At 43.2% G+C, this 70,710-nt stretch overlaps 2 pseudogenes; one reads left to right on the top strand and one right to left on the bottom strand.

Annotated features, from left to right (window-relative positions):
- Positions 1-26,892: 26,892 nt before the first annotated feature.
- Positions 26,893-26,996, top strand: LOC114609186 (annotated as a pseudogene).
- An 8,300-nt stretch (positions 26,997-35,296) lies between these two features.
- LOC114609167 lies at positions 35,297-44,869 on the bottom strand (annotated as a pseudogene).
- Positions 44,870-70,710: the final 25,841 nt, after the last annotated feature.

Raw genomic sequence — 70,710 nt, forward strand, 5'->3', positions numbered from 1 at the left:
TGTGTGTATGTGTGTGTGCACCCATCATTGTGTGTGTAGTGTGGTGTATGTATATGTGTGTATGTGTTGATATATCTGGTGGTGGTGGTGGTGTGTGTGTGTGATGTATCTGGTATAGTATGTGTTCTGTGGTGTGTGTATGTGTGTTGATATATCTGGTGGTGTGTGTGTGTGTTGATATATCTGGTGGTGGTGGTGGTGTGTGTGTGTGTGTGTGTGTGTGTGTGTGTGTGGGCACATGTGGAGCCACAGCCCTTGTGTGGAGCCAGGGGACAACTTTCAGGCATCTTTCTCTCCTTTGCCATGAACTTTGAGGGTGTCAAATTTGTGTGGCCAGTGCTTTTACCAGCTAAGCCATCTAGCTGACCCTCAACCCAAATTATTTTTTCTTTTCTTTTATGGTGTGTGTGTGTGTGTGTGTGTGTGTGTGTGCGCACACATGTGTGCATGTACTCGTGCATATGTGTCATGGCACACATGTGGGGATCAGAGGAGACTTTGACGAGTTGGTTTTCCCCTTCCACCATGTGGGTTTGGCTAGTAAGTCATCAGGCTCAGTGCAAAACAACCTTACCCACTGAGCCATCTCGCCATCCTTCAACCTGAACTATTGAAGAAACAAAAGGAGGCCCAGCTCTTTCCCAAAGCAGTTTATGGCCTGAAGTATGGTGTGACATTGTGACCATTGTTTTCTATCAACAGGGAACTGCTGGACAACAGGTCTCTCCAGACACCCCTGGAGAGTGAACAGCCTTTCCTTGTCTTTCTTCGTGATAGTGCTGGTGTATTTCAGAGCCTGGGTTCTAAGCACCACAGTGGATACCGAAATAAGATGAATAAAGAAGACACACACTCTTCATCTCCTCAGGAAGTTCTTCAGACCTAGGGACCAAGTGCCACTCTTGTCTGTCCTTGCATGAACAATGCTGTTAAGCAATCTAGGGGATGGTGGGACAAAGTGGGAATTTGGGGGATGTGGAGATGTGATTTGGGCAGCTTTGTGTCTTAGAGAGGGCTGCCACCCCCGACCCTGTTTCCACAGAGATAGCACAGTCTGCTTTTCCACCAGTATTGCCTGCAGTGAACGAAGCATGACGCTTCCTTTGAAGCCAAAGTCTGGATCTGAACAAAGGAGAAAGTTGCTACTGGAGAGACATTAAAATATTGATCTATTTTCCCTGTGGTCCCTCAACTTAAGCCCACCATTCTTGTGTGTTCCCTAGGGTCCCTAGAAGCAAGAAATGAGATGTATTTCTGTAATCCCAGTTTAGTTACTAGGCTAGTCCTCAGCAAAACTAGGTCTGGAGATAGCTCTCCCTGGCTGGGTCTCAGGGATCATCTATATCTTGCCTCAGAGTTGTGTTTCTCAAAGGATGAGTCACCCGGGAACATTTATTACAAATAAAAACCAGCTGTTGTGGCCCGTGCCTTTAATCCCAGCACTTTGAAGGCAGAAGGAAGGGGATCTCTATGAGTTCAAGACTAGTCTGATCTACATAGTGAGTTATAGGCCAGCTAGGACAACATAGTGAGATTCTATCTTTAAAATATTTTTTCTAAGAAATAGAAGTAAAGACCCCAGGGTAGAGAGATGTCCCAACAGGAAAAGGTGCTTTCTGTCAAACGTGATGACTTGAGTTTGATCTCTGGGACACACATGATAGAAGGAGTGGCCAACTTCCTCAAGTTGTTCTGAAACACATAATGTAGAACACGCTGCTGACCCCAATTCCCCACCTCCATCCAAATAAACAAAATGTAATAAAAGTTTAAAAATAGCCAAGCAGTAGTGGCACATGCCTTTATCCTAGCACTTGGAAGACAGAGGAAAGTAGACCTTTGAGTTCAAGGCCAGCCTGGTCTACAGAGGGAGTTACAGGATAGCCAAGGCTACAAAGAGAAACTGTCTTCAAAAACAAAAACAGAGTTAAAAATAAAGATTTCTGAACACATTCAAATATGTCCCTTCAGAATCTCTAGGAGCAAGGCCTGGACCCTACAAGCTTATGGTCATTGTTCATCACACTGGGGTCTAGGGACAATCCACTAAGGCAAACAGTCTGAAGAAACTGATTTGAACCCAAGGAATTTATCAACAGCGTGCAGGCTTATAGGGGGAAGGCTTTGATGGAATCTAGTGCCAATCATTTAGGAAGAGGCATGGGTGACATCCTTCACTAAATGGCGTTAGTTACACCCCAGGAAGAATTCAATAACCAACTCTTTCCATTGTATCTCCTGAGGGGAAGCATCAGTTACATTTCAGTATGAACTAATATTCTTAGCATCATTTACTTTCAACAAGAAAATGAAATTAATATTTAAGGGAACCAGTAAAAAAAAAATAGAACATTAAGTATTTGAAACTTTTTCACCCTGGGGAGACAAAGAGTGAACGAAAATCAGATGAAAGTACAATGGGAAATTATAGCTGCTGTGGGGAAGCAAGAGAATTGCGCAGCAGTGATGGACTGCGTGTTGGCCACAGGGCCCTTTGATGAGAAGGTCTCAGAAGACCATTGTGACCTAATGACATTTCAGCTTAGTCTTGACTCCACAACATAAAGAAGCGAGGGGCCTTATGAACAAAACTGAGATTTCTCTAAAAGGCAGACATTCTATTTTAAAACTCAGCATCAGCACCAGCAAAGGATGTCGAGCCACCAGCATTGTGCACATTGTGAGATTTCCACTCTCCCCACCTCAAGGCAGCTCTCCTCCTGTTAAATCTCCATCTCATGTTTGCACAAAAATGCACATAGATGCACACCCATACACACACTGGTAACATTCTTTATGTTGTACATGGCATGGCATGTATGTTCTCTGTGTTATTTAATAGTACGAAAGCCCTCTGCATCATAAATTGACAAGTCCCAAGGTATATTTTGTTGTATTTTTTCAATCCTTCTGATTCTGTTTCTTTGGAAAATGATTCATTATCTCACATGCTTTTTCCTGTCAGAGAGGAGGTTGGGGAGAAGCAGGATAAGGCTGAGGCTCTGGAAAGATAAGAGCATCCAGGAACTTCTCACTGCCTCAGATGAGGAAGCCACATGCAAGGTGCTGGGAGCTCTGTGGCTGGCAGGGTGCTGGAGTCCTCAGGTGGAAAGTGATTGTTTCATTTCCAGGAGGGTCGTGGTGTGCTCTGCACATGCTCTGTCCACACTTCAACCTCCTTTCTCAGCATCTTCCATTGGAAGAACTTAGAGGGGCGATGGGCAACAAGGCAGTAGACTGCTACACTGGACTTGGCTGTTGGAAACCCAAAATGTACACCCTCTCCACTGCCCTTTTAGACTCCATACCCACACTCCTTCCTAAGATTGATTTTCCCTCTACAGAACTGGAGCTTTCTTACTGAAGGCACACGGATACATACACACATAAACACAAGTGGACAGACACACTGACACAGAGACATATATACAGAAATATACACAATACATACAAATACCCACCCCAGACACACACACAGACAAAGCAACAGAGAGACAGAGAGGGAGAGAGAGAGAGAGAGAGAGAGAGAGAGAGAGAGAGAGAGAGAGAGACAGAGAGGAGAGACTCACACATACATAGATGCATCAACACAGAGAGAGAGACAGACAGACAAACAGACACACATACACTCACACATACTTTTAAAATGGTGATGTCTGGGCAAATCTACTCCATACTAGCTTACAGTGGAGGAAAAGGGCAAAGGTCAGTTGAAGAGCCTGTGGTAAAATTTCTGACTAGATCTGTTCACGAGTGAGAACCTGCCCACTGTTATTCTACGGTTCTATGTACTGCAGATGCCCACTACGGTTCGCATCTGAATGCCCCGGTGCTGCTCCCGTCCCCAGAGTGATGTTACTGAGAGGTGGTCATGCCCGATGGCAATCTTGAGGTCAATAGGAGCATGCTCTCAGAGGACCAGGACCGCAGTCTTATAGCTCTTTTTTCCTTTCCAGCCAAGAGATAAGTGGCCTTGCTATCTGGGGGCTTCTGCCATGATACGCTGTCTCACCATAGTCCCTAAAACAACAGAGACAATAAATAGATCACGCGCTGAATGCTCCAAGCTCCGAGATGGCCAGAGCAAATGTCTTCTTTTCGCAGGGTGCCCGATTCTCTGTCACTTGTCAACAGTGTTGGTAAGTGGATGTGCTGTCTCCAAATGAATTGACCTAGAGAGGATCCTGCTTCGTAGTGTACTTTTATATAGCATGTTGTATCATCTGTCCACACATCTACGCTGGATGAGATGTTTATTCATGTTTGCAGCAAGCTGATTATTACTTAGCCACTCATACACACTCACACAGAAGAGATGTTTCATTCTAGAATTCTCTTTTTAAAAGTACAATTGTGGAGAATTTTCCATCTATGGAAATATTTCCCATTTTGTCATTTATAATAATTTAAAATTGGGAAGAGGAGTTCCAGGTACAGCGGTGGAGCAGAAGCTGCCATGCCATGACCTGATGAAGTAGAAGAATCAGAACGAGAAGCTAGATTCTTCTCTTGGAGAGGAAGCGCTGGAGACAATGAATTCAACTGAGAGCTTCTTTGGAGAAAAGGCTCCAACTGGAGGCCAGTCACGCCACACTGCTCCTGCTGGCCAGGGCCAGCAGCTATGCCAGGGTCAAAAGAAAAGTCAGAGAGGCACCAGCCAGGGTGCAGATGTAACCAGAGGTGGGCCCGCCACGGACAGACAGATGGCAGGGTAGTGGAGGCTGTGGAGACAGAGACAACATGCGGCAGGAGGATCCAAAGCTGCGACTTCCCACAAGTGCCCGTGACTGCACAGCCTAAGAAGGAGCCACCCTTGCCACAGCCTTGATGAGTGACAGTACGGAAACACAGGAAGTGCTCTCAAAATTTCCCAGATACCCATGAGAACCCGTGTGTGGGTCGAAAACCCTCAGAAACAAGTGCGTGGGTCTTCCATCCCCATCCTGGCTTCAGTCACAGAAAACTCCACAGCAAAGGATGACCCCTAAACCAGAGACTAAGAGTTGGCACCCAGCTTTCCAGACTAAGGGATTTCAAAAGACAGTAGGATCCAAAACAGGAGCCCCTCTTGGCGGGGAAGTCTCCCCATCTGTAGACTGCTGCAGCAGACAATCAAGAGAGATGGAGAAGCCACATTCAACCCAAATCAGAAGAACCTGACTCAGATTCCAATATTCCACATTGTTTATTTTATTTACACTTGGAGTGTCTGTTTCTTAGCTGTTTTGTTTAGCCTGTGTCTGCCTATCTGGTCTGGGCATCCATTCTACATTATTTTCTCCAGTAGTTCTTGTTAACTCTCACTCATGTGTCCACCCTCCCCTTTCTAATGCTCTCCCATCTCACTACCTAATGGCTAGTTTTCTTAAATTTAAGAAACTACAAACTGTATTTTTTTCTATCCATTGCCCTAGTACTGCTATTTAAGAACCTTGCCAGAGAGACAAATCAAGTACACAAATACCTTCTACTTCAGGCTACACCAGGACTGCTGTCAGATCAGTGTATGTGGACTGCAGTTGGCTTCCTCCATAAATAGTAGTAAGGACTATAAATCCCAGTGAAGACAGCGCACTAGGAAGGCTCATGTAAAATACAATAAACAAAAAGAATGGGGAAGGGGAAAATAAAGAGATTCATAAAAACAGGTGCACAAAACATAACAAAGAAATACACATACAGAGTCACTATGACATGCCACACAATCACAACTCTTCAAGAGCAGAAATCAAAGACAGCAAGATAGCTGAAAAGCCAGAAAAACATGTAAGAGTTCCAGTTCTAAAAAGACACAGTGACTATAGAGGCAACTCAAATAGGTGGATGAGTGAAGTAAGAAAATTTACTCATGACCTAGACAAGGACAGTAGCACGTGAACTGGTCCTTGTGAAGAGAAATATAGGCAGGAAAAGTTCAGCAAGGAAACTGAATCTCCGACGAATAACCAACTAGAAATGCTAGACATGACATGAAGAGTCGGTTAAATGAAAAGCAAAGCAGAAAGCATCAGCAGTTGAATTTGCCAAGTAGAAGGGAAAACGTCAGGGATAGAGGGAAAGGCTGAGACAATACTACACTAAAAACATTTAAAAAGACGGCGATGTGTCGGGGGCTGGGCACAGTGGCTCATTCCTATAACTCCTGTACTCAGAAGGCTGAGGAAGGAAAAGTGCGGTGTGTTTGAGGTCAACATGGGCTACTTAGTGAATTCAATGCTAGCCTGAGACACAGAGTGAGAGCCCTTCTCCTATAACACCGAAAATAAATAAATAAAAATAAGCAAACAAATATAAATATGACAAAAACACGTAAGAACAGGGATATGATCAAAAGACCAAATCCAGAATACCACAGGCTAAGAGTAAGGGATGAGAAAAGACTAAAGGAATGGAGGCTCTGTTCCATGAAATTGTAACATAGATGTCCTCTCAGATCAAAGAGAAAAAATGGACAAGCAAAAATAATAGGTGTTCTTATCACTAAAAAGACTTGACTGGAAAATAACACCCCCAATGACATAGTCAGCTTGCAAAAATATAAAGTAAAAACACAATAATTAAAGCATAAGTGGAAAGCCTCAACTAAGGCAACCCCCCAACCAGAAAAATAGAGAATGATACATTTTAAGCCCCAAAGGAAGCCAATCAAAACCTCTATACCCAGCAGTTAGCCTTTCAAAATTAATGCAAAATAGAAACATTTCAAGACAAACACAAGATTAAGTACTTCATGACAGCCACAACATCGCTACCCAAAATTCAAAAAGGAATTCCATACACAGAGAAAGAAGAGAGAGAGTCTCATTCACAAAAAACACAGGGAGGAACATTTCCTTGAAAGGATTAGATGAACAAAGAAGTGCTTAGTAAAAATTCATTGCATCCAACACTATAATCCACCAAATACTAATAAGGAAGGAAGAAAACAAATATTAATAATCCATCTAACCAGAAAAATTGATAACCAACAACGCCACAGGAAATAGGAAACTTATGTCAATAATAACCTTAAGTGCAAATCACCCCTGCTTGCCATTTTAAAGAAGCAGATTACATGGGTAGGTTAAGAAATAAGACTCATCCATTTGTTGTCTCCAAGAAACACACTACGCTGGCAAAGACATACACAGATGGAGAGTCCGTGTATGGACATCAACCTATGGAACAAATAGAAACTAAAGCAAGCTGCTTCAGCATCCGATTCCAGATGAAAGAGATTTCAAACCAAAATCAGTGAGAAGGAATCTTAAAAACGGTAGTACATATTCACCAAGTGAAAAAAAAACCCTCCAAGAATTTAGAAAAATTATAAATATTTATGTGTCAAATATTGGGACAGTTAATTTATTGTAATAAACATTAGAAGGCAGGACAACTCAGATAGATTTTGCAATAATGGTAATGATATATAATTGTAATAATGGTAAAGATGTCAATGCTCCACTTTTGTCTTTAGCCAGGTTTTCCAAACTAAAACAAACAAGAACAGCAACAAGAACAACAAAACCCAAACAACAACAACCAAAACCCAAAGAAAGTGCATAGCAAAATTGTACCATAAATCAGCTAAATTTAATAGCTATTTACAGAATATTCTGCTCAACAGATATGGAATACATATTCTTCTAAGGCTGTTAGGAATCTTCTCTAAAGTTTATCACATGATAGGCCACAAAGCAAGCCTGAACCAATACGAAAGAATCAAAATTATCTTACCAAATCATAGTGCACTAAAACTAGAAGTCAATAACAAGAAAGACCATAGAACCTACACAAATACATGGAGACTGAATAATATGCTTTTGAATGAAGAGTAGTTCATTGAGGAAATAAGAAAGGAAATTTAAATATACCTTAGAGCATATAACAATGAGAGCACAACTAATTAGAACTTTTGGGATACAGCTAAAGCAATTCTAAGAATAAAGTCTATAGCTGCAATTTTTTATGCTCAAATAACCTAAAGATACACTTCAAGGTCTTAGAAAACCAAGAACAAGCCCAACTCAAATACAACAGGAAGCAATAAATTATAAAGATAATGGCAGAAATTCATGAAATTGTGACTAAAAATACTCAAAATTAATAAAAAGACATTTATTTGGAAAAATAAATTGATAAATCCAATTAAACTAATCAAAAGACAGGAGGAAAACTCAAGTAAAAAAATTTGAGTTGAGGAGATGGAGAAGGGAGAGAGAGAGAGAGAAAAGAAAGAGAGAGAGAGAGAGAGAGAGAGAGAGAGAGGCCAGTGAAACTCAGAATCTTTAAGAAATATTTTTGAAAATTTATATTCTAAAAGACTGGAAAATCAAGAAGGAATGAACAAAACCCTAAATAGATATTACGTACCAAAAATAAACCAAATAATATAATCAGTGTACATAGGTCCATAGCAAGAAATTATTTTAGTAATTAAAAGTCTCTGTACAAAGAAAAGTCCAAGACATAGAAATTCACTGTTGAACTCCACCAAACTTTAAAAAGAAATCTTTATTTGCATGTGCATGCAGGTGCCCAGAGAGGACACAGGCATTGGATTCCCAAGAGCTAGAATTATAGGCAGCTGTGACGTGTGCTAGGAACTAAATGTGGTCCACTACAAGAACAATATGTGCTCTTAATCACCAAAACATCTCTCCAGCCTCCTACCAAACTTTCAAGGATGTCCTAGTAACAGTACTTCTCAGACGGTAAAATGTAAATAAAAGAAATACCACCAAACTCATCCTATGATGCTAGTAGTACCCTTATTCCAAACTAGATATAGATGAGCTAAAGACCAATTTCTCCAATTAATATCAACAAAACACTTGCAAGCCAATTCAATAAATAATTTAAAAGGTTATATACTGTGACCCAGTTGGGTTAGTCAGAAGGATGCAAGGATGGTTGACTAGATGCAAACCAGTAAGCATAACGGACTTAAAGACAACATATGTTTTTTAAAGACAAAAATTCACACTGTCATTTCAACACATGCAGAAAGTGGTCTTTGACAAAGTTGAACATCCCTTCATAACAGAGGTCCTGAAGAAACTTAGGATAAAAGTAATATATCTCAATGTATTGCACACCAAACCTATAGCCGATCCTAAGTGGAGGAACTAGTATCCTCTAAAATCTGGAATGAAAAAGGCTGCCTATAATTTCCACTTCTATTCAATATACTGTTCAAAAATCTTGGCTTTGTGTAGCTACATTTAATAGACTCTAAAACCTCAGCAGAAAATTCTTAGAACTGATGAACACGTTCAGCAAAGCAGCAAGACACAAAATCAATGTATAAAAACTAGTAGCCTTTCAATATACCAATAACAAATTTACTAAGGAAGAAATCAAGGTAAAAAAAGTCCCAATGACAGTACCTCAACCTCACCTCCTTAACCAAGGAGGTAAAAGATCTCTACAATGAAAACTTTAAATACCAAGGAAAGAAAATGTAGACGACACCAGAGATGGAAAGACTTTCTATAGCCATTTGTTATCAGAACTAATACAGTGGAAATGGCTACCAAAAGCAATCTATAGATTCAATACAATCCCCATCAAAATTCAAAGATGTTATTCACCAAGCTAGGAAAATAATCTTCAAAGTCATATGGAAACACGAAAGTCTCCCAATAGCCAAAGTATCCTAAGAAGCAAGAACAATGCAGGAAGTATTATAATTTTCGGTCTCTATACTATAGAACAATAGTGACAGTGGGGACTAAGGAGACAGACTCCTTCTACACAGTGGCTTGCTTATCATGCTCTAGATTTTACGGCCCAGAGCATGGGCTAGAACACTTTTTCTGTAGATGGCTATATAGTAAATATCCTATACTCTGTAGGCCATGTTGCCATTTGTTACAATGATTTTCCTAAAGCATGAAAGCAATGACAGACATTGACCCCCGAGGGTCAGGGAGCCCTCCTTAGGGACAAAAGACCTCCCTGGATCTCTGCTTCTGACAAAGGATGGGAGTGTGGGTAGCCATATGGGAGATTATGGTGACCAGTGCGAGAGCAGGGTGAGTGTACATCTCAATGTCTAGAACTCAGTACCTGGCCTTCACCCCAAGTCCAGGATAAGATGAGAGGTGCAGTCTAACTGTGTGTTCAAAACGAATATTGAGGAAAATAAGGTCTAGTAAGCCCATCATTTACGTCTTTGTCTCAGGTCTTTCTTCTACTCACACCCTACAATACACAGAACACATCTAAACCTTCCCACAGTGGAGCAAGCCTGAATTTCAAGAGGTCTTTAGATCCTCCTCAAGGTCTAGGATGTCCTGGTGGTAAGAGTTCCCTCCATCAAGGTTGCAAAAAGATAAACTATTTGTCCATCTTACTCTCAACTCCCTAATGGGGAATTGTGGAGCAGAGATAGTCTATCAGGGTGAAAATGTGTTAGAAAGTAACAGATCTTCAAAACAATAGAGGATGACGAAACAGAGAGTGTTCCTGGAGAGCGCAAGATTTATTCAATCCACCAGACTAAGAAAAGGATAAGTAGCATGAACCTGAGTTGATGCTCTAATTAGAAAAATTCTGGGCCCACATGGCAGAAGTAGGAGCTTCTTATACTTCCCAAGGATAGGGGTTGGTTTCACAGCAAGAGCCTACAACCTTGCTCTCGGATTCCAGACAAGAGGCAGGGAAGGGGGTGGGGAGCAGGATGTGTGGCTACCAATACCCCCCCCCCTTTGCTGTAAACTCCCTTCCCCAAGTGAGAGAGATCCAGCAACCAGGGACTCAGAGACAAAGTCTCAGTAGGGCGCCCATCCGTATCTGTGAGAGAGGGAAGGGCTTTGTGCAGGTTGCAGCAGGAAAGGCTGGATTTTAACCGTACATTCTTAAGAAAAGATAAGAATAGAGACTCAAAGGAAATGCTGATCCATGGGTTAAAATCCCTCCAGGATGCTCTTAGGCCTCATCACGCCCCTTAACCCAGTTTTCCTGATCTTTGCCTCTGGGAGGGCCATCATCTCCTTTGGCCATATCTACAGCAGAAACTAGACCCCCCCTCGACACAGACACAACACACACACAGACACACACAGACACATAGACACATAGACACACATAGACACACACACCTACACACACACGCACACATTGTCCCGTTGAGATTCTCCTAGATTTATGGAATGCTTTCTGCTAAATTGTGTTTCCGAAAGCCAAAACTTAGCATTTAGGGTGGACCTCAGTGGCAAAATTCTTCCAAAAATTTGAAAAGTTTCTAGTTAGTTCTTTGAATGGTGACCACACCAACGTTCTTAACCTCAAGAACTTTGCTTGCTTGCTTGCTTGCTTGGGTTTAGGTTTTGTGACCACTTAATAACCCAAGTATAATTTCTATAACTGAGCTTGACAGGGTTTAGGGTTACCCCTAAACTGCTGCAGTTTCCCCAGACAGCTTTAATTGCAGCAGAAAGACCCTCTTGAACTTGGGCTTACGTAGTTCAACACACTGTTCAAGACCCATGAGAAGAAAGCAACCAAGCTTCCTAGACTTGGCAGCAAGGTCTTGGGACCAAGATACATTGTATCTCCTCAACCCAAGAGTCAAAGTAAATCCATCTTTAAGTTGCTTTTCTTCAGGTATTATGTTATAGTATTGAGGAAAAAACAAGCAGCATGCTGGGTTTCTTCTGATGTAATGGCTCCCCTACAAACGCAGCACTTCTGAGCTCACTAGTCTCTGTAGCCATCAGCCAGAAAACCCAATCATGGGGTTGCATCTAACCTCAAAGGAGCCTGGGAGACAGACCAGCCCTTCTGTATGCCAGGATTTTAAAATCATGGTGAATGACCAGGGTTCTCTCTGAATCCTTTTCACCTGACTTTCTACAGATTTTATGCTACAGGGTTGCTCGGCCTTTCAGTTCTCATATTCTGATCAGGAAAATAAAAGAAGCTGAGAGCCTCAGTAGGAAGCAGACACGGCAAGCACAGACCCAGTGAACTCCAGAGAGCAAATAGAGAAGCCTGTGAATTAAAGGCCTTCAGTGACAGCTGATGTGGGGACAGCTGTACAAAGGCCTGCTCTGTGTTAAATGGCTTCAATCTGTGAACATGGTCCAGGGATCTTAACACCATGAGCTGAAAAATAGTTGAAACTTTATTCTCTGGAAAGCTAAGGAACTCGATTTAGCTGTGATTTAATACAGTTCAGCATTAGAAGGATGGTTATTTATAGCGACACATTTCTGTGTCTCTGAATAATACCTTTTATTTTTATGGTTTGGTTTATATTTTGCATGTTAGAATCCTTTATTTTTAGAAACCATATTGTGAACTTTCTATGTTCTTTTTACTTAAAAAAAAAAAACCCTCATCTACTGACCTTACTTGATAATTAGTCCACCTGTGTGCTAGTCCACCCTCTGTCCTCGCAATGAATACAACAGCCTTAGTAGGAGAGGAAGTTCACTTGGGCTCATAATTTTTGAGGGCTCAAACTCATGATTGACTAACCTATCGGTCTTGGACCTGTTGGGGGTGGACAGCCTGTCATGGAAGAAACTTGTACTCTAGCAAAGATGATCACCTCATGGTCTAGGTGAGAAGAATCCCCTTCAGGTTAAGTCCTGAGGAAAAACATCTCCCAGTGTGTTTTCCTTTCAGTTCCCACTTCTTCCTAATAGCACCACGCTGGTGCCTGTGCCCTTAACATGTGAGCCTTAGAGAGCATTGAAGAGCCAAACTAGAATATCATCTAATCAATAAATATTTGTGAAAGCCCTATTAAGTGTCTATTGTGCACTGCACTGTAGTGGTTAAATGGTAAATATAGTCCTTACTTTCATAAAACTTGGACATCCCTTAGGTAAAAAAGACATTACCCAAGTCCTGGGAGAGTAACAATTCTTTGTTCCTAGTAGTACAAAGATATAAAATAGGGGTTGTGGGGTTGGGCTTCACTGTCTTTACCTGTGACTCTGAACCTCAGGAGACTAGGTAGGAGAGCATCCGGGGTTTCAGGCCAACCTGGATAAGGTATGGAGCTTTTGTCCCATCAAACAAAGAAAACTAAGACATCATTGCTACTACCATGGACAGCAAACCCATAAAGTATGAGGTTTGGGTTTATATTGTCTAACCATGAAGTACAGACTTTTTAAGAGTCTATCATAAAAGCCTGACCTTTCAAGTGTCCAGGACAGCTTTCTAGGTAAAAGCTCTATTGCTTCAAATTTAAATAATGCTTTATTCATTTGTAAATGACAAATCATGAAGTACTAACAAGGACTGTTTTTTTCTAGAAGTGGTTGTGCGGACAAGGCCCTCTTGATTTTTTTGCTTAGCATGCATCCCAGGGGTATCCTATGCTGGAACACAGAGGATCTCTTTATCCTGTGTCACAGCTGCATATGATGCTGTCGTTTGGATGACCATAATTTAATTAGACCTGGTCCTTGTTTTCATGCTTCTGTGACAAATTTCAAAAACCTTGGTGGGTGAAAACTACACATAGTATGTTCATTATAGTGTAGTGAGGTGCTAGGGAGTCTTCAGTGGGTGTCACTGGGCTAAACTCAGAATGATAAAGGCTACCCTCATGTCTCAGAGTTCTAGAAGAAAATTTCTAGTCAACCAATTTTAAGCATCTTCATCTTCTCATTGTGTGTGTGTGTGTGATTGTGTGTTTGTGTGTGTATGTGCGATTGTATGTGACAACACACACATGGAGATCAGAGCTCTCTCAGCTGAGTTACAGCGTCTTACAGCAAGCACTGTTTTCTGCCGAGATTTTTTTCCCCAGGTGGAAGCAGGTAACCTACTTTTAAATTTAATTTTTAATTATGTATATGGGTGCATGGGTGTTTGGTCACATGTGCAGGTGACTAGAAGTCCAGGCATGAAGGATTCTCTCTGCTGCTGGAGTTTCGGGTGGTCACTGGCCGGTCGCCATGCCCTCCCTGTAAACAACCCTAACAAAACCACTGGGTCACACAAACCCAAACCATGATAATAGAAGGGGACTGGACGGGAGGGAGAAGCGGGGTCAGTGAAAGTGGGTGGGGCACAAAGTGACAGGTGCCAATATGATCCAAGCATTATGTACGCATGAAAGTGTCATAGTTACACACAATTATACCCATCATTATATAGAATTAACTCTTCCTTCTAACCCATGACTTGTGTATTTGTGCCTTTAAGTGAACTTGGTCTGTGTTTGTCTTTATTTTATCTTTGTTGGATAAAATTGCTTTATGCTAATTTACAAAAGTACTCATTTTTTTTCTTGTTCTGGAACAGTTTAAGTGACATTGGAATTATGTCTCTTTACAATTTGACAGCATACTTCTATGACATCATCCTGACCTGCTGTGATCCCCAGTGGCCCACCTGCCAATTTCTACTTTACCAGAAGCTTCTTTGCCTCTGAATGCTATTGACGATGCTGTAGGTGTTGCAGTGTGCCCTCCTCTGCTCCATTCAAAGCCTCTCTGTCCAGGTCAGTATTCTCTGCCCTGGGCCCAACACTGACTTTCTTTCGTTTGGTCACTGAATCTTTGATTTCCAGATTTCTGAACGAGGTGTGTTGTGTCTTGCATCTCTCAATCCAGTGAGCTTTTCTTATGAGACACACACTGTCCTTAGGTCTGTACAGACTTTAATCTGCTGTCATCCCAAGGTTTCGGTGACACTTAGCTCATTCCCGACTTAAGTATGAGGATTTTTTTTTTTAAAGAATGAGTTTAACTTTACTTTCTGATATGTGATAGCTATTCTGGAACTCAGTGTCATTTACTATTTTAACATTCTTTCTGCTTTATTGCTTTAAAAACTTTACAATTGGATTGTTTGAATGGCTTCTGCCTGCCTTAGTCTCTGCTTTAGCAGTGACATTTCTATGCCATAATTTATAATAAATATATATGGATGTCTGGTATGATAGTGCTCATCTGTAACCTGGGCTACAAAGTGAGATTTTGTCCAAATAATAATTAATAATAAGTGTCTGGCATTGGAAATTAAAATATTTAATCTTTTTGTGCAGTATTTATTGACATTCTGCTTAAGCAGAAGCAAGCTAATTCATCAAAACAATGTTTCCCAAAGCTAGCTCACCAAATAGATTTATTAATAGTCTATTTGTTCTATGGCTTTTTTGTCAAATGAGTTTTAGAAAATTGGCCTGAAGCCTTTTTGAATAATGGCAAAATGAACCTATTTCTTCTCTCTTCTTCCTCATCTCCTAGCCTTCGTCAGAGACTTTATTTGATTGTGATCTTTCCACACCTGCACGATTCACTTCCGTTCGTATGTAGTCCCTTGAGATGGCAATCGGTCTGGTTTTTAGCTTCCTTTCCCTTCTCTCCAGCTTTGATCTAATTTATAGTTTCTCTTGGTTTATTGCACTGATAGTATGTTCCATTATCTTCACAGTTTGTTCTCGTTTTACCGACTAGATGGACTGGTTCTTTGCTGCGGATCTCCTCACTGGGGATACTTTACCTGTAACTTGATAAGCTGCTGGTGCAGTTCTCCACGGGGCTCATGAGGGATCTTCTTGAATCATACATAAATCAAACAATACTCATTTCTGCCTTTACAGTTGCAAGACAGAATGACTGGAAATGAAGCCATAGGGTCTCAGTTTCCCCAAGTGTTCTGTAAGCACCACTGCATTTCACTTTAGCATGTGCTGCTGACATGGACAGCTTTTAAGTCACTCAAAGGTTTTCATCATGAATACATTAAGCAGTTTTGCCAAATACACTAAGCCTGCACTTGAACTGAATTTTAATTTTTGCATCTCTATTTCTAACTCTTGATGCCTGTGGGTTAGCAACACTCAGCCCCTCTTGGATAATTCTTTCGGGTATTATCCCTGCCCCATGCTTTTATTCTAGAAAAGATATATGAAAAAATATTCAACGCCACTAGTCATCAGGGAAATGAAATTTTAAACCATGATGAGATGTCATCTCGCTCTCCTTAGAGTGGCTATTACCAGAAAGATGTTCTTGCTGGCAACTTCTCGTGGGGAGAGAAGTCACTTACACTCTCGGTGGGAATGTAAATGTGTAGAGCCATTATGAAAAACAGAGGTTGCTCTTCAAACTACAAATGGAACTGTCTGGGGATCCAGCAATTTCATTACTGGTCATATACTCAAAGGAAATGAAATCAGTACGCGGCAGAGACATGTGAACTCCCGTGTTTACTGCGTCGTTTCTCAGACCAGCCAAGCCATGGAAATGGAGTGGGTGCAGTGTCCGTTAGCTAAGCACTGTGTGCATAAGTGATGTGGATCCTGGACCACAGAAAACGGCGACGGTGAGCCGAGAGCTAGCGTTTATCTCTCTGCTTCCTGACTGTGGATGTCACGTGACCAGCTGTGTCTGGCTTCCCTACTAGGATGGGCTGTACTCCTAGACTGTCAGCCAAAATAAATCCTTCTTCTCTTAAGTTGATTTCACCAGCAAGTTTTGACAGAGTAACAGGAAAAGAAAGGACACAAGATGCCAAGGTTCCGGAGCAGGCAATCTCCGACCACTTGTGTGGCTCAGGAGGGAAGTGCTCATGTCAGCCTGGTTGACATGAGGGAAAGGAGAGGTTTAACTGGGCCTTTCAAATGCTTACCATCAACTCTCCTGTTTTCAACCCACCCTGTACATAAGAGGTCCCTACTGCTGTCGGTATCTGAGTTGCCATAAGAAGTTTCATTTCAGTGTCATAAATGCTACAAATGGACTGACAGGTTTTAGCTCCCTCTGGTCTGCTACAGCAGTTACTACCTACCTGTTCTCCAGCTCCAAAATCCTTACTGACAAGAGTTGTCCTCTCCTTCTATCCTTTGTTTCTGTCTTATTTCTGTACCCTCTTTCAGTACAGTTTTGAGAGGGAATGCATAAATCTGTCTAGAAAACTTCTGTAAGTACAACATCATATAACTTCTGCAAGAATAGACAAATAGGGGCTAAAGACCTGGCTCGAAAGTTACAGGCTCTGACTGCCCTTCCAGCCCCACGTTCAGTTCCCAGCACACAGATGGTGGCTCACAATCGTCTATAACTCCAGTTCCAAGGAATTGTATGTCCTCTTCTGGTCCTGTTGGGCACCAGATGCACATGGTGCACACATATACATGTTGGCAAACAGTCAAATACATTAAGAAAATCTAAAATGTCATTAATCTAAAAAAAAAGAGTAGAGGTCATAAAGTCAAAGTCCAAAATATAACTGAGAATTGTCAAATTGAATAAGAGAAGATTATCAACACACACCCAAGGCAGATGTCAGAGTTCTGTAACAAGGAGTGAAAGAAGTCGCCTCGACCTGCCTCGGTACTTACAAATGCTTGAAACAAATCGTAAACAGCTTTTGCAATGAAAAGGGAGGAAAAGGGAAAAGGAAAAGGAAATTTAGATCTGAAAAATACAGTCATGTCCATTTAAAAGCTCTCGGATATCAATTTCCCAATAGTAGAACAAATAGAATAGAAGAGAGAATCAGTGAGCATCCAGATGGACAAACAGAAGTAACCCATACACACACAGACACATGCAACATAAACCACACACACACACACACACTTGTGTGTGATTTTAAAAACCACATGTGCTCCAGCTAGGCTCTGGGAACAACCGCTTGCCTGTCAGCTGGTCAGCCCCCAGGGCTAGCAAAAGCTTTCCTGAGTTCCCAGCTATGCTCCGAGAACAGCCACGACCTGCATTCCCCAGAGCGCTGCCCACTGCACGTTCTTCCTTGCCTGGTGCTGGGATTGGCCACAACACCCAGCTACCATGGCTAGCTTCGCCAAGCTACTCTGGTCTCTTTATTCCTTGCCCCGTGCCCACAATGGTTGTCTCACCCAGTTCCCTTTAGCCCCTAGGAAGGAAAATGCTAGAGACTTTTATATTTTAAAACTAACTAGATAACTCAAAGGCTGGGTGAAGAATATCCTGCCCCATCCTCCTTGGCCTCAGGAGTCACCTGTGGAGGCTACAAACTATCTGTGCCCCAAGATACCGACATGTCTGCCGCTTCCTATCCGCTCCACTGCCTGGTCTGACTCCCAGTCCTCTCTATCCCCTTCTCTTCCTGTCCAGCCTGGAAATACTGCCATCTTAATTGACTCAATCAAGAACTAATTAGGGAATTATATTTTAGTTATTAGCTCCTTCCCCTACACACACTGACACACATGCATACACAGACACACACACTCACATACACACATGTACACACATATACACAGAAACATGTACATATACACACATACACATGTCCACACACATGCGCAAACATACATTCATTCACGTATGCATAAGACACAGATACAGACACACACACAGGCACAGGGAAGAAACAGATGAACAAGAACATATTTCTTACTAGAAAATAAGAGTCCAGGCATCGCCCTTTTCAAGCTCTAAAAAAAAACCCAGAGTATTTCAGCAAACAAAATATATGTCAGGGATAACTGAGAATCTAAGTCACTGTAAGATGAAAGAAGCCACAGCAACATGTCACCAGCAGGCCTACTCTAAAAGAAGGGCTGAAAGATGTGTGTGTGAGCATGTGTGTGTGTGTGTGCCTGTGCATTACATGTGCATGTGTGTGTATGTACGTGCAGATGCAAGTATGTGGGGCCAGAGATCTACAGCAAATGTCTTCCTCAATTGCCCCCTCCCCTTCTGAGACAGGGTCTCCCGCTGACCTGCATGGAGTTCGTTGATTTGAATAGTCTGGGTGGCAAATGAGCTTCTGGGATCCGTCTGGCTTCCTCCACCCCAGTGCTGGTGAAACAGATGTGCAAGTCCTTCTCAATTTTAGTGTGAGTCCTGGGATACTGACCCAGGTCTTCATACCAGGCACACATGCTCGAAAGGCAGAAACTTTACTGGTGAGTATATCCCAAACCCATGAAGGAAATTCCTGAAACAAACAATGAACAAAAACAATGTTAAGGTTGGAGAGATGCCTCATCAGTTAAGAATGCTGCTCTTCCAGAGGACCCCAGTTTGGTAACATATGTCAGGCAACTCACAGCTGCTTGTAACTCAGTTCCAAGATGCTCTCTTCTAGGCTTCATGGTGCCTACACAGATATGCACACATGCTCCACGTAATACAAATAACTTTTTAAAATCATTTAAAATTGAAAAAAAGGCGGGGGGAGGACCTTAGACTATCAGGAAAGAAGAAAGAGAAGCAGAGGTTGTTTAAAAAAAAAAAAACATGTTTCTGAACATTATAGGTTTCCATTCTTCTCTTGAACTTTCTAATTGGGCTTTGTGGAAGCAAAAAGGACCAAAAAAAATTCTCAAATCTGGATCTGAATTAAGAAGAACTTACTACTAGAACAAGAGGAGCACTAGAAAGGTTTCCCAACCTATATAGCATTTTAAAATAATATGAAGGAAATAAAAACTATTGCAATATGGAATATTCTACAGAGTGACAAAAGGAAAGAAAAGGACGTGTTATTTAAAATAAAGACAAAGAACTCAGTCTGGGAAGCATAACCCATTGAGGCAGGAGGGTAAGGACTAGAAAAATCTACGTCAAGGAAAATGTATTGGCCCAGGCATGGTGGTACCCACCAGCACTTGGGAGGTAGAACCAAGAGCAACCCACTTCACAAAGCACGGTCCAAGCCAGCCAGGGCCACACCATGAGACCCTGTCTCAAACCACTCCCCACAGAAGGTCAAGATAAAACCCAGCAAGATGATTCAGTGGGTAAGTGCTTGCTGCTCAGGCCTTACAAGCTCAGTTCACTACCTGGAACCCATAGAAAGGTAGAAGAGAACTGACTCCACAAAGTTGCCCCTTGAAGTGTATACATGTGCCAGGGCATGAACATATGCACACAGGTGCATGTACACACATCAATAAAACAATTAAAATGATTAATGTATAAAAATGAACTTTTCAGAGAAACATTGGAATCTCTTCTTCACTTGGGCTTCTTACAAACAGACCCTAGAGAAAAGCCCATGCTACTAATCTGAGGGAGATGGAGGACATGGAAATGTCTTACAAAGGGTTGTGTGCATCATGGCCCATTGCTTTCCAGCTTTTCTTTCAGCTCAACAGCTCACTAGTATTTGGGGATGCTTTCATTTCATTTTAGTTAGGGTTCCATTGCTGTGAACAGACACCATGACCAAGGCAACTCTTATAAAGTCAGAGGTTCAGTCCATTATCATCATGGCAGGAACATAACAGCCTCTAGGCAGACATGGTGTTGGAGGAGAGATCTACATCTCAATCGATCTGAAGCTAGCCAAAGACTGCCTTCCACAGGCAGCCAGGAAGGGACTCTCAAAGTCCACCCTCACAGTGACACACTTCCTCCAACAAAACCACACCTCCTAATAGTGCCACTTCCCATGTGCCAAGCATATTCAAACCACCATACCTTCTTCCTTTAAAAATGTGGCTATACTTAGAGATTGCTTTTGGGTAAGTCTTTTGGACCCCCAGAGATAGGAACCAATATCTATCCACTCTGTGTGCCTACACACAGGCACCTACAACAGACCAAAGAAATAATTCCACCCTAGTCCAAGTCAGTGAAGCAATGAGTTTACTTGAGCTACTTACAGAAGTGGGGGTGAGGAGTGACTTACAGGTATGGGTGAATCATGGCTTCTGGCTCACTGGAGAGTCCCCCCTCACCATCAGTGACGACACACAGTGCATCCCTGGAAAGCTGCATCTTCTCCTTCATCAACTGTTAGATCCAATAGGAGCCTGTGAATCCTGAAACTTTCTGAGTTTCCCAAATCCTGAGTTTTGAGTACTTCTGGATTCTTAACTTCCTTCCTCTAGGAAAGTATGTTTCAATCCAGAGGAAACAGCCACACAACATACAGCCTTTAAAGAAGTGTGGTCTGAAGAAGAGGAATGTGAACGCATTAGAAATGTCATTGTAAGAAGAGGAAGAGACACTGAGATGCGTATGAATGGAGAAAGGGCACAGCGGTACAACGGTGATCTACATGTTGAAAAGGTCTTGATCTGGAAGAACATTCATTTCTGTTGATTAAGCCACTCAACCAGATCCAGCCCACAAGAGTGGGGATGCTCCAGAGACACGTCCAGTCCTCCTTTTGGCCATCACACTGTTGAAACAATGGACCTCAAGACACTGGGATTTCCCCAGGAATCTCATGCTGGAGGAGGAAAAGCTGAAGCCTGGTGCCTGTCAGATAGGGAGCTCGTCTGGTAAAGGAGATTTACAGTTTGTTAGATCATTTTGTAGGAGAGACTAGAGCTGAGACAATGGCATAAGCAACAAAAAAATGTTTGTTTGTACTTCACACATCATTTAAAAAGAATCTGTTTATATTCATTCATTCAGTATATGCACGTGTGCATGATTGCACCAAGGAGTGTGTGTGTGCATGTGTGTGTGTGTGTGCGTGTGTGTGTGCATGTGTACGTGTCCCTCAGAGGACAATTTGAAGAAGTTGTTTGTCTCCTTCTATCTTGTGAGTTCTGGGGATCAAACTCAGGTTATCAGATTTGGTGGCAAGCACCTTTATAGACTAAGCCGTCTTACTGGCCCACTTGACCATTCTATTTGATGTTCTGCCAAAGGCCTTTCTAATATTTAAAAAAATAAATGGATTGGGCCTTAGGAATGCTGGACTGAGGTTCCTGTTGCTGCCTTTATACATTTAAGGACACAGAAGCAGACAGATTGACCAAGGGCAAAGAGAGAATGGTGTCAGCACTGAAAGCAAAGTCTTGGATCCACATCCTGGGGTCACATTACCAAGCAAGAGGAGATAACGGGGGATACTTTGTCTAAGCAGGGCGAAAGGTGCCATTCCAATGATTTAGGAAGAAATTGAGTTTGCAAAAATGAAAGTAACCTAAGATGCAAGAAATAAGATAGAGGAAACTCACTTTTCCCCTGCAGAGAACACTTGGAGGGCATTGCGATGTGAATTTGAATTTGCCTACGCAAACAAAGATCTCAGCAAGGTGCTGAACTGTGGAAAGGTAAGTCTCTGGCAGAAGAAGACAGTCATCAAAAGAGGTAAAGGAGTTTCTGATTTAGAAATCAAAGATTCATCTAGTGTTGTCATGCAAGGTGGATTGGGTTCCATTCTTGCCGTTCCCTCGTTGTGTGACTCTGAGAGTTTCTGCAACATTCTAGAAGTCAGTTGTTTAAAAAAAAGAAAATCAAGCAAAGTTGGGTGTGGTAGCAAATGCCTACAATCTCAGTGCCGGGAAGGCACATCTAGGAGAATTATTGTCAGTTCAATGCCAGCTTAGTCAACACAGCAGTCCAAGACCCACCAGAACCTCATAGTGAGACCTTGTGTCAAAAAACAAACATACAACAACTACAAAAGGAAACAGCAGCCACAACAGAGCACCAGATCAAGAAATACACAGGGAGCTCCTGTCTGCTGCTTGGGGCATGGTCACGCCGGTCACTTCCCTGGCCACTGTAATTGCAACTCTTATTTCTGTTTGTCTCTTTGTCTTTCGTGTTCCTGTGGACTTGTGTCTTCTCTCCTCAGACTTTATGGTCTAGGATTATCTTTGTTGGCAGTGATGAAGTTCCCTCACTGACATGACAGTCAGCACTCACATCAAAACATTTACTTGCTTCTAAACCTGGATCCCATGTGCTTTGGAGTAGTCTTTATAAAAGAATGCCCACTGGAAATGATTTTATCTTGCTTTTTCTGAAATGATGGAGGCCATGCAAACATCTGGTGTGAAGCCTCAGCTACGTTTTATTTATTTATTTATTTATTTATTTATAAATCTCTATAATTATCTTTTTATCCTTTGATTTCAAAGAAACAGGCCTTCTTCCTCTACCTCTGATGCCGCCTTTCCCCAGGGTTCTAACAAGAAAATGACTCCTACCTTTTCCACACTCTTTCTACTTCTTTGTAAAAAGTTGCAAAATGTTACTAAGATTTGTTCAAGTATTGGTTTACATAAACACAAAAGGAAAAAAGTAAAAATACCAATGAAAATCCTGCAATCTATAATCACCATAATTGGTCTGTGTTTATTAGTTAGACATCTTATTTTCTTAGCATGTATGCTCCAGAGAACACACAGAGAGAGGGGGGAGAGGAGACAGACAGACAGAGAGAGAGAGAGAGAAAGAGAGAGAGAGAGAGAGAGAGAGAGAGAGAGAGAGAGAGAGAATGTAAGACACAATCTCTCAAAAACCAATTGCCTTTATATTTAACAATTAAATTTATTTTTACTTCAGATGCACAAACAATATAAAAAGAAAATTAAAGAAATTCTGGGAAGATGGTTCCATGACAAATACATATTATCTCATAAGAAAGACTAATTGGGAGTTTGAGGGAGAAAGACGCTGTCCTGGTTCTGGTGAACTGCAGCTACAGCTGCTGTATCTATTCTCTGGCCTTGATGTCACAGAGAAGTAGTGAAATGTTTGGAACCATAGGTCCCTGACATCAAATGACAAACAGGTCCTTATGTTGACAACAAAAGTGTCTTATTGTGCTGTCTGCCCAGGTCTCAAATGTGGTTGTTATTTTTTTTAATGAATTTCTAAAATTTATTTAAAATTTATAATTTTGCTACAAATTGTGGAGTTCTAGAATATTAGACTTCTCTTATTCCTTCCCTTCCTCTAGCTCCAAGATGTTTGAGCTGTGGTCAAAGAGTCCATTCTTTCCTGATTGCCACGAGAGACAGGACCTGCAGCATGCCAGGAAAGGCACTGGTGTTGATACTCTTGCTTTAATGATACCAGCTAAACCCATTAACACAGAAAGGACAAAGGATGAGCATCGAAGGCCCATTAGCGCAGCATTAACTGTGTTTTAAACTAACAGGTGTCACTTTTAAAGAGTAATTTTAGGTGTAGAGAGCATACCATGTTCAGAGTTCCCACCAACAGTCTGTTCCCTGTGAATTTACATTTAACAGATGTATATAAAGAAATAAAAGAACTAGACACTTTAAAAGGCATTTACCTTATCTTATGATCTTCCTTTCAAAATTCTAATTAGGAGAAAAACATTAGACCACTTCCCACAAAGCAATGTCCTACAACATATCCAACCAACACCTTTCAAAGCTGTCAAGGTCAAGGGGTATAAAGGCAAGCTGAGAATCTCACAGCCAGGAGGAGTCTAAGGAAGATGGTATGCCAGAGTAGAAAAAGACATGGGGTCAAAAAACAAGACGAACCAGAATACACTCTAGAGTTTCGCTTATAGAAGACAGCACCCAGGGCTGGCACGAGGGCTCAGTTAAAACACTGGCTGTTTTTCCAGGGGACCCAGGTTTGATTCCCAAAACCCATATTTTGGGTCATAACCATCTATCACTCTGGTTCACTAGATCTGATGCCTACCCTTAGCCTCTGTGGGCACCAGGCACTCTCGTAGTTCACAGACAGGAAAAGCATTCTTACCTGTAAAATAAAAATAAATAAATCTTTTTTAAAAGACCATATCTGTAATGGGTCATTAATGGTAGCCAGTGTACCAAACTGAGACAAGATATTAGTAAAGGGTCAAAGGCATCAGCTGGGACTCTGAATGCGGTGGACTCTGCCCATCTTTTCTCTAAACATGAAGCTGTGCTTTTAAAATGACATCTGTTAATTTTTAGAGGCCTGGAGAGCTGCTGGTGTGGGTCAGAGTTCAAAGGCTAGAACCCGATAGCCATGGTAGTGACCAGAGCAGCCAACACTGGATCCACTCTAGGGCAAAGCTTATGTGTGCATGCCCCCCCCCCCCCCGCATCTTTTTTTTCTTATGAGCTCAGAAGTCCAGCTTAGTGCCTGGTGCATGCACATTCAGGATGAGTCTGCCCAACCCATCTCACTGGCCCACACATCAGTCTTCTAGAAACACCCGTGTAAACACACCCAGAAGCATGCCTTACCAATTATCAAGGCATCTCTTCATCCAGTCAGTAATACACTGCTACTGGACACTTCTGTAAACTTATAGAGGTCCCCAAATGTTTTCATGGCCTTTTCTTCCTCGGTAAAATGTCAACTGTATCACTTACCTCTAAGGAGAGTAAGGACAAACCACCAAAAATATCAGCTGATTATTCCACCAAATTAGAGTGTTCTAGAAAATGGCCGATACTCAGTCATACAGCCCAATGGTCATTAATTACTAACACAGATCCGGAAATGGAGATGTTAATGGTGTTGTCAGGAAATCTGAACATAGTGCTCTAAGTTAGAGGGAACACGCAAGCCTGAGCCAGAGGTTAGTGACCATGCGTACTCTGTATGTCATGATGCTGTGACTGCTACTCAAGTAGGCGTAGGTCTCATCTGATCTAGAAAAAAGTCAAGCTGAGACGGGGGGGGGGGGGGGGGGGGGGGGGGTTGTAAACTTCACAATCCAGAGTCTTTGTCCATTGTCTCTCTAATTTACACACCTTTCTGCTACTAGTCTATTTAGCTTTCAAGACCCTTTGATAACCAATTTAGCTTTCAAGACCCTTTCAACATAGCACCCACTGACCTCTCATCCCCTTCCAGTTACCCTCTCCGCTCTATGCCTCATGTGTATGAACTCTTTCTAGCAATAGAAAGGCCATTTTCTTCACTTGTCATTTTTCTCTTTTTATTTAGGCTGCGAACATTTGAAAGATGATTCTGTCTCATTCATTGTCTCCCTGGGACTTGTCACAACACATTCAAAATTTATTTATTAAATAAAAAACAAAACCAAGCAGTCATATAGACAAATAAAGATGTCAGGTTGACTTACAAGATCATAAAATTCTTCAGCTAACTCAGAAGTTCCTCCCCATCCCACCTTGTGAAACAAAACAAAACAAAAAATGCTCCTAAATTCTCTCATGCTTCTTCTTCCTTAAGACTGCTGCTAATCCTCTACCCTCCAACATTCAGAACAGTGTTAAGGAACAGCTGGGATTAGGAAGAGCTGCATTTGGTTTAGAGTCCAGCCTGGATGAGGAGACAGAGGCAGCATGAGCTGGAAACCCTCCTACCCATGCTTGGCCCTGAGATGTGGCATAACAGGCTCTGGGGTGAGCAAAGCCAGGGGATGGAGAAGCTAGGCCTCAGGATACTTTATAGGAAGTGACCAAAGCAGAAGCAAAGACCTTTTTAATAGTGAGGAAGGAAAGGAAGGGGCACAAACTCACCACTTATTTGCCAAGGAAACTGAGCCTGCAGTCGGGGTCATAGGGCAGGCAGCAGAGCTGGGACTCCAACCAAGGTCTGTCTCATGCATACAAACCCACTTACTCCGACTTCCTATTTCCCCTGTGTGCAGTGAGTCCCCCCAGACTTCAGTTTCCCAGTGTTGTTAGACTGTGAATGCCAAACTGTTAGCAATAACGCCCAAGTGATGGGTAAATCAGGAGACAGAGCTGGACCAACTTCACTCAGAGAAGTCTGCATCATCGCCCAAGGGTCCTTTGGCTATAAAACAGAGACAGTTATATTTGATTCCTGCTTCAGAGCACTGCAATGAGAACTGACTAGCTTGTGTTGATTTTTTCCTTTGCAGGTGAAAAGCTCTTTGTAGGAGTTGTCATTGTTATTCCACGTTTCTTTTTGAATGATAAAAAAGTATATTGTAGGGTTACAGAGATGTGCCTATGTGATGGCACACAACCACCTTGCCAGTTCTAGGGGGATATTATGCTCTCTTCTGGCATCCATGGGCACTGCACACATGTGATAACATACATGCAGGCAGGCAGACACTGAAATACATAAAAGTAAATCTTTTTTAAAGTATGCTAATGTTGTAGATTTGGTTTATCGCTTATAGTATGTTAATTGGGTTCCAATTTGAACATATACATGTAGGACACCGTGGTCCCTCTCTCCAGTTGGATCTAAACTGGTAAATAAATTTGCTGGTGGCCAGTGGATGGGCAGAGAGACAGAGGCAGGAATTTTAGATTTCCCAGGCAAGGGAGTGTTGTAAGAAAGGAGAGAAGGTTAGCACTCCCCTTGACAAGGATGGAAGAGGCCCTTGGGCCTAACAACACACATATGGTTAAGGCATTGCCACCTGCTTTGCCAGGCAAGGGAACTCAGAGAAGAAAGATTTAGAAGTGCCATGTCAGGGAAGTAGGACGATCAGGCAGAAGAGCTGCAGAAGACAGAGCTGATTGGGTCTGGGGTAGCAGAGAGGAAATACAGATTTTAGTAAGTAATAATTCAGGAGTATCAGAGGAGAGGCATTAGCAACGTGGAAGTTTGGGTGTGGCCCAGCTGTTGAGCTGCTTAGGGGATATTAAAAATAAGGCTGTGTGTTTGAGGGTGTGTGCGTGGTCTTTCATTCGAGAATCCACAACACTGGGGCGGTAGCGAGAAGCAGGTTCACCCGCTGGGGAATTAGAGAGGATTAACCACACCAACATTACATACATAGCAAAGAAACAGAGCACAGCCTCCTGTCACCTGTATCAAGCTTTGTGTGCCCTTCACTGACACAGCTGCTGTCACCGTGGTCTGTCCTTGGCAGCATCACTACAAGTGCGAATGATACTCTGGACCAGGGCACTGTAACTACAATGACGTCATCGGGTGGCCAGAGCTTCTCAGCTCCATTATAATCTAACATAGCCATTTCCTGGCAGGTCTTGATCCAAACATCAGTTTGTGTTTTCCCTTTGGCCTGAATTGAATGTGACAAGTACTCAATAAATAGGAGTGAAGTTGATTCATTTTTAGGTCATTTATTCATTCATATTTTTTGTGTCTAACTTACCTACCCAGATCAGGCATCAAGAATATCATCATTTCGGTAATTTACCCTTTTCTAATAAGGAGCATTAAAGCATGTTACTCATTTCTTGAGCAAGAACAGATAACCTTATGCCAAGTCATGTCGTTAGCCTAATACTGCGCTCTGCCTCTAAGAGCACACGCTAGCTTGGACACCTCGAGAAAGTGAGTCTCCCCTTCTCATGACCCACTTAACAAAGCTATGCATCTCACTGCAGGCCCTCAACTGACTGACCCCCTCAGACAGTCAGTTAAGGCTCTGTTCCATCTGCTTTGATGGCCCTTGTGGCATTTATGTAACTCCAATGTTCCCTAGCAACTGAGAAAGAGTCCACCACAGCCACATTTCTTGACCCTATTCTAGAGATCTGGAACTTTAACTGTGGGCAAAGCATTCTCTTTTTCCTTATTTTCTGTTAGTTTTAAACTGGTAAGATCTCAGTGGCATCTCTTAAGTTTTTCTGGCTGGAAGTGGATCGAAGAGTCTAATTGTTGGCTGCAGTGAGGGAAGAGAGGAAAGAGGCATGTGAAAACAGAATCTGTGGATGTCCTGAGGGCTGACCCTCTACCTGGAATTCTGTGGCTGCCTCAGCATTGGAACATGTATTTATAACCTCCTGCCATTTGACCCTCTCTCCTTCCCGTCTTCCTCTGCTTCTAAACTAGAGAACACCAACCCAAGGAGCTTGCGTTGCCGGGGTGGGGTACCAATGTGTTTCCTGCACATTTTAAACTCTGCTTCAGAAAAGTGTTCTGTGTCAAATGTCTGCTGTTGGAAATGCCAGTGCTTACTTACCTTTGTGACTCATCATGAAAGAGATTTGCTTCTATAAACTGGAAGAGTAAAATTTGGTGGTGTATTCCTCGATTAGAAATTCAAGGTCACACTCATCTAGTTGGAGAGTTTAAGGCTAGCTTGTTCTCAAAACAAGAGGAAGAGAAGCAGAAGCTGCAGGCTATGATAAAGAAGAAAAGTAGCAATTTCAAGGTAATATTAAAAATACCACCTTTCCTTAAATAAATGCATTTCAAACACTGCAATTCAAGCAATAGAAACAAATGAAGGATTTTCTTTGTTCTGAAGGCTTGGAGACCAGCCTTCTAGCTTGGAGGAGCCAGGAAGCCGAGGGTCTTTGTCATCGGCATCCAAGTGTCAAACTATACATTTGTTCTACTGAGCCCCTTCTGTCTCTTGTCCCCTAGGCATAAGGAGGCACTGCCCAGATTGCTCCCATTTGTCCCCTTCTACAATCAGTGTAAGTCAGGGAGGGAGAGGAAAGGGTGCAGGCGTGATGTCCTTAGTTCTGAAGGTGGCCACCTGGTCACACAACACACAGACAGGGCAAAAAAGAAGAGGTAAAAAGGAAAGGACATGGCTGCTTCTAGGTATGGTGGGGGAGGGGTTATTATAGACACCTGGGAGAGCTTAGCCAGGGGCAGGCATATCTGGGAAACAGGGCAGGGATGGGGAGTGAGGAACCAGGTACAGCAGCCGGGAGGAGGGGCGGGGCACAGAGACAGGAGGTAACCAAAATGTCTGGATTATGTAGGAAAGAGCTTCTGGGGAAAGGGTAGCCAAGGCACTGGGATGGAGAATTCAGGGTAGAGAGCCGGGGTTTGCCAGCCATTCCCTGTAACAGGCAGGGATGCTGGGAAAGCCTGAAGGTCAGATCTGCTTTCATAGCTTAAATTGGCACCCCAGCTGCTTGGCCCAGGTTTGGCACTTAACAAAGAGGTCTGGGGTTGGAGTATGATGTGTGAATTGTATTGTGGTCCTAGAGGACCAGAGAAAAAGGATTCATCTTTTCATTCAAGCTATTTCATGTAAACCACAAGTTGAGCACACCTATGGCAAAAATCTAAACTGCAAAAATGGGGCAGGAGATAGCACAGTGGAAAAGGACACTTGTCTGATGACCAGAGTTTGATCCCTGGGGCCCACATAGACTTCAACAAGCTGTCCTCTGACTTCCACATGTGTACTCTAACATACAAGTGACCTTCCCCAAAATAAATACATGTAATTTAAAAAGACTTAATATCCTTTCACCCCGGCAATGGGCAGAAAGACCTTGTTGGTGGTGGTGTTCTTATATCTGTCAGGGGCAGAGCAGATAGCAGTCCTCTGCTCATCCTAATTTGATGCCTGCCTTGACAGCCAAAACTGTCTTATACCTAGGACTCTGGGAGCGGGAGAGCTGTCCCTGCCTAGGACAGGTGCTCTCCAGCTGCAGCACTCTAGAAAGTGAGCCCTGCACCTTGCCTGGGTAGCACAGTAGAACTAGCGCTGATCAAGGGGGAGTATATAAGCCAACCCTGAGAACAGAAGAGGGAGAGCTAGTCCTCCCACTCATCTACTGTGAGGTGGTGTGGGTGCAAGGGTGAGGCTCTCCCCACCTTGTGCCCTTCACACTACCTTCTGTAGTGGGAAGAACTGGCCCTGGGGTTCTGGGAACTGGTGAGTTGGCTCTGTCTCTTGCTGGCTGGAGCACTCAGGAGAGCAGGTCCTGCACTTCTCCTGGTCAGCACACCCATCGTCAGTCAGACAGGGGGAGTTTATTGAGCATTCACCCAGGACTGATTGATCAGGGCCATAAGCTAGACTAGGGAGCTGACTTCAATCCTGAACCAGGATCCTACAGAGCCTTTAAACTTGAAACCTACAAGTATCTGTGCCAAGTTATTTCACCAATCAGGATTAGGGATAGAGAACTTCCTTAGGAACACATCTTTGTGGTACACTTCTCCCATTCTCATTGGTTGGGGTATTCCACTGTGGCTGGTGGCTTGCCTTGTCTAACATTTATGTCCCAACTTGCCAACCAGGATTTCAGTTACCCATGTACATGTTTCTTTCTGCCAAGTAGGATGTCAATTCCCAGGGAGGTCTTGGGAATTTAAACTTTATTTGACCCCTACTCAAAATGGAAGTCTTATTCCAAATGGCTTCTAGTATTGGTGCAGGTGTCTCTCTTATGTTGGGGTCCATTCCAGGGGCAGTTTATAAAGGCAAAAACCATAAAAGCTCATGCATAAGTTCAAAAAGTACTGCTGGGCAGGTGGTTTGGGTCTTATTGTAGCTAAATATACAAAGCAATTCTAACTGAACTCTACTGTGATTGGTTTCTAAGAACATCAAAGCAAAGAACATAACAAAAATACAACCAACTTGCTTGAGAAAGTTTCCTAGTAGCAGTAATAGCATGAAATGGCTGGCTAGACAGGCAGCAGTTTCCCAGGACTTAACACTGAGCTACCACCCAGGCCCAGGTCCAAGGCTCTGAATTGGCCCCCCTAAAACCTATATCATCTGTGAAGGGTTGGGGCATGTGAAAGTCCCAGTTCTGCTGTTCCAAATCTTCAGGATCTCCATGACAGAGGGCACCAACAGGATAACTGGGAGGAGTCAAGGTGAGGACCCCGTATTGACGGTGTCACAGAAGCCAGAGACCTGAACCAGACCAATGACTCATGGCAATGAACATTTGCAAGTGAAGATATGGACAGAGGGGTACACTGTGGGACACACTGTGACACACTACAGCATCCACAATGAAATGTTTTCTATGTTTTGGGGGTGTGTGTGTGTGCATGTGTGTATGTATGTGTGTGTGTTTATTTGGGGGGGGAGGTTGCAAGGACAAAAGGCAGATATGAGGGGACAGGGAGATAAATGAGACCTAGGTGCATGGTGTGAAACTCACAAAAAAAAAATCAATAAAACATTTAAAAAAAAAGACCCTAATGCTCCACTGGTTGGTGGCACACATCTTTAATCCCAGCACTTGGGAGGCAGAGGCAGGCGGATTTCTGAGTTCGAGGCCAGCCTGGTCTACAAAGTGAGTTCCAGGACAGCCAGGGCTATGCAGAGAAACCCTGTCTCGAAAAACCAAAACCAAAAAAAAAAAAAATCTCTGCTTCATACTCAAAATTGTTGGCCATATTATGTAAATTAGCTTTGAGTTGTGTATATTAGGTACATGGGAAATGCTAATGGATTGCATGTTTAGTCTTGGGTTCCTTCATCCACCATCTGCAGAAAGGTGAAACTGCGGATACTTCGAGCGCGTCAAAGCAGGATACTCATCCTCCACATGTAGAGTTTGTATTTGTACACAGAAAAACACTACGCTTGAGAAGCTTGGCTGTCCTCAGGTTTCCACACCTGTGTGTGTGTCACCTGAGCATGTAGCCAAGGTGAAATCAGGGCTCAGAAAACTGATGAGGTTGTGGCTGACTAGAGCCTGCCCTGGAGGAGCAGGACCACGCTCAAAGAGAACTTCTAAGCCTGGCTGCCCTCAGGTTTCAACAAAATAAAGAGCTGTCTTAAGTATGAGCACTGGCTAAAATTAAACCTTGCTAAGACCTCTGTACTCTTCCCTACACATGGATCTAGGGGAACTCTAGGGACATTTGGGGGACATTTTCCCCTGAATAAAACCAACCAAGTAGACTTAGATATTAAATTGAGGATGAACTCATCCAAGCTCTGACTGACACTGAACTGATTCTATCTTGAACCCCAGCACTCTTTCAATGTGCCTATTCCAGAACTCTGAATTTATTCAAATAGCTGGGGCTGTTTACAAACCTATGACACTCCTCAAATCTCTATCCGTCCTTCCCAGTGGGAGCCTCTATTTGGAGGTCAGTGTCTCTTATTCATTCCATTGTCCCTATAAGTCTTCTGGGAAATAATTTTCTAAAAGCTTGAGCCTACATCTTTTCTCCCCAGAGGATGCTAGAATCAACTCCATGAGAAGGCTCTGATACCATAGATCTAGTCCCCACCCATCTCTCATGTGACCCCATTAGTGTCATACTTCCTGACTGCCAAGGATTGTCTGAGTGTTCCAGGGCACATTCCAGCACTGATGTTGGTCATATATACTTAGTGCTTCCAGTTAAAGTCCAGGTGGGCTTTGAGCTGGCAGCTTTACAGATTTGTAGATCTCCAATACCTTATCTGAAAAGTCCTCAGGGACAATTACCCAAATGACTCGAGTGACCATCACTAACTTCACCCTGGTTCTTTCAGAAACACCTCAAGAGATGACATAGCAAACTCATCCTCACCACTTTACACCCACTGTGCCTCTCCCTACCCCTTTCTGTCCCTAAGTCAACTAAACCCATGGTCTACAGCCAGCATCTGCCTGCCACTCAACATTGTGAGGACACCAGTCTGAACCTTTGGTCCTGATCTCACAGCCTAAATCAGACCATGCCTGCCGGAGCTCTCCCTGACACAGAGAGTTAAGTAGCATTCTATGCTGTGGCTTAGGATCACACAATTTATGATGCTTTACTTGTCTATGCCCTGGCTGTATACACTGTGGAGAACTAAATCTTGTGATGTGAAACTTCCCACCACAGTTATAAAAAAATCTTCCCTTTGTTCCAGGGATTGACCTGAGTCTCCTCATGGACTGGCCTAAGACTGCTTGGTGGGATTTGGCCCAGATGTAAAGACTGCTCTCTGAAGATGTCCTCAGGCTTCCTCTGAATTCCTCTCTTGGTGGTTTTCTCTATCACCCTATTTATTTTCCTTATCCTCACTATTAATGAAGCCTCTCTTTTCCTTTCCCCTTTAAGCCTCATGTGTAGAATTCTCCATACATAGTGCTCTGTCTAATGCTCTCCCTCCTGCCTCAAGGCCTCACCACGGCCTCAAGACCCTCACGATAATGAACCTCACTGAGGGGAAGTGCAGACTCAATGAGAAATGTCCCTCATAGTCTCGGGCATCTCAACACTTGTTCTCCAGCTGGTGGTGCTGTTTGGGGAAATTTAACTGACATTGCTTCACTGGAAAAAATGCATCACCGGGGTAGGGTGGGGGGGTTGGGGGGGAGTGGGGGGTGGGGAGGTGTTGTGGGGGGGGAGGGGGGGGGGTGGGGGGGGGGTGGCAGGATTTTCCCTGTTCAATTAATTTAAATATTAGTGTGGCAGGAGGCCTGTGATTGGACAGGGAATAGGGAGGCGGAGCTAAGAGTTGCAGAGACAGGGAGCTACACAGGAGGAGAGGAGAAGGAAACAAGACGGAGGACGAACCAGGTGATTACGATTCAGCGTGGCTTTATATAGCCACAGGTAGATATAATATCATATAGAGATTAAATACTTGGGGTAACTTGTCTAATCTAGGTGGGCAGCTTGTACCATTATCAATTGGCCCTGAACTTATTGTGTGGGCATCTTGTGAATTGAGAATTTATTGATCTATAAATCTGACTGATTAATTACAAGCTTCTAGAATTTTGTTTTACCAGGTTACTGGAAGATGGGACTGTCGACCATAGGGGGTTTATGACTGAGAAGGTACGGGCAGCGCTGAGACAAGTGAACCGGAGCTGAGAGATCTGAGACTGGTTGCTACGGGGGCTAGCTTAGAGATAGAGGTGGTAAGACTCCTGCTGGGGCAGAGAGTAGTTGTGTGTAGCATGGAAACTTGTCAATGTTTTTTAATATTTCCCGCAACAGGTTGGGGGTGGGGGGCTTTAAGATTTAAGCTTTGAGATACTTTAGTTCACTTTTTTCCCTTTCATGCTTGTGGTTGGAGATGTAAGTTCTCTCTTAGCTTTCTGTTCCAGCCGTGTGCCTGCTGCTTGCTACCACACATACCACCAGGAAGGCATGTATTCCTCTATAACATGCTTTGGTCATGATGGGTTTTGTTTTGTATTTTGAGACAGGGACTCACTATGTAGCTCTGGCTGTCCTGGAACTCATTATGTAGGCCTTGAACTCACAGAGATTCAGCTGCCTCCTGCCTCCCAAGTGCTGGGATTAAGGTGAGCACCACAACCTGACTTTACTTTTTTTTTTTTTTTCCTTGACATACACTGCTTCCCTTTCCATCACCCATTCTACCCAAGTTTAACAAAAATTTTGCTGTAGCATCAAAACCATCATTGATTTATATTCTTCTCTCCGACCTTCCTTCCATTTTGTCTGTCAGGAATTATCCTCTGGGCTATCTCTAACTCATGATCTTATGAAACATATACCCCAAAATGAGATCTTAAATTTCTGGAAGGTGTCTAGACTAGTAGATGCCCTCACAGTTGCATCTTTGTGTCTATGACTGGACACATAACTGGACACATGACTGGCTAAGCTCCTGGCAAGCAGGAAGAGAATGTTTATTGGACACACAGAGCCCTCCCCACTTATTCTCCAGTTCCTGGCCCAAATGCCACCATGCCACAATCCCCAGCTTCCTGGAGGGAAGAACATTTCCAATATAAACTGGCTCTACTCTGAACCCCTTTACAACCCTTAGTGTATGCAGATGACACACTGGTGATGCAGACAGACAGTGAAACACTGTCTCAAGCCAGAGTGGTGCCATCTGCATGCGGTTTTCCACCAGACTTTTTACCTGTTCTTCCCACGCAGTTTCAAACCATCTGTAGAGACTATGGAAGGAGCTATGGTTAGAACTGTTTACATCCTTCAGAAGCTTTCTGCAGGGACTTCTGATGGAGTCCTCCCACCCTCTCTAATAGAATCTAAAAGAGGCCACCCCTTCCCCTGTGAGTCCTGCCAGACTTGTTGGTGGGTGCTCAGGGTTTTAATCTGCCTTCTTATTCTTCCTCTTCATCTTCATGATGGAGGTATGTAATCTCCTCGGGAGCTAGTGGGGAGGGGCCAGGGATCTTAATCTCACTAATGGACCTTGTAAACTGGTGTCACAAATGGTCTTTGAAATCCACTGATGTGTGTGCTGCACTGTTGATTTATGCAGCCTCAGGGCATGGGCAGCTCTGACCAGTTAGCTGAATGGGTAGTACAGCAGGTTGATGAGCGATGCTGTGGAGAGATCAGTGTCACACATCACTTGACGGCAAAGAGTGCCTTCTGGGAGCCATTATGAAACAGGCTTCCCATCATCCCACTGCACACGCCCATGTTATGAGGTACTGTTAGGAGCCGCGTCCGCCATCGGAAGATGGCGCCGGTTTCCTGCTTCCTGGTTCTTCTTGCGAGCCTTGCTTGAATGTGCGCCTGCGCAAGGCGCGAAAATCAGTATGCTAATTTGGCGACATCATAAGAGCCAATGAGTGTGCGGCACATCTCCTAAAGCGCTATATAAGCCACTAGCTTTTGGGGCTTGGGGTCCCTCGCCTCACTACCATCTAAGAGAGCTGTAACACTAAAAGAGCTGTAATAAAAATGCTGCCAGAAGAATCCTGAAGCGTGGCGTTCTCCTTTTCGGCGAGGCGGCGCCCCGCAACTGGTGAACGAAACCCGGGAGACGAAGCCGAACGTCTCGGAGTTTTATCCAGTTTCGAGGGACCCTGTTGGCTCAACAGAGGATTCAGAACTGGCTGCGTGAGAGGTCTAGACGCTTTTCTGCAAGGTATGGTGGATCCTGTCTATTTTGCTATTGCTATCCCCGTTTGGGCCGTGGTAGTTCTTGTGCTCTGCTTCTGTCTTAACTACCATACACAAGGGAAGGAGTGTACTTGCCCTCCGTGTATTCAGGAGCTGTAAGTCACAGGTAGATAACTGTGCAAGTTCGTTCCCTCTAAGCAGTATGGGTAACCGCCAAATGAAGCCGCTTCTCGCAGCAATGCAGGCGTTGTTACGTGAGCGTGGTTTAAAGGTTCCCGAGAAAGTGTTGTGTAATTTTCTGCAAGATGTGGATAGAGTAGCTCCATGGTTTGTATCCACAGGGTCCTTGTCAAAGGGCTCCTGGGGCAAGCTCGGCGGAGATTTGATTAATGAAAAGGAGAAGGGAAAGTTAAGACCAGGCACATGGCCGCTGTACAAAATGGTTAGAGCCTGTATAGAGGATGCAAAATGCCAAGATAAGGTAAGAGAGGGGCAAAGAGCTTTAGCAGAACACCAGGATAGCCTATCAGAAGCAGAAAAGGAAGAGAGCGCTAAGAATGGAACGAAGAGAAAGGAAAAGAAAAAAGAAGAAATTAAAAAAGAAGTAGCTACAAAAGTGGAACAGAAAGGGCCTAAGAAAAAGTTGTACCCAGTGTTAACTGAGTTTCGAAATCTAAGAATTAACGACTCCGCCTCTGAGGAGACGTCCTGGGGGACGAAGAAGATACAGAGGATACCGACACCTCATCCTCTGATAGTGTGTTAGATCTTGAGGAACAGGCAGAGTTAGATAAAGAAGCAGCTCGTTATGAGTCTGAAAGATACGGGCTGGATTCGCCTTATGCACCGGGGTATGCCCCATCTGCCCCACCATTGGAGGAAGTAGTTAGAGTTAAAAAGAAAAAACCAAAAGAGAGACAGGAAAGACTGCTGTCCAATTCTCTTATTACAGCTAAGGAGAGAAAAAAGATAAGAGTAGCCTTTCCTGTATGGGAAGATGCTAACCAAACCAGGCAACATTCACAGCTAGATTTAAAACAATTAAAAGCGCTAGCCGAATCAGTACAGACTTATGGAATTAATGCCTCTTTTACTCAGGCATTAATAGAAAGACTTGTGGTCAGTGCCATGACACCAGATGACTGGTATAATACTGTTAAGGCTTGCCTGACTATGGGACAGTATCTAGATTGGAAATCTATTTTTCAAGAACTCTGTGCTTCACAGGCAAGACAAAATTTAGCTCAGGGGCATCCACAATGGAACTTTGATATGCTTACAGGACAGGGACAATGGGCTATCAATCAAACGGCCTACCCTGTAGAAGTATATGAGCAAATTAATAAGGCAGCTGTAAAAGCATGGAAAAGCCTACCTAACAAAGGACAGGTTTCAGGAAACTTGACAAAAATTATCCAAGGGAACACTGAGCCATTCTCAGACTATGTGGCTAGGATGATGGAGGCGGCAGGAAGGATTTTTGGAGATCCTGAGACGGCCATGCCTCTCATAGAACAACTAATTTTTGAACAGTGTACTAGAGAATGCAGAAATGCTATTACACCTTGGAAAGGAAAAGGACTAAATGCATGGATGAAGGCTTGTAGAGAAATAGGAGGACCTCTATCTAATGCTGGATTGGCAGCTGCTGTTTTAGCGGCTCAGAGGACCTCTAATGTTAAATGTTTCAGGTGTGGAAAGCTGGGACACATACAAAGACAATGTAGAGCACCTGGCACTACTAATAACAATCGTCCAAAGGTGCCTGGAATGTGTCCTAGGTGTAATAAAGGAAAACATTGGGCAAATGAGTGTAGATCAGTTAAAGACGACAGAGGACGTGTAATTTCCCCTCTGCCAAAAAACGGGCAACGGGGCCCACGCCCTCAGGGCCCACAAATGTATGGGGCGATAGAGAACCTACAGAACAACCCTCAACAACATCAAAGGATAAGACAATCAGGAGAGCCACGTCAGGCTCGGCAGGACTGGATCTCTGTGCTACCACCAGAGCAGTACTAACACCTACCATGGGGTGTCAGCCTATACCTTCTGATTTCTCAGGACCCTTACCTGAGAATACAGTAGGACTAGTGCTAGGAAGATCATCTACGACTCTGAAAGGATTAATTGTTCACCCCGGAGTCATAGATCAAGATTATGAGGGACAAATAAAAATCATGTGCTCATCACCAAGGGGAATTAGCTCTATAGCTCCTGGTGATAGAATTGCACAGCTATTAGTCCTCCCTAGTTTACATTCATTCTTTCCTAGTAAAGGTTTAACTAGGGGCATGAAGGGATTTGGCTCCTCTGGAGGACAGAATGTATTTATTTCATTAGATTTAGATAAACGCCCCACCTTAGAGTTGAAAATTCAAGGAAGGCTTTTCACAGGCCTCCTAGACACAGGAGCAGATACTACCATTATCTCTACCAATTGGTGGCCAAAAAACTGGCCTGTTAATAGCTCTTCACAAACCTTACAAGGTCTTGGATATGAGTCTGCTCCTGATGTTAGTGCAAGAACATTGCATTGGGAAGATTCTGAAGGCAGACGAGGGACAGTTGTTCCTTATGTCTTGCCACTTCCAGTTAATTTATGGGGAAGAGATATCCTTAAACAATTGGAATTTAGGCTCACTAATGATTATTCTACACAGAGTCAAAAAATGATGAAAGAAATGGGGTGTGTCCCTGGAAAAGGATTGGGGAAGGCCTTACAAGGCAGGACCAGCCCTGTTTCTATTACAGAAAAACAAGACAGGAAAGGGCTGGGTTTTTCCTAGGGGCCATTGAGGATGCATTGCCTATACCTTGGTTGTCAGAGGAACCTGTATGGGTTCCTCAATGGCCGTTAACCTCTGAAAAACTAGCAGCTGCAAAAGCTCTAGTTAAAGAGCAACTAAAACTAGGACATCTGGAGAGTTCTCAGTCACCATGGAATACACCTATATTTGTGATTAAGAAAAAATCAGGTAAATGGAGGTTATTACATGATCTTAGAGCTATTAATAATCAGATGCAATTATTAGGATCAATTCAAAAGGGTCTGCCACTGCTGACAGCCTTGCCTAGACATTGGGAGATTATAATATTAGATATTAAAGATTGTTTTTTCTCTATACCTTTACATCCTAAGGACAAAATTAGATTTGCTTTCACTCTCCCAAGTATTAATCATGAGGAACCAGACCACCGATATCAATGGAGGGTCCTGCCACAAGGCATGGCCAATAGTCCCACTATGTGTCAAATATATGTCTCTTCTGCTATTGAACCAGTTAGAAAACAGTTTCCTAAGGTTAGAATTTGTCATTTTATGGATGATATACTCTTGTGTACTAATAACAAAGAAGTTTTACACCAAGCGTTCTCTCTGTTAGTTTCTACCTTAAAACAGAAAGGACTATCTATAGCGCCTGAAAAGGTTCAAGAAGGAGAGATAGGAAATTTCTTGGGAGCGATAATTACTCCTGAGTATATTAAACCACAGAAGGTTACTATTAGAAGAGATAAATTAAAAACGTTAAATGATTTTCAAAAGTTACTAGGGGATATCAATTGGATTCGTCCCTATTTGAAATTAACTACAACTGAACTTCAACCCTTATTTAAAATACTTGAGGGAGATTCTAACATTACTTCATTGAGAACTTTGACCCCTGAATCTTCTAAAGTATTGGATAAAATAGAGATGGCCATACAACATGCTCAACTAGATAGACTTAACCCCGAATTATCTTTCCAGTTATGTATTCTTCCCTCTCCTCAACAACCAACTGCAGTACTGTGGCAAGAGGGACCCTTGCTATGGATTCACCCACATAGCTCTCCTGGAAAGACCTTAGGCTATTATCCTACCTTAGTTGCAGAATTGGCTTTAAAGGGACTTCAACTGTCCGTGATGCATTTTGGACAATATCCTAATACAATTGTATGTCCTTATACTATGTATCAAATTCAAGTTTTATGTGCATCTCAAGATGCTTGGGCAATTTTAAAATGCTCATTCCCTGGAAATATTGATAATCATTATCCTAAACATCCCTTGTTACAATTTACTCTTTCTAACTCATTTATATTTCCCAAAGTTACTAAGACACATCCTATTCATCAAGCATTGGATATTTATACCGATGGTTCTAAGACAGGCATTGGTTGTTATGTGGTTAATAATGTCCCTACTCGAATTCAGTTTGATTATACATCTCCCCAATTAGTAGAATGTGCTATTGTAGCGATAGTGTTGCAAAGATTTTCAGAGCCTATAAACATAATTTCAGATTCGCATTATGTTATAGGAGCTGTTAAACAATTAGAAGTGGCTGATTTTATCCACCCTAAAAGCATGGTTGCTGAGATATTTAAAGATATTCAACACCATATTCGCAATAGGTGTCACCCATTTTTTATTCAACACATGAGAGCACATTCATTGCTTCCTGGACCTATGTCTCAGGCTAATGCTATTGCTGATAAAGCCACTAAAAACCTATTTTGGGTAAGCTCGCCATTAGAAGGCGCAGTTGAATTCCATAAACTCTATCATGTACCAGCTAATACCCTAAGATTAAAGTTTCATTTAACTCGTGCAGAAGCACGAGATATTGTTCTGAAATGTACCTCCTGTGCAGAATTCAGAACCTCTCCATCTATAGGGGTCAATCCCAGAGGTCTGCAACCTCTTCATATCTGGCAAATGGATGTTACACATTGCAATGCCTTTGGAAAACAAAAATTTATTCATGTATCTGTGGATACATGCTCTGGCATCATTCATGCCACCCCCCTTGCGGGAGAAAAAGTGTCACATGTTATTACTCATTGTCTTGAAGCCTGGGCTGCTTGGGGCAAGCCCCTTCAGCTGAAGACTGATAATGCACCAGCTTATACATCTAAAACTTTTCAACAGTTTTGTCTGAGGCTTGGTGTCCGTCATATAACTGGCTTGCCATATAATCCTCAGGCACAAGGGATTGTGGAACGTGCCAATGGCACATTGAAAACTTATTTACAAAAACAAAAGGGAGGAATAGGCCCCAACATGGGACCTAAGACATCTATCTCCCTAGCCCTATTTACCTTAAATTTTTTAAATCTGGATTCTGATGGACAATCTGCTGCTGACAGACATGTGGCTCCAAGTCCTCAAAAAGAATATGTTAAATGGAAAGATATCTTAACTAACCAATGGAAGGGCCCGGATCCAGTTTTAGTGAGATCCCGGGGAGCTATCTGTGTTTTCCCACAGGATCAAGAAAATCCAATCTGGATACCAAGCAGACTGACCAGAACTGTGAAAGAGGACTCACCAACCCCTGAAGAAAATGCTAAAGATCCTGCTGATGATCTGCCTGCTTGAGAGAGCGATAAGTATACCATTGTGGGCTGTGGTAAGATCATGGCCAGTTCCCATCCCAGTACATTCCCACTCTAAAGTACTGCCAATGTTTACATCATCAAGCTGTCAGCTGGAGGCACCATGTGCCATACCTTTAAACAAAGAGATTGTCAAGTATAATGCATCAAAATTTAGATTAAATGATACTTTGTGTTTCACCATAACAAACAGGGCAGAGACCCCATGCGTTGTACTTCGCAATGCTACATTGGGACACTGGATTGATCCACTTGGAGATTCCCAAATAGGCACTGGTGTCCTGCTCGAGGTACTCAATAACATAGTGGCAGGACAATCTGAGGCCAGTGGAAATACATCTAATAAAAAACAGTCCCCTATGAATATCACTACATTATTGCTAAAAAGTAAGGTAACTATACTTGAACGATCATATTGGCAAACCAATAATGCCACTAATGTCAGAGTGTGGCCATGGTGCCCTCCAGATCAGTCATTTCCACCAGTGTTTACGCACTGCCAATCTAAAAGGATGCCTAAGGTAGAAGTATCTCGAGGCTTCACCTTATCGCCACCTCTAAAAAGGATGGCTATGACAGGAAATAAAACAGGGAAGGTAAACGAATGGCCATTTTATCAATGGGTGTTGACAAATTTAGCGGGGGCTGCTACCAGTTTATCAGCCTTTGCAACTCTAGGTGAGTCACAACATGACATTTGGAATGTATCAGCAACCAGAACTGATACTACACCAGTGATATTGAATGATATTAAATATAATAACTTGTTGGCAAATTATTCAGCCAAAAGGGCAGCAGTTTGTGTTTCGGCTCCCTTCTTTTTTATTTTAGCAGAATTTAAAAATAAAAGCAGCATATTAGATTGTGCGAATGTCACCTGCCATTTGACAGAATGCTGGAATGGGTCCGCATCTTTAGCACTGCTGGTGCGGGTTCCGACCTTTGTCCCTATACCGGTGGATGCCAATCCCGATAAATTTCCAATAATCTCCTTAATTAGAGAAAAGAGAGATTTTGGCATCACGGCGGCCATTGTGACGGCCGTTGCAATGTCGGCTGCTGCAGCGGTGACTGCGGGTATTGCCCTAGCCAATCAAGTTCAAGCAGCAGAAACAATAAATAATATAGTGAATGCCTCGGCAGATGCTATGGTAAAACAGCATAAAATGAATAGCCATTTGATTTCTGGGATACTGCTTGCTAATCAGCGAATAGATCTATTACAAAGCAAAATGGAAGAAATTGCTGATATTCTTCAAGTAAGCTGTGTAAGTCATACTAAACACATGTGTATCACACCCTTGAAATATAACAATGAGTCTTTTACAGAAAGTACTAAATTATCTAATTTTTTACAAGGAAATTGGTCACAACAGGCTGAGGAGCTACAAGAAGAACTCCTGCTCACGATTGCTGTTTTGAATGGGACCAGAATAAACCCGATTGATGTTGAAGACTTCACTTCCTGGCTCACGTCCGCCTTCTCCCTTTTTAAGGAGTGGGTGGGGGTAGGAATGTTTGGCTGTATGATCTTTGGGGGAGTGCTGATCACACTCTGGTTGCTCTGCAAATTTAAAAAACAACATCGTAGAGATAAAGTACTTATCACTCAAGCACTGCTTGCCTTAGAGCAGGGAACATCCCCTCAAGCTTGGTTGAATATGCTTAAACAATGAGACACTATCATTCAATGGGATACCCTGAGGGCTCGTGTTCCCATTGCACCAGGAATCCTGAGTGGTAGTCCTCCACACTTCCCAGGGCTCGGGTTCCCATTGCACGGGAGATAAGTGTGGAGGGTCTCACAACTGTTTAACTGCCTTGAACGCCTTACTGCTAGAACGGTGGGCTTGATCGGCGAAATAACAGTTGGAAAATTGTTGCAGCAATTTAATAAAAAAGGGGCAGATGTTAGGAGCCGCGTCCGCCATCGGAAGATGGCGCCGGTTTCCTGCTTCCTGGTTCTTCTTGCGAGCCTTGCTTGAATGTGCGCCTGCGCAAGGCGCGAAAATCAGTATGCTAATTTGGCGACATCATAAGAGCCAATGAGTGTGCGGCACATCTCCTAAAGCGCTATATAAGCCACTAGCTTTTGGGGCTTGGGGTCCCTCGCCACACTACCATCTAAGAGAGCTGTAACACTAAAAGAGCTGTAATAAAAATGCTGCCAGAAGAATCCTGAAGCGTGGCGTTCTCCTTTTCGGCGAGGCGGCGCCCCGCAAGGTACTTTCTTATCTGTCTCTGGATGGAACTAATGTCCCGGTGCTCATTGTTACTGCTGTCAAGGTGCTTGTAGATTTCAGCCAAGAAAATATCCAAGCTCTGAAGTCTTCAAAAAGTGAACTCTTGTCAGTCCAGACATGAAGCTCTGGTGCAAGCTACAGAACCGCCAGGAAAACTCTGTACCCTTGTTGTTTCTTTGACTTCAAAATGTCTTAAAAAAATGTGATCTTCAGTATATAAAACCCAACAGGTCACAGACTGTCTCCTGAGTGGTGATGCCAGGCAGCAGCGGGCCTGTATAGGTACCAATTTTCAGTTTCCCAGTTTTCCATCTGATATAGTACTGTGACTTCTACAAAAAGAAACGGTTTCTGTGCATCCAAAATCAGACCAAAGTAAGACTGCTGTGGTTGATGGGAGCTCCCAGGCTTGGGGCCATGTGGGAACTCAAACAGGTAAGTCATGATTTTATCTGTGTATTTATAGTCACTGTTAGTGACAAGAAACACTTTCCCTACTTCCTTCATCTGACTCAGAAGCAATGGCAACTTCCTATCTTTGACTATATACTTAAGATTTTCAACTGTCTTTCCCTGAAGGGAGCCTTTGTAACGGATCCAGTGGACTGTGTCTTTCATATCCTGGAACATGCTCTGGTGGGTTATGAAGAGGTCCCCATCTTTAAATCCTGTGTTACAACTGGTATATATGGGACAATTAGTAAATTAGGAAAAAAAAAACCTACTAGGCAGGCTAACAGGTAGGTCTCCGGAAAATTGAATAGTATGTTCAGAATGTAAACTGGTTCTGTGTCATCTCCTTGGATAAATTCATTTGGATATTGCTCTCTAGTTTCTGGTCGTCTTATGAAGTTAAATCCATGTGGACAAAACGAGAGGTTTTCATAGGCATTAACTTTCAAAAGATTTCCATAGAATGTGTCAAAGACAAGGCCTCTGGTAAACAATGTAGAATCATATGCAAAGCTGAGCAGCTTCTGAGGAGAGCCGATGGAAACTAATCTTTGCAGGAAGCTCAAAGCCAAGAGACTCGTATTCCAGAGACTTGTACACAGCAAGGGTATAGTCTATATCAAAATCCAAACACTGTCGTTTCTCCATGGTAAACGTCGGTTCCCAGACACCTGGCGATGGCTTTATCACATTACCAGGCACATCCACTGCATTCTGTAAGTGGTCATTCCAGGAGGGTGTCATTTCTTTGTATGATGAATTCAGCTCCACCACACATCAGCAGTCCTGGAGCACAACTGCATTTGTTTTCTTGAGAGGGATTCTCTACATAGCCCTGACTGTCCTGGAACTCACTATGTAGACCAGGCTGTCAAGGAACTCACAAAGATCTATTTGTCTGTCTCCCAAGTGCTGGAATTGAAGACAAGCACCACCATCCCTGGCCTTAATAACATTTTAAATATAAGAGCCTTCCACTAGAATCATGTTAATTCATCATCTTGTGGCTCAGGACTCACTCCAACTGAGAAAGATCAGAAGGACTCCTGTCATCTTGTGGCAAAAAGTGAAGGACTATCCAAGCATTATTAACTGCTATCAAGACTGCTCAATACTCCTAGAAATACCAATACTGAGTTATGTTTTCCTTACTGCTTTCTGTGAATGATTGAAATTGTCAAGTGCTTGCCGTTTGATAGGCCCTTCCCTTGTTCCTGGCAGTCCCGAGCAGGGACCTGTCCATCAGGTAGTGCCGTTACTGTCAACTGGCTGGAATGCCCTCATGGCAGCAGGCCTGTTTCGATTATTTTACAAGCACTCTGCGAACATCCCAGCAGCCTCAGAAGTCATGTTTCAGCCATGACTAACCACTCCAGACAGCCTGGCAGCCTTGGGAAAGTAGAACAGTTCATAAGTCAAGCTTCAGTGAACTTTAAATGACCCCACTCGTCCTACAACTGTTCTTACTCAAGCCAGAGGGGAACACCTCCCCCTAGGCCAGTAGAAAGCCTGTGATTGGTGTGAGCACAGTCTTTCATTTGCATGAATTACTGTGTTGTGATTGGTGCAGACACAGTCCCTTTTTTGCATAAAGGGCTGTGCTATGATTGATATAAATGTTTGTTACACCTGTTTCTGTCCATGTAACTAAACTGCTCACTTTAAGAACACATTTATATAATACTTTTCCTAAATTACTGAGAATTTCCTATGTGCAGACAAAGGATTTTAATCGTACTCACACTCCACGCATTCCCTAACCCCTCCCCGATCCAGCCCCCCTCCCAACTGTGTGCTGTCTCTCTTTCCAGTTAGTGCTGCTCATATACTCATGGATGTGGGGCCGTTCTCTGGAGCATAGCTGACCTACCAGGGGCCACACCCTTAAGGAAAACTGACTCTCCTTCCAGAAGTCACCAACTCTCAGGAGTGCCTCAGCTGGGGGTGAAGGCTTGTGAGCCCCTCCACCCACTGTGATGAATACTGGCCAGCTTGGTCTTGTGCGAGTCTTGTATAGGCACCCACACCAGCTGTGAGCCCATGAGTGCAGAGATCTTGTTCCATCCAGAAGACAGTGCTTTTGTCACCTCCTCCACAACCTCTGAATGGCTCTTACAATCTTCCTGCTCTCTTTCCTTGATGATCCATGAGCCTCGGGGAGTCAAGTGTGATACAGATGTCCCTCTTGTGGCTGTCAGTTCACTTTTTGAGTCAGCTGGGAGATACTTTCTTGTACTATCCCCTGGCATAGCAATATCAGGCTCAATAACTGGCTGTCTTTTCCCAGTTTTGCCTTGATTTTTATTGTAAGTACAGCAGGATGACTTGGTAACAGAAAAGAGGAGACAGAAATGTGTCAGCAGTGGACATAGTAGCAGCAAAAGCTGGGAGGTGATGGTAGAACCTCTGTCAGAAGTGACAATGTAGCAAACAGACTTCTTTGTGACAGAGAGTAGCTAGAGTCAGAGACAGTGGAAGCAGACACAGCAGAGCCAACGGAGGACAGTGGTCATATAGATGCTACAGGGACTGCGGGCTAGGGCATTTCTGGGAAGCTGCCAAGCTCTAAGGGCTGAGATCTCAACACCAAAGGTCCAAACGAGCCTTAACGAAGGTTAATGGAAGCCTGAGGTTTCAGAACTGGCACTAGCTATTGTTAGGAGATTGAGACCCAGTCCCAATACTTTCAAGCTGTATGCTCTGGCTGGCACTGATTGCTGCTGAAGCAAGGCAAAGCATCACATTAGTTACCAAACGCCAGGTCACTGGCAATTAAAGCCAAGAACAGTAAGCCTCCAACCTGAGATGCTTGAGTGATGCTTCTGGTCTGGAGAGCCTCTAGTCCTCAAGCCTTGGGGTTATGTGCCTCTGAGTCTGTCACTCGATGCCAGTACTAAAAGATTTACTCATCTACTGATGAGTTCTCTCAGAGTAGAGCACTTGTTAACACAGGTAGAAACTGGACCACTTTAACACAGAATCAGACTTGATAGGAATCTGGGTTTCCTTCTTAGCAATCAGCCCCAGTTGCTCAGCTAGATCCCAGCTAGACACAAGGACTTCAATACAAGCTTGGATGAGCCTGAACCATCAGGACAACTAATCATGCTGATTCCATCATGGTAAATAACTAATCCATCATCAGTGTTGACTGCCAACAAATTTTAATCAAAAGAGGAAATTTAAACTTTAAGAAAAGCCTGGGCCAGTGAGATGTCTTGGTGGGTAAGGGTGCTTGCTGTCAAGAACCATGACCCGAATCTGCTATCCAGAACACACACGGTGGAAGGAAAGAATTTACTACTCTTACAATTTGTCTTCTGACCTCTGTGTATACCATGGCATACATGCACTGCTCCACACACTAAATGGATGGATGGATGGGTGGGTGGATGGATGGGTGGATGGATGGGTGGGTGGATGGATGAATAGGTGGATAGATAGGTGGATGGGTGGGTGGGTGGGTGGGTGGATGGATGGGTGGGTGGGTGGATGGATGATATATGTAAAAATAGTTTAAGGTCCTGTAAAGATGATGCTCAGTGGTTAAAAGTTCTGGCTGCTCTTGGAAAGAACCCATGTTAGTCTCCCAGCACCCACATGTAGCTCAGAAATGACCTCTGTGGACACCAGGCATGCACATGGTGCACATATGTACATGCAGGTAAAACACTCGTTCTCAAAGAATAAAAGCAAAATACAGAAAACTAAAACAGGACTTCAAAATTTCAAAGACAGGAGGTGTTAGCACTCTCTTTTAATCCTAGTACAGAGGCAGAGGCAGGCAAATCACTGAGTTTGAGAGCTACACAGAGAAACCCTGTCCAAATAAAAAAAGAAAGAAAGAAAGAAGGAAAGAAGGAAAGAAAGAAAGAGAAAGAAAAAAGAAAAAACAAACAAACAAAAAGTTTAAAACACTTTTAACAAAGAAAAGCTTAACACCCAAGAAGGATCTCAATTGACCAATTAGGATTAAGTTCAGAAAGCACCCTGGGAAATGTTGCTGACTTGGGGCAGTGGGGAGCCATGTATTCCATGTTTCTGGAAGAAGCACGAAGCACATGCCTGGGAATGTTCCTGTTTCAGTTGCCAGGATAAACAGTCCCAGAGAGTTTCTGTTTGCTACCCAGACTGGACCAATCAGCTGCCATTTGCAAACAGGTGGTCAGGACTAAGGACTTCCCACACCCTCCTGTTCCCTATCGTCATAGGTGGTCTGCAGAGGGAAGCCGGGTACCTTCTCCTTCTTATAAGCTAGCAGCTCTTTTTGTTTCTTTGGCCACACACTTTCTTTTGGTACTGAAGGCTGCCTCTCCATTTTATCAATTTATTCTTTCTTGTTTGTTTTTGAGATTGGATCTCACCATATAGCCCTAACTGGTCTGGAACTTTCTATGTAGACCAGTAAGTCTACAAACTCACAGAGATCTGCCTGCAACTCTTTCTCAAAGTTCTAGGATTAAAGGCATGATCTACCACTTTGGACTTCTTTAAACACAGTCTCTCCTCCCACGCTGAACTCATTTTTTTGTTTTGTTGTTGTTAACAAAGGCATAGGAAATTCCTCTTTGGGAACTTTATGGAAGGTGGCACACAAGCCCCTAACTCAAATGCTTCTCAGAGAACCCAGGAAGCTCTACAGAGCTTTCTTTGGAAATGAGTCTGTTCGAGTCGGCTGGGAAGCCCCCAGTCCTTCCTCCTCACACAGGGGTTAGCCCAGCTCCATGTGAAACCTATGCCTGTTTCATGGGCAGTCATGTTCTCTAGTGTCCACAGCTCACGCTATAGGATTTGAAACTCTTGTTGCTATTATAACATTCATAGAAACATAATGGAAATGTTTACTGAAATTCTCTTAAACAACAGATGAAGCTTCCCGTCCCAAGTCACAAAGAGGTCATGCCATGACATCCAACTCTGGTGCTGAGGTCACACCCTGCCACTCAGCCAGGATCAGACTGAGCCTGAGACACGAACTCCATGCTGACCGCCAGGCTACCAAGCAGTCAGGACCTTATCACCACCATTTGAGACACCTGCCTGGCCTCCTCTGCCTCCCCTTGGCAAACTGGCATTGCTTTGATAACACTCAGCCTCCTGAGTCCTCCCTTCTCTCTCTTCTCTCTGAATGTTTCCTAAAGCAAGACACAATCCTTGTAGTTTGACAGCAGCATGTTGTCTGCTGTGTGTGAGTTCTGGGTTAGAGACTCTGCTCTCAGCTCCTGACATGAAAGGTAACGAAGTCCAGCATCAGTCTTCCCATCTGTAAGTGGGGGAGATTCTGGCGCACTCCTCGTGACATCTGAGACTGTTAGATGGCAGGTGCCTGGACAGTAAGTGACAGCATTCGCATTCTCGGCACTTATTGAATGCTCTGCTGTTATTTCTGAAGTGAATTCTATTTTCAGGGATCATTATTCCAGTACACCTGAAGGTGGTCTGTGTAAGATATAGTAGAACCTCTGATAAGCTAGTGTCAGGATAAGGCTTTTGGGGGTAAAATGAGATATTTCTTTCCTGTCAGCACATGCCTGGGGACATGACTAGACCCTGCCTTGTGATGGCTCTGTGGCATCCTGACTTGCTCTGAAGTTTAATTTGGAGGACCAAGATGCAGTAGTCATGCTATGCCTCCTCCTCCATTTTCATTCTAGATTCTGTACTGCAATCCTGCTGATAGCAGACAAACACCTCTCTCCTTGAGCCCTTCATTCCTAGCCAGTGTCTCATTCAGGAATGGTTCAGTTGGGTCTTGAGTTGGGCTCATTTCTTGGATTTTTCATTGTCTAGTTCCCTCCCCAGCTAGAAAGCATTATGTCCTGAATTTGTCATCAATGTCACTGACACATGGAAGCACAGCGTTAGCATCTGCTACAGAACAAAGGACCAGGCAACGACAAAGCAAATGGCAGCAGAAGTGTTTGAACAGTACCCAAAGTCCACACTCTCAACTCTCCATAGTATCAGAATTCAGAAAACGACTAATTTCCACAGTTTTTACTGAGTGTTAATGAGTTGTAAGGAATACCTGGAGATACATGACATAGCTTTAAGATTCAAAGAAATAAAACTAACTCACTTTTTAACATGTGTGTGGCACATGGCGGGGTATGCACACATGTATGCATACATATGGAGAGTCCCAAAGTTGGCATTGGATTTATTCTGTGACAGTTTCCACCTTCCCTGTGAGGCAAGGTCTCTCCATGACCCCGAAGCTCACTGATGAGCTGGACTGACAGACAGAAAAGCCCAGGCCGCTGCTTCTGCCTTGCAGCCACGCCTGGGGCTTCACACGTGTGCTGGGGGATCAGAACTCACGCTCTCGTGTTTATGCAGCGGGCACTTTCCCAACTGAGCCATCTGCCTGCTACAAATAACTTTCAGAATTAATTCTACAATTGATGGACAAACTAATACCCACCTCTACCCATGAACCACTGGGAACGTCAGTCCTGGTCTTGTCTTTGTAGTGAGACAAGTCTTCTTTACCTGTCCTTCATTTAATAAATGTTCTGTTCTGAGAAATGCTCCATAGCAGCAAGTCATGGACCAGTTGGAAGTACTCATGGCCTCCAAGAGGTACCTGCACCTCCGCCTTCAGGGATTCTGTGAGGCAGAGGGATAACAAAGCAGGGTGTTTGAAAGGAATATGGTGAAAACTTTTCAGTTGTGGAGAATAAACCCGAACCAGACATGGCGAAGCTTGCCCGTAATCCCAGCACTGTGGGAGACGGACGTGGGAAGATCCTGAGTTCAAGTTCAGCCTAGGCTACACCATGACACCTGCCTCAAAAAGAGAAAAAAGAAGTCACCTAGTATTCAGTAAATCTGTGGCCTTTGGTAATAGGAAATGGAGTCTCTGACAACAGAAAGGAAATGTGATCATAAATAAGTTAACGGGTGAAATGTATCTGTGACACTAATTTCTTATATCCTGGTGTTTTATGCCTAACGCCAGACTCGGAATGGCAACTTCAACATAAGGTTATGTATTTTGATGAAGGCTAGACAGAACTGAATGAGGTAATAACACTCCAGTGTGAGACTGTTTGTCTCGGTAGGAGTCAGGCTGTGTTAACTTCTAAGTTCTGTAGCAAAAATGTCCCCTGTCACTCTTGTCTTTATTGTCTCTGTTGTTTCCGAAACTTCTAAAATAAAACCTGGGGCATGCACTTAAATCAGAAATGACTCTCTGTCCCTTAGCACCGCTCTGTGTGCTTGGCCTCAACTGATACGCATGTGTGAATGTCTGAGAGCGCTACTTTGTCCAAGAGTCTGTTTCAGCTGTCTAAGGTGGGACAGAGGATTTGTGATCTCAAACACAATGAGATCTGGATATCATTACTAATAGGTAATATGTCGTTTCTGAGTTCTGTTTTAGAACTCATATAACTCTGGTTATATGTGGATGTATGTTGAGCCTCTCAAGACAAAGTTAGAAGGCTTTCAATTTTTTTCTACCAGATTCGGGGGACTTGGATGGTGATACAGAAAAGCTCAGACAGCTAAGGCATTGGTCTCTCATTTCTGTCTGTGCATTAGGTAAACCAAAGTTAAACCAACGTTCACACTGGTCTTCTGAGCTAAGTCAGAATTAATCTCACAAAAAGCTGTGTATGGGTAATGATGAAGCCCAGAGACAGGGATGTACAGAAGCCCTTTGGGAGGAGCAGAGGGCTTATGAAGGAAGATAATGAAAACAGTGTCCTAATACAATGGTCTGAAGAAACATCAAAAAAGTTGTCACCCACTTAGTCTTGTAATGAATCGAGAGCCTACAGGAATGAGAACTGAAGCATGCTGGGGCTGAAAAGGTGGCTCAGTGGGCAAAGTCCATACTGCACAAACAGGGGAGCCAGAGTTAAGATCCTCACCATTTGTGCAAAAAGCCAGGTGTGGTAGCATGTGACTATAATCTCAGAGCTGGGAAGCAGAGACCTGAGGATCTGACCAGTGTCAAACTGGTCAGCCATTCTAGCCAGTGGTAGCTCTAGGTCCAAGGAGATTCTACTCACGCAGGAAGGTAGAAAGCCATGGGAGAAGGGATCCGGCACTGACCTCTGGCCTCCGTATGTTCCACCATAAATGCATGTGCCTGTACAGGAATGCACGCACACACATACACACACACACACACACACACACACACACACACACACTAAATAAATAACACACAAAAACTAACTAACTTAATTAAATAAAGGTAAAAAATGGAGCCTGTTATTGTTCTGGCATCTGTTCACATTGGAGTTATCAGTCTGGAGTGACACTGCTAATAAAGCCAACAAGAAAAGAATGGAGGTGGACAGGGTCATTTTTAGAAGAGTCAGGGAGAAAAGTATGCAATGAGAAAAACAAAGACCAAAAAAAAAAATTAGAAAAATGGAAGAACTAGAACTAGATTTTTTTAAACGCTGGGTCACTTATTTAAAAAAAATGCCAGGAAAAAAATCTTACATTTTAACAGAGTAATTTTCAATCCACATTTTCTTTGCATATAAAGAAGTGCTGGGGCTAGGGAGATGGCTGAGAAGCTGAGGTGGCTACTTTTCCAGAGGACTTGGGTTCAGTTCCCAGCACCTATATGGCAGCTCACACCATATCTAACTCCAGTCCCAGGGAACCTGGGCACCTTCTTCTGGCCTCCAGTGTTCCCTGGATTCATGTGGTACACAGACATAAACACATACAAAATGCTCACACATATGAGGTTTTTTAAAGTGTAAAATTAGAAATGCTGATCTCAATGAGTAGATTGCAAGCCTCTTCCCTCGTTCTGTGTGCCTGAGGGTTTCCTAAGCCATGAAGTAATCATTTGATAAAGGAGACTTCAGATATCCCCAAAATAGTTCAATTGAAATTGTGTCCCTTCTAGGCCCTCCAGAAGGAGATGACTGTAAACATGGAATTATAATTCTAGCCACACCCCTGAAGGCATGCATGGTGCTCAGAGAACAGTGCAGCATTTAGCAGGGCCTCCAGGATGAATGGTACTCTGAAGGACATCGAGAGGTCCCCGCAGAGGCTATTGATCCTGGAAACCACCCTGTATTCTACTGTCACCATTTATCAGGCCCACTTGGAACCTTCAGAGAAACGTCTTGACAATGATGGTTGTCCTGTGGCCCTCACTGTAACTTTAAACCCTGAGAGGCAGTGGTCAGAATCAAAGCTCAGAGGATGAAAACATTGGGGTGAATCAGACCCTGACTAAGGGCATTGGGAAATAGTCTGAGGAAATGCTACAGAAAGCGGGTGAGCAGAGCCAAGTCTGAAGTCACAGTAAGTCAGCATTCACCTCAGTTCGTCTTGCCTTCCCCTTCTGATACTGGGATGCAAATATGGTGGAGAAACATGGCTACCTTAGTCATCCTAAGGCACAGATATCCCACCACACCCAGACCATTACTTTATAAATCCTAAGAGCAGATCAGGAGTACAATGCATTTCTAGGCTTCCTAGTCCTGCTTTCTTTCTATTTGCACATTTCCACTTCTTTCGAGACAATGTATCAGAATCTAATTGTCAACACTCATCAGGAGAAGGTAGCCACCATCTGGAGCCTTGGACCCCAAAAGACTTTAGAGCATATCAGGGAAGACAAGAATAAGAGAAAAGCAATATGGAATTCATAACCCACTGATGTCTCCAGGTGGTTAGCAAATGTGTTCTTCTGACTCCAGAGGAATTATAGATCAAAGTGAAGTGAACCGCTGTGCACTCTGATTTCTTGAACAAGATGTGACTTGAAACCCTTAAGACGGAGGAGGATTTAGCTGGTTACAGGAGGCTGGAAGCAGCTTAGAAGCCAGGTTATAGAGTAAGCGGAGGGTTAGAAATGAGTCAGGCTCTGACCTCCCTCTCTCCTTCCTTCCCTCATCCCCAACTCAACTGTCAATATGACAGAAAATAATGGAAATAACTGGAAAACATTTGCGGGTGAGAGCAAATGTTTTTTCTCAATGAACAAGGAGGGGGAAAGCACCCCTCCTCCCTTTTATACTGGGATGACCTTATAAGGCTGTGCTGTTCTAAATGAGCAATGCCATGCTGCTTTGTGCTGAGAAGACATGGAAAATACCAACTCTACAACTTGGAGCAGATACTGAATCCCAAACAAGCACTGGGGCTGTGTGGCCTTTCACTGAGAGCAGCAGAAAGCACAATTCAAAATGGCGTCACCAGTAAACAGCACATTATCCCACGTAATAAGAAATCAGGGGCTGGGGAGATGGCTCAGAGATTGTCAATAAACTATGAGTTTGGATCTTTAGCACCCACAGGAAAGCCCTGGGAGGGACAGCACTGTAATCCCAGGGCTCTGGATAAGACAGGGAATCTCTGGGGGAAGCTGACTAGCTATCCTAGCCAAAGTCAAGGCTCAGTAAAAGACTTTTTTGCCTCAGTAAATAAAGTGGAGCTCGATCAAGGCAGTGTCGGCCTTGGGCTTCAACAGACACCAGCACACTTGTGTGCTCACACACATGTAACACATATACACACACATATAACAATATACACTCACATGCACAAGCCAAAAAAGGAGGGAGGATAAAATGCTCAGGTTGAAAATATTCTCTGTAATACGGCATCTGATATGTGAGTTGACAACACCATCAAAAACGAGCTGCCTCCAGGTTCCCCTAGAGGCACCGTCTCTTGTCCTCTGACTCAGGGTTGTGAGAGGGCTGCAGCAGTTCCTGATGTCACGGAAAAGGGCCATGTAAAAATGTTCCTTCTCCTGCTGCTTGTCTCTCTTTGAGAAGGAAGTTGAAAGAGAAGAAGACTGGGAGACTCCAGTCTACGGAAGGGAGTAGGAAAGGGGAAAGATACTCAAATCAGGAAGCCATTATTATCTGGCCACAAATTCTTAGATACCTTTTCAAGAAGTTGAGTCACTCCACTGGGTGGCATGCAAGAAAAGTGACAATAGACTGGCTTCTGCAGTGAGGGGTTGTCAAGGCTTCTGCCAAGAACCATTCGAGTGCCATTTTGGAAGTAGATCTTCCATTTGTGCTAGATGTCTGCAGACGCCAGCAACAGCCTGCCTGCAAGTGACTGAGGAGCTTGTGCAGAGACGACTCGCTGAGCCACTCCTGAAACCCTCACAAGCCTGGGACACAGTAAAGACCACTCTGTTTCAGACCGTGTCTATGGCAATAGATAATTAACAAGTCTGAGAACTAATCGTGACTATTGTGTTCATGCAGAGGAACTAAGTATTCGTTTTGTGTATATGGGTGTCAGACAAATACCTTAACATTGTCTGACTGTAGTAAGAAGAGAATGTTTAGAGTCTGCTAAATGATGTGGAAAGAATTTGATTTTAGACTTCACTAAAGTGCCAGATCTGTAGTTCCTGCTTGATATCCCAACACTTAGGAAGCAGAGGCAGGAACTCAAGACTAGCCTGGAATACAGAGGGAGTTCAAAGCCAGCCTGGGTTACATATGGAGACCCTGTCTCAAAAGAAGGAGGGAAAGAAGGAGAGAAGAAAAAAAGAGGAAGGAAGAAACTCAGTAGAATTCTAGCCTTATTTGTCACTGGACTTTCCTGCCTTTTGATGCTGTGGTACATCTCTGTACAAAAAGAACTTAGGTAACTGTTCTCCCATCATCCTCCAGCTCTGAGTTGACAAATACGTGGTCACCTGAGATGCTTCACACAAAGCTTTGACTGTGATACTGGCTAGTAAGTCGTCATTACATGCAGGTTCCCTTTTTATCTGTATTACAGTAGCACATTTTGTTAAATAAAGCAGTCTAGTTGCTTGCTGTAAATGGATGTTTCAGAGAGGAGAAGAGTTATGTTAAATAGCCTGTACTAGTCTCCCAAAGCATAGCTTGCACAGTCCTCTGTCTTCTTTGTGCAAGTTTTCTTTTTTAATAGCACAGAACCCATTAGGTATTATGTCAATGTCTTGTGTCTCCGAGTCTATTCCTTAATGACTGAGTTCACTGTCCATCACCTGCCCACTTTGGTTCTCCAACTTTGATGTCCCCCTGCCCAGCTCTCTCTGACTTGAGCTGAGGCTAATGAGTCACAGTTCTTTGACAAGTGGCAGCCTCCCTCCTACAGAGCTGGAGTACTAAGTTCCCTTTGATCTAGATTGGTTTTCTTGGGTAAGTGTCCAAACTTGATGTTTGTGTCTGCTCTGGGCCTGTTTGTCAACTTAGGTAGTATTCAAAGGTGACAACGTGGTTAGAATATTTCGAGGAAATCCAGATATGGTCATTTTCTGAGGAATTATGTTCTATAACATTTAGGAAATTTTCTATACTAAGCCTCGACCCTACAGTTGCCTTTAAATTTAATATCTGGCTGAATCAACAGTGAAGAAAACAACTTACACAGTGGGAGAGATACAAGTCACAGATCTGATAAAGGGTTAATGCTTGAGGGTTCCTAAGTAACACCAATGACTTAAAACAGTAAGGACAAAAGAAAAAAAAAAGCCCCAAAGTAAAACATAGGCAAAGGGCTTGAGCAGACTTCTTCCTGAAGATGATGCAGAAGGAGCCAATCATCACACGGACGAGCCGGTTGGCACACGGGAGAGTGCTGCACATGACTAATCATCGGGAAATTCAAATTAAAGCTACAGTGAGGTATTATGTCAACCCATCAGGATGACGTTTACACCAAGGGAAAGACAGAATGAGCGAATGTCCTGTGAAGATGGCCCTGGGGCTGCTGTGGAAAGCACTATGGTGATTCCTCATGAAAACGAAATCAACACGCTATTCCACAGTTCCACCGTGGAGAACATATCCACACAGTCCATAGCAACATCTCAAGGAGATGCCTGCTCATCTGAACGCTCAGTAGCGTTAGTCACAGTCTCAAGTGGGTGCATCTCTGGCCTAGTTTTCATGACAGACTGTCCCCACATTGAAGCAGCAGCAGCAGTGCCTGGGCCACCCTGCCTGTCTACACAGGGTTGTACAGACAATCAGGAAAGGGAAGGAAGGCTGTTTCCTTGCAGCAGGAAATTCGGAGGGACAAGGTTCACCAGGTGCAGGAGCAGGAAAGGTATTCTTAGCAGAGGCAAACCACAGGACGAGTGTTCAAGTGTGGGACTCTAGGTTGTGTTTAGCAAACAAAAGAGGACCAGGCGTGAACTTCCTGGGATGAATACGAGTAAATGCCTGTGCTATGCTTTGGATCCAGTTTTGTTTTGTTTGTTTGCTGTTTTGTTTTGTTTGACAGGGTTTTCTATGTTTCTCTGACCTAGAACTACTATGTAGCCCAGGTTGGCTTCAGACTCACTGAGATTCTCCTGCCCATGCCCTTCCAAATGGTAGATTACAGACACAAGCTACCGTACTCAGTCTCAGGTCTTGACAGTAAAGTCTGTTGACCTGAACTAGCTTCAAGAGCATGAAAGACATGTAGGCATGGTTAAGAGAGTGTTCACTGGAACCATTTACAAATATATATGTATGCATATGTATACATGTGTGCACATATTCTTAAACATTATATATATATATATATATATATATATATATATATATATATATATATTCATATTCTCAGGGAAAGAGAGAGAGAGAGAGAGAGAGAGAGAGAGAGAGAGAGAGAGAGAGAACCATCTTCAGAGTAGAACACCATAGTCTGTAGTCTGGTAACAGGCCTACCATATGCATCATCATCTTATTCATTTCTTTTAAGACATTATGGCTCTTTTTTTTTTTATAAATAAGAATATGTGCCATCTGAATGTTCAGGCTATGTTTTAGTTACACATGACTGGTCTGGCGGAGACACAATGCTGAGCTATAGAAGAACCAAAGGAGCTGTGAGGCCTCAGAGGCACAGACATTTGCTTTCTTGAAGAGCTGAGAGAAATAATTATGTCCACAGTCTGATCATGTATGCTCAGAAGATCATGTCAGGCCATTTGGGAGGGCCACTAGGGAAAGGCAAACTGACAACTACTCTCCCTCAGGAGCTGCTCTCCCTCCTCATCAAGACCCTGAGCTGTTTCCAGTTCCAGCTCACTTCCTGCAGAACCTGCATAGGCTTCTGCATCCAAGTATGGAATGGCTGTACCCAGGAGAAGGAAGTCCAGGGTGGCTTGGGCTTCTGGGACGTTAGAACAGACCTCAGAGTCCCCTTCACTCTGTATGTGAGTGTGTTGCACAACCATGTGGAATGCTCACCATTGCAGATAGATGGCTGCCCAGCAATAACCAGCTTTTCCATAGGTTCTAGGTTCCAAACTTAGGCCTTCATGTTGGCAGAGTCTTCTTCACATTTGTGTTTGGCAAATATAACTATTATGATAATGTCAACATTATCAGTGACACATGTAATTATCTTGCCTCTGGAGCTTCAAAGTCACAGAGAGACTCAACCAAAGCACAGACAAGGGAGAGCTGAAGCTTTCTTGTTGCTGCAGTTGTTGTGAATTTATTCAAGTTACAGATGACATCCACACTCGAAATATACAGGACATTACAGTGATGACCTTGTGGTCATTCAAAGGTTTTGGTGCCAACAAAGGTAACAACCCAATGATATGTATTCTGTTCTGGGTTTCCAGTACTTCAAAACTACACAAAATAAAACCTCCATCCTGCCTCTCTCTCCAAAGCCGTAATAGTCACAAAGAGCTGGGCACAAATCAAGCCACACGGGCTGGCATCTGTCCTGTTACAGTCAACAGTACCTATCTATACCAAAATGAAATAAATCTATGGGCAATCTATGGCATATAAAGTGGTCTGTATATGACTTCAAAACACATTTCTGCAATGGTCATCGACAGGAATACCAGCTACTCTTCAGGTAATTTGTTTGAAAGGTACTACTAAACATTGCCGTGGATGTTGAGTTCCACTTGGCTTCTCCACTCCTCAACCAGCCTTCCCAGGTCTCTAGTCCCACTGAAGATTATGCCCTTCCCATGAAGTGTGCCTGAGGCTTGCGTCTCAGAGAATTCATTCTCCATAAAACAGAAGAAAATAGACTAGCTACCAACAGAGCCACTACTGTTAACAGTGAGGGACAACGTAAGCTAATAGTAAATGATTTGGGTCCATTAACAGAGAAAGAAAGAAGAGACTTGGTCTCACTATTAGGAGACATAGCTCAATGGTAAAGCACTTGACCAGTATGTACAAGGTCTTCAGCTCAATCTCTATCCAGAAGGAAAAGTATTCTAGTCTAGGAGTAGAAGTGGCTGCCACCATTCCTCCTACAGTGGTGTTTCATTACAGCAACAGAAAAGTAACTAGTACAGTGTATTAAACTTTTAATCATAAGAATTATTATGACAATTCTTCTGGGCTCCCGAGAATGCACCCCTTAAGAGCAAAATGATCTATGCCAGCTCCAAGGATGCCATCAAGAAGAAGCTGACAGGTATCAAGCATGAATTACAAGCTAACTGCTACGAGGAAGTCAAGGACCGCTGCACCCTGGCAGAGAAACTAGGTGGCAGTGCCGTCATTTCCCTGGAGGGCAAGCCTTTGTGAGCCACCTCCAGCCCCCTGCCTGGAGCATCTAGCAGCCCCAGACCTGCTCTTGGGTGTTGCAGGCTGCCCCTTTCCTGCCAGACTGGAGGGGCTGGGGGGATCCCAGCAGGAGGAGGGCTATCCCTTCACCCCAGTTGCCAAACATCCCTCCCACCCCCTGGACCGTCCTTCTCCCTCCATCCCTGACGGTTCTGGCCTTCCCAAACTGCTTTTGATCTTCTGATTCCTCTTGGGTTGAAGCAGACCAAGTCCTGTCCTAGGCACCCAGTTTGGGGGGAGCCTTTTTTTTTTTTTAACGACACCCCTACTCCTCATCCCTCCCCATCCCATGCTGCCAACTTCTAACCACAATAGTGACTTTGTGCTTGTCTGTTTAGTTCTGTGTGTAAATGAAATGTGGAAATGACCCTCCCTGCACCAGCTGGTTGCCCTCCCCTTTCCCTTGATCTTGGCCACTCATGGAAGCAGGACCAGTAAGGGACCTTCAATTTTAAGAAAAAAAAAAAAAAACAATAAAAAGGCTAATTAACAAAAAAAAAAAGAAAAGAATTATTATGAAAAATTACTTATACCACTCTATTTGATAGAACTCAGAAATAACCTGACTCTTCAGTATGTGGGCACACCAAAAGACAGATTCATTTTAGTATCAGAGAATTGAGGGCCTACTTTGCTGGGGGAACTTGTTACCCAGCATTATGGTATTTGATAGTTACTGCTGGGGGGGGGAATGGAATTTCAAAGGAATTCTCAAATAAAACAGAGGCTCCCAGGTAGTATGTGGGTCTCAGGAAGAAGCAGCACAGCCTTCTGAATTGAGGTTGATTCTCTGATGTTAAGACAAAGTTGTCAGGCCAGACTCCCTTACCTTACCTTAAACTAAGCTGGCCTTGTCAAATGTCCAGCCATGACTGACTCGGGGAAAGTCTGCAGGCTAAGGTGTTGAGAAAGTGTCCCCGCCTTAGGCATGCTTCTCTCATGTGGGGTTGAACTTCTCACTGTTTCACAGAGTTCTGAGGCTGCTTTCTGAGAGAATCTGTCCGATGGCTATTTGTTTATTTCAGTCTTAATTTCATTTGGGAATTTTCTGCTTACTTTTCTGAGATTTCTGTCAGCAGAAGTAGTGTATACAGACTACCACAAGTGCACATGTTTTGTGTGTGTGTGTGTGTGTGTGTGTGTGTGTGTGTGTATCCATGTGTCTGTAAGTACATGTGTGTGTATCCAAGTGTCTCTGTGTGTGTCTGTGTATGTGTGTGTCCATGTGTCTGTGTGGTATTTGCACCTCTGTGTATGTGTGTCCTCATCTCTCTCTCTCTCTCTCTCTCTCTCTCTCTCTCTCTCTCTCTCTCTCTGTGTGTGTGTGTGTGTGTGTGTGGTATGTGCAGCTCTTGTATGTGTGTATTTCTGTGTATCTGTGTATGTGCATCTGTGTGTGTTTCTGTGTGTCTGTATGTCCGTGTGTCCATGTGTTCATGTGTGTGTGTGTGTGTGTGTGTGTGAGCATGTTGTAGAGGTTTTGGTGTTTTAATGTCTCACTTTCATGATGTGGAACTGTGATCAAGGCCCAGGGCTACACTGGGGCGACCCCTTTGTCCATTTCCTAAAGGTAACACTTGAACTTCCTCATAACAGCCATGACAGGTTTTCATGTCCACCTTTCTTCTTCTAATAAACCACTCCACTGGGCACTCAAAGGTCTCAGGCACATAAGGATAAGAAAAGAGCCAACCTCAGGGTACACCATTACCTGTGGCACAAAGGTCTCAACTACGGAGAGGATGCTCACCTTGGGAAGCTAGAGCTAAAAGCAGAGCTGGTGGGCTCCTTGGTTGTTGTAGTAGTCCAGGGTTGAGCCTCAGCCATGTGGATGGAAGGGCTCCCCCATGTACCAGTGCATGGGTCCCTGGTCATGCTGAGGGGCATGTGCTTTAATTTGTCACTTGCCTATTATTTCAGAGTGCCAGGATGTCATCAATTCCATGTCCAGAGAAGCAGCCTTGCACTGGGGCTGAGGGGCTCTCAGGATACTTGGGTCAAGTTCTCTGGGAACATCAAGATGCTAAGAAGTTGTTGCAGAGTCTAGACACCACCCACAGAGGCCCTGCTGCAGTTCATGATTGGAGACCTTGTCTACTTCTGTCATCATCACTAGGCCAAAGTTATCCTTCATACAGAAAAGCCATCCTCCAACAACATGTCCCACACAGGATCCTCCCTCCTGGGACGTCCTGACCCTCAGGATGTCAACTGCTGTCCAGGAAAACATGCTGTCATGTCTCAGAGGAGCCCAGGAGTGCCTGGGTAACATTCTACTGTAATGGCCTCAAACTTAAAACATCAAAGTTCTGGTTTGCTCTTCTCCCAGGGTAATGGCAAATTCACCCAACACTTAAGTGATGGAGCAAGGCCACTAAGTGACCCTCTTCCAGAACAAAGAAAGTCTGTCCACAGTAATACTGATCAATAGGACAACAGGGTATATTCACACAACTCTTACGCAATCAAGAAGGCCTCTTAACTGACTGCCCAAAACACTCATGATTCATTTCAGTGAAGTTTCTGTCCCACATCCATTATACATGACCAACTTCTATCTAGAAAACAACTAAAATCTCAAAATGAATTATGACTGGGACATCACTTTTGTTGCAGATGTGATATTTGTTAGAACAATCTTAGCTTCTCAATTCTTCACGTATAATATGATGTTAAATACAATCCATTACTTGCCTTCAAAGAGTAAAAATGGCACCATGTTTTAAATATAAGTATGTATACTGCATATATATATATATGTATATACATATATATATCTTATGTGCATAAATGACCATCTGTATGTGATATTTGAGTATGTGTATCCAAATGCCCAAATCTAGGCTATTGCTTGCCCTTCCTTTGCACACCTGCCTGAGAAATCACAGTCGTTACCCCCTTTTTTTTTTGAAAGAATGTATTTCAGGAGTGAAGAAAGGATATTTGAACAGAAGAGCCAATGTCATAATATACCTAAGTTCTGCAATGCCAAGGAAATGTCAATCACATTGTAATAGAAAGTGAAAATGGTCAACTCCCACGCAATGAGATTAGTGAGACCCAAAAGGTCTTACTATTGACTATAAGTTTGCCATTTTATTAAAAGGTTAAGAATTAGAACATCCATTAAAACTAAACATTGTGCTACTGTGAGGTCAATAAAATCACCTACCCTACCAGCTTCAAGTAAACCTTGGGAAATCATAGTGTAATCAAAACACAAATCCAAGCCTATACTGTCTTGTGAAGCCATCTGAGTTCTCCCTGCCCTCCCCCACAAACAGAATAACTCTCAATGCAGATGATCCTGAGTCTCGTTGTTGCCTTGGACTTCCAAATAGTGAGTGCAACTCCAGAGATCCCTTGCTTGGTTGAGAACTGCTTGTCATCCTAGCTGGGAAAGACTAGCCCAATGAAACGTTGCAGATCCAAGCTGACTTTCTGGTTCCCAGTTGGAACTGCTTGTGAGTTCTGATCAACTGCTCCTTCCCAAGGTGCCAGCTCCTAGAACATAAGTACATCAACTCTCATTTGACACTGGATAGAAAGTGGGAAGTAATTGAGCTATGACCAAGTTTGCATTTCCCTAGATCTGTCACAGGGCTTGTGACTCTACCATAGCCTGGTGGTTTGATGTTGTTCGTTTTTGTCTCTGTCCACATCTATCCCAAACTCCCATCGAAACACAGAGGTAAATAAATACTCGTTTTTACTTCAAATCCTGGAGTAGTATATACAATCCCACAGTGAGTCATTAGTAGGAAAGCTAAGAGTAGTGTCAAGTGTGTTTGTACATGGATGAGAGTCCATCTGACATTGGTGTAAACCGTTTAGCACTACAGAGGGACAAGAGGTTTCTGCCCTTTAAAATCTCCTGAAATCACAGGCTATTAAATGGATGGCTTCTCAGAAAATCTTTCTACGAAGGAAACACTTGAGCTGTGGCTGTCAGTGAGAAGTTCTCCTTGAAATAAGATTGCATTGCACTATCATGGTAATAATTAGACATAAACATGGCATTTCTGTGCCAGAAGCGAGACTAACATGTTTGGATGTCAACATAAGTAAACATTAGGATATGACACAAGAGTTTGAAAGTATCATTGTGATTGGAGGTGTTGTGTTGGCAAAGTAAAGACACTGAGCAAGGGAGCAAGCATTCTAGTCTAGTAACACAGCCTGCAGCTGGTCAAAGCTGAAGTATGGAGGCTTGTGTTTCCCCAGAGTGATGGGCAAGACTTGAGGGGTCTTTCTGGGCTGGCTGCCCCGGCATTTGATAGTTGGGAACACCTGATATACCAATCCAGGCACTGTCATGGATTTTCCTTCGGGACAGGGTATGAGATGATAAAACAATAGATGGTACAAAGTGAAGAGGGGCCAGATGGCATCCCAGCCTTTTTAATTTCGGGGACATTAACTTCCATCCTAACCACGAGGCTTTCAACCCAGCATGAGTAAGACAATGAGAAATGACAGCAGCTGGCCTATAAGTATGTGAATGTCTCTGAAAATAATTTTAAGTGAAGACAGTTTTTTAAAGGTTCCTATCCTTTGCTCTTATTGTGAACCACAAATGAACCTTGACTGATGACATGGGAGCTGGGAAACTTTATTCTTTCCTAGAGCCAAGGGAGTTCCGTGTATGGTCTACTTCTGGGAATCAGCTGGGCCGCGAGGGGGAGAGAAGGGTGAGTGAAGGGTGCATCCTGCTCAGCTCTTTGATCTGGAATGACCCTAGAAAGGGCCTGTGTCATAGTCGGTAGTCTGCTTGAGCCAACGGAAGGTTTGGCTCCCACTTCTCAATTGCCAGAGTCAACTGGAAACCTAGTGAACCTCGGCCCAGTGAGATGGCTCAGTAGTGACGATCCTTGCCTCTCAAACCTGGAGACCCGAGTGTGGGCCTCAGAGCACGTGTATAAGTGGAAGTAGACAACTACACAAAGTTGTCCTCTGACCTCCACAAGCAGCCTGTGGCAGGTGAGACCACGTAAACACATGCAATAACGTTCTCCAACTCCAGCAAAGCAAGGATGACTTGGCTTATTCCTCAGGAATACACAGACACTTATCACTAAAGAATAAATTCACTCATAAACAATTTGACACATCTGCTACAAATATTTAAACAATTCCATGTCACACAACTTAAACCATCTCTTCAAAGTAGTGGTTAACAGTGTCTCCCAATAAACGGCTTCCCAGGTTCCCCCCAAAGGAAAGAGGACGAAAGTTTATCAAGTTTCCATCATGAGTCTGAAGCCAGCTGAGGGCTTTCTTCAGAGTGCTCAAGGGCTCTGGAAGTTCAGAACCGCCCCATGATTTACAGACGTTCAGTCTTCACACCAGCTGCTGACATAGAAGAAACCCAACTGGCATGACTGTTCTGATTTACAAACTCGCCAAACTCCTCAACTCAGCAGCCTTGAAGCAGCTTCTTGAAGCCAATCACTGTACTTGGTAGTATAACACTAAGCTGCCTTGTAGTTTAAAATATTCCTAAATTAAACTACAACTCCTCAGCTATGCATCATCCGTTCAGGGATGCTCGGCCAGCATTCCGGAAGCCCTGCCATTCATTCCTGGTTCTACATGTTGAGCTCATCATCGTGTAGTTTGCTTCTCAGCACACAGTCATGCCTCTGTCTCCACAGGGTGCTGTCTATGGGATGTCCAGACACAACTGTCCGAGAGTCCCTTATCTCCACAGACACTACAGTGTCCACATTCCTTATCTAAAGTAGGACAGTGTTTGCATAGCCTCCCTGTATCACCAGGCTACTTAGCACACCAATAACGTGAATTCTCTGCTAGCGTTAATAGTTACAGAGTACAGCTTACCATAAGAACAAGGAAATAAAGACTGCATCTGTTCGATATTTGGGGATATTTTCCAAATACATTTTTAAGAACACACAGTTGTATGTATGCATGTGCATGTTTGCGTGCATATGGAGCCCAGAGAGCAACTGAGGTAATGTCCTCCAGGAGGCTGCTCATTCCTTTGAGACAGAATCTCTCACCGACCTGAAGCTCACCAATTAATCTAGACTGGCTGACCAGTGTGTCCCATGGGTCCCCCCGTCTCCACCCTACCAGCACTGTGCAACCCTTCCTCCAGCAACAAATGGGAAACTGGAGGTCTCCATCAAATCCCTCCCCTAGGTGCTCATGGAATCCCACAGAAGAGGAAGCAGAAAGAGTGTGAGAACACTCCAATAACGTGAATTCTCTGCTAGTATTAATAAAGGAGATGTAGGCCACCAGAAGAACAAGGCCCTCAGAATCAACTGAGCAAGATGCATGTGAGCACAGAGACAGAAGCAGCAGGCACAGGGCCTTTGGGTCTGCTGCAGGTCCTCTGTTACAGCTACTGGCTTAGCATTTGTATGGGACTCCTGACTGTGAGAAGGAGTGTGTCTCTGACTCCTGTGCCTGCTCTCAGGGCTCTTCTCCTGCGGTTGGGTTTCTGTGTCCAACTTTGATGCAATAAGTTTGCTTTATCTTATTATATTTTATTCTGTCAAGTTCAGTTGTCATCTCTTAGAAACTTGTTCTTTTTTTTTTCTGATGAGAGACAGAAAGGGACAAGATCCAGAGGGGAGGAAATGTGGGGAGGAACTGGAAAAAAATAGAGGGGGGAAGCTATAATCAGGCTGTATTGTATTAGAAAAGAATCTATTTTCAATTCTTCCTTCCTTCCTTCCTTCCTTCCTTCCTTCCTTCCTTCCTTCCTTCCTTCCTCCCTTCCTTCCCTCCTTTATTTGTTTGTTTTGTTTTTGCTTTTCAAGACAAGCATTCTCTGTATAATAGCCTGGGCTGGTTCTCCTGGAACTCACTTTGAAGACCAGGCTGATCTTGAACTCTGAAGAAATCTGTCTGCCTCTGTCTCCCAGGTGCGGAGATTAAAATGCAATCGTGCCCATCTTTAAAATCTATTTTCAATAAAAGAAACATATAAAAACAAAAACAAAAAAACAAGTGTGTGCCATCACACTTGGAAACTTACTCAGGTCTTCGTGTCTGACACTCCTGTACCAACTGTGCTATTAACCAGACCCCAAGTATCTTTAATCTGAGGTTGACTGGATACTCATCTTCAGAGCCCACAGACAGATGGCCACTGTACTGATGACAGAAACAAATCTTTGGTTGTCAGTGGTATAAATTGCCATGATGAATGTTGACCATTAGATACTGGACTTTGCTGGAAAAATTAAGCTTGTATAAGATACATGCTGTGGTTGAAAGTATTTTAAAGTCCTTCTTCAAGTATGTCTGAACAAAGTGTAAGAAGTGAACCAAGGCAGCTTTTACTCTTAAAGTGGAACCCAAAGTTGCTTCCAGGGAAACTCCATGTCCACTCTTGGCTATGAGTACCACACAGGAAAGAACCCTGTATTGCATTCTCGACCTCCAAATTGATTTCTGATCAGCTAAGATGACAGAGGTAGACTTCACTAAACTTAAGGAATTGCCCAGGCCAATTTGGACCTGCTTGTCAGTCAGTGTTTGGCTAACAAACACATAGATATGTGATTCAACTCATTTTGAAACTTGCTTTCCTATGATGTAAGAGCAGGATTGGGGATTAGCCAATCTCCACCCATCCACACTTATACAATAGCAAATGCATCTTCCAGAAAGAACCAAAGAACTGTGCCTGACCAACTTGTTTAGTGTAGTTGTCCATATTGAGGACTTATATTAGCCTTACTGTTGCTTGGGGGTCCAGATGCAACCAGACTTCTCAGAAAGCCATTATCCATGAGTCTAACAACACCCATATCTATCTGTGCCTATATCATCTATATGTCTCTCTATACACTTATATAAATATATAAAGTTATATACTTATTTCTGTGCTTCATCCACTAAGTTTCTGCTGTATTTTGGATCATAAATTTCCCCCAAAGGTCCATGTGTTAAAAGTCTGCTATTCAGTTTGGCACTCTTCCAGATTGGGGGGAAAAATTTTTCTTAAAAAGTGGGGCATTGTGGGAGGTTTTAGCCGCCAGGGGCATGCTCTCAAAGGGATTATGGGATCCCAGTCTCTTCTTGCTTCTTTCTTTTCCTCTCCCACCTTAAGGTGGACAGATTTGCTTTGCTTTACACTTCTAGATGATATGCTACCTGCCCTTACTAGAGGCCTAAAAGCAATACTGTGAGCCAACCCAAAGCTTTCCTCTTTACTGGTTGATTTTCTGCAGTGCTTTATTACATTACCAAACAGCTGACTAACACACGGATTCCCTAATCAGTAATCCAACGAAGTTCAGCTACTTCTGCTTTCCTTTCACACCAGGAACATACCTCTAATAAAATGTTTTTCTACATATCTTTTACATTTACTTATTTATTTCAAGTGGAGGGTGGCTGACAGTGAGAGGCACATGCGTACTATGATCAGCAAATCAGTAGACAACATGGAAGTTGGTACTCTTCTACCATATGGGTCTTAGGAATCAAATTCAAGTCATTAGGTTTATTGGCAAGTACCCGAACCCACTGAGCCATCTCACTGGGCCGGTTTCTACACTTAATAAATAACAGACTGTTCTTTAAAAAGTTCCCCACAGATAAGCTTATACTTTATTATGGGCACAATGCTCAGAGGATCCAAAGACTTTGGCCAGCTGTTGTAAGTGTTCCTATTGGCAGACAGATAAATCTGAAATGAGGACAGAGTGTCTTGTAGCTCTGTATTTAATCCTGGGTCTTGCTTCTGCAGCTCTTGGTCTTAAATTCTATTTTTTGTTTATTTGTTTTCCTTCTTCCAGTTTTGTACTTGGATGACTGTATTCCCACAGTGGGGCTATCCTGGCAACTTATCCTTTGGAATAAATTGCTTTTGGCATAATCATTAATAAGGAAGTATAAGCCAAAATGTAGGCCTCTCTATTACAACAAAAGTAGATCTTAATTATACGAGAGTGAGGAACGTCCTTTGGCTGACTTGGCCCTAGGCTCATATTGGCCAGGCGCCATGGCCCATCCACAAGCTGTAATTTAAAGAGTTGTAAACTGTACTTCCCTCCATTTCTGTCTCCTTGACCCAGCCCAGCAACCGCCACAGCTGTTAAAAAAAGAGCTGTCCTTTACGGTCATTGTTCTGCACTCCTTATAGCATGGCTGTCTTGATGCACAGCCAGACTCGGATGATTTTTTAAAAGGTACCAGTTAAGAATACCATAAGTTAAGAATACATTTCTCCACAAATTCCCCTGTTCCCTTTCCCATAAGTACTAAAATAAAGAGCTTCCTCTTCCTCGTCACCACAAATGTAGTTTGCTTCAAGTTTGCTGTTCTTACCAGTATATAACATATGCAAGCAAGGTAGTAATTCTAGAGGGAAAAGGATTGTGGAGGAAAGTATCTAACCATATTATATTATTTGTCTATATAGAAAACAATATCACCAGTCATGGCATGTAAAAGAAATTGTTATTACCAAGCAAAGAAAGGTAATTACAATATAGTTAAGGAAGAAGAAACAGGTTCAGCGCACTGCCTCTGAGACCTCAGCTCATTGCTTCATTGACTATTCTGAAGTAGTTCCAGAATTTCAGTTGTCTTCAGTCAACCATGGTCTGAAAATACTAAATGGAAAGTCCCAGAAATAAGAATTCATATGTTTTAAATTGCAGATCGCTCAGAGTAGCACCATGGAACGATTAATGAAATTCCCTCGGTCCGGAGTGTACACATCGCATACAGCACCTGCACATCAGCCACTTAGCAGCCCTTTGGGACAAGCTGGTCCATCCCTGTCTGGTGCGGCTTTTGTTACTCTAATCCCACATTTGTTTAAGGCCCTTAAAATATGAGCCAATTTGGTATGGAAGGAAATAAATTCAGGTCTATCTTCAAACTCCAATAGTTACAAATAGAGCATAGGAAAAGCAATTCTCCAGAAGGAAAGGAGCATCAAATCACAAGGCTTTGTACAAGCCATAGTTGTAGCCCTTAGAGTGGGTCTTGGAACTTATTCTCCATGGAGAAGCATGTATGCCAATCTCTCTCAGTCCAGAGGTAACAGAATCCACTAATAAGAGATATATTGTGTTGGGAACAATGGCCACATCCTTTACCACTGTCATATAAAAAAATGTCTGAGGTCCAGGATGTTTTGCTCATTGACTGCTATCCTGATAAAAGGTTGTCTTTGACTTCAATGTTGAGCTGGATACTCAAGCAATTCAGTGAGTACTTTTCTAAATGGGGGTCTAAGCTGTTTACTGTCATAGGTAGTGGACACAGGGCTACATCTTGGTCTCCCTGTGAGCTTACATTCTGATGAGGAAGAGAAGTACAGAAGCATATGATTTCTGTTCATCATGGTCTGCACAAGGCACAGACTCAACGAGCATGACCAAGTGGAGAAAGGAGTGGGCAGTAGGAACAGGGGAGTGACCCCAGGGGATCTCACTGGTGCTGAATACTGCTGGTCCTTAAAATCATAACCATCCTCTCATTTCTCTTAGTTTGTCAATTTGCAAGATTGAAACAAGACAGTCCTCTATGTAATGTGCAGATTCACAAAAGGCCAATTTATCTTTTGATTTCTAAATGAAAATAACAAAAACGATGTTTGGCATCTTCCAACCACAAATGGTGAAGTATTTAGTCAAAGTGAAAACTAATTTGATTTTTCATTGAGTTTGATAAGAAAGCCAAGTAACTGTCTTGGAGAATGTTTTATGCTTCTCCAATCTTAAGGGTTTCGTAGATTTTCTAGCAATCATCCAAAATTATTTAGCAAGACACTATGCTTACCATGGCCCTTGTAAAAGAGAGATCTTTTACTGCAGGATGTCTGTTGAGTTTGAAAAGCCAATAAATCATTCGCACAGCTAAATAAACCATCACCCAAGAACAACCTTTACTATTCCTTGGCAATACAGTTGCTAAGGGCTTACTTATTTTTCTTCCATCATAGGAATTATTAAGTTACACAAGTAGAATATGCTTTAGAGTCAGAGATGGTGGGGGAGGGAGAGAAGAGAGAAGGGAGAGAGAGAGAGAGAGAGAGAGAGAGAGAGAGAGAGAGAGAGAGAGAGA

Source organism: Grammomys surdaster, unplaced genomic scaffold (genome assembly GCF_004785775.1).
Source record: "Grammomys surdaster isolate TR1022 unplaced genomic scaffold, NIH_TR_1.0 125947, whole genome shotgun sequence".
In the NCBI taxonomy this organism is placed as follows: Eukaryota; Metazoa; Chordata; class Mammalia; order Rodentia; family Muridae; genus Grammomys; species Grammomys surdaster.